The sequence below is a fragment of the Cupressus sempervirens genome, chromosome 1 (genome assembly GCF_028749045.1).
Source record: "Cupressus sempervirens isolate cs-2001-9-10 chromosome 1, ASM2874904v1, whole genome shotgun sequence".
NCBI lineage: Eukaryota > Viridiplantae > Streptophyta > Pinopsida > Cupressales > Cupressaceae > Cupressus > Cupressus sempervirens.
Window position 1 is genome coordinate 206,738,874 of NC_143118.1, and position 72,089 is coordinate 206,810,962.

Sequence of the window (72,089 nt, forward strand, 5' to 3'; positions counted from 1 at the left end):
ACTCATTTTCCAACTGTGATTCCTAGCCAAGTTGCATTTGGCTTGCCTAGGGCATCACCTTAAAAATGCTTGCTGATGCTTTCAAGGGCCCTCCTTATTGATACATAATATACATGGATCCTAGTTCCAAATCCCAAAATACTAGAGGTTTTCAATGGTGGGAAGTGGCCCTAAGATCCCATTTTCTAAGTGCAGCCCTGTTCAAATCAGCAACTTGCCAAGAACAAAAAGATTTTTCTACACTAATGCAAACAAATTAAAATGATCAAATCAACACTACAAAAAGATTAAAAACAATATTTCAGAACTTTTCCAACACAAAAATCAGGCCATTCAATCCTCCTCTATTAAAAATGCCTTCAAATGCATAAAACCGGCAACAAAATACTTGCTCAATTCGTACAAAATGCAAAACCAACTTGTCCAACCCCCTGAAAATGGATGTCCTCACATTTTTAAAGGCTCCTCCATCAGTTCCATAACTTTTCTAAACAGTTAGGACGTTCTAAACACACAAATGCCAAAAAGTTGCTTTTTGCAAGAAAATGTTGTCATGACAACATGACAACATTTCAACAACTTTTGTTCTACATGGAGTTAGACCTCCAAATTTGGCACAAAAACAAAGTAGACATATAATATGCATAAAATGACTTCAAATAAACAATTCAAAGCCATTGGAACCTTTCTAGACCATTTTAGCCTTTTCCGGACCTAAGTCACCTAGTTGACAATAGTCGGCAACTTCTAGCAACTTGGTCACTTTGGGTCTTGCCAAGTCTCCTAAACACACCTAAGGACCACATAGGACCTATTATTAGAATAGTGATGTGGCTATCATCACTACAAGCCAAAAATAAAGAAATACCTAGGTTTCACACTTAGCCTACCTAGGTGCTCCTGCACCATACTCCCCCCTCCAACAAAGAACTCAAGGTGGATCGGTTTGCAACAAATCTAGAGGTATGCCAACCTTCTTGAACTCTATCTCAGCAACCCATGTAGCCTCTGAAATTGGTTTCTCCTTCCATTTGATGAGGTGTTCCATGTAAGCCTTGTGCCTTGTAGTCTTCTTTACCCTTGAATCTAACACCTTTTCTACCTCCAACTTGTTGTTTGTAGGTGTTGAAGCAAGTTCAAGATCTTCATGAACATCAGGACTGAGTTGAGATGGGTCACCTTTGTATGCCACCAAGTCTTGCACATTAAAAATAGGGGATATGCCCAAATCGGAAGGTAAATCTACCTTATAGGCATTTGCTCCATATTTAGCCAATATTTTGCAAGGCCCTACCCTCTTCATCTATAACTTAGTAGGAATGCCTTTTTGAAGCCTTGCTTTGTTCAAATGGACCATCACATAGTCCCCAACAGCAAACTGAACATCCTTCTTCTTTTCATCCACCTTGGCTTTGAGTTTTAGAGTGTTGTCTTGAATAGTCTTCTTGACTTGCTCCTGAATCTCCTTCATGGTTTGTACAAAGTCTTCAGCTTGACCACTAATCTGATCCATGTTTCCAAGACACCTTAGTTCACACACACCTCTTGGGTGCATGCCATAAACAATTTCAAAAGGACTCTTTCCGGTAGTCCTATTCTTGCTATCATTGTAGGCATATTCTGCTTGTGAGATGATAACATCCCAAGTCTGACCATACTCCTTAGTTAGGCACCTAAGAAGGTTACCTAAGGTTCTATTAACCACCTCAGTTTGACCATCAGTTTGAGGATGGTAAGCTGAACCAAAAGACATGTTAGTGCCAAGCTTCTTCCATAAAGTCTTCCAAAAGTGACTCATGAATTTCACATCTCGATCCGACACAATGCTTAATGGAAGTCCATGAATCCTTACAACCTCTTTGAAAAACAAATGAGCTATATGACTTGCATCATTAGTTGTCTTACATGGAATGAAATGTCCCATTCTACTGAATCTATCAACAACAACATAAATGCTATCATACCCTTGCTTAGTTTTAGGCAAACCAACAATGAAATCCATACTTACACAATCCCATGGTCTGCTAGGAATTGGTAAGGGCTGGTAAAGACCTGCATTGCTCATTCCTCCTTTTTCCTTCATACACACCATACATTGCTCCACATACTTGGTTACATCTTTGACCAATTTAGGCCAATAATAGAACCTTTGCACTAGTTCTATTGTCTTGCTGATACCAAAATGCCCACTCAAGCTGCCATTATGCTTCTCTTGTATTAGGTTCTCTCTCATGGAACCTCTTGGTACACACAACTGGTTACCCTTAAATAGCAACCCATTTTGCAAAGTGTATTCTGAAAATCTGCTATGAAAGTGGTTTCCAAAATCCATGCATACCTTATAGGCTTCAGCAAAGTCCTCATCATTCTTGTAAAGATTCTGAAAACTCTCCACTCCAATGCTATGGAGCTGAATCTCTTGGACTGTTAAAACCCTTCTACTTAATGCATCAGCAACCTTGTTCATTTGTCCTTTCTTATGCTTGATTGTAAAGGTGAAGGCCTGCAAATATTCCATCCACTTCAAGTGCCTGTTGCTCAAATTCTCCTGTGTGTTGATGTAGCTAAGAGCTTGATTATCTATAAACACAACAAATTCTTTTGGCAACAAATAGTGTCTCCACTTCCTAAGACACTGGACTAAGGCATACAATTCTAGATCATAGGATGAGTATTTCTTCTTGGCCTCATTTAGCTTTTCACTATAGAAGGCTACTGGTCTACCTTCTTGACTCAACACCCCACCCACTGCTACTTGTTTTTTTAACATATCAAATGACTTTTCAGCCTCTAAAGTCCACCTAAACTTGGACTTGACTCCCCCCTTTATGGTATCAAGAAATGGTGCACAAATACCACTAAAGTTCCTAATGAACTTCCTATAAAATTGAGACAAACTGTGGAAACTTCTTACCTCACTAGATGTGGTAGGTGTAGGCCAACTTAGGATAGCAGCAACTTTCTCCTTGTCCATCTTCAAAGTTCCTTTAGACACCACAAAGCCTAGATACACCAACTCTTGCTTGAAGAAGTCACACTTCTCAAGGTTGATAGATAGCTTCTCCTCATTAAGCCTCTTCAAAACCGCTTCTACATGCTTGACATGTTCCTCTTTGGTCTTGCTGTAGATGAGGATATCATCCAAATACACCACCACAAATCTACCTGTGAAGTCTTTGAGCACTTCATTCATGAGCCTCATGAAGGTGCTAGGGGCATTGGAAAGACCAAATGGCATCACAAGCCATTCACAAAGACCATCAGTAGTCTTAAATGCTATCTTCCATTCATCTCCCTCCTTTATTCTAATTTGGTGATACCCACTTTTCAAGTCCAGCTTAGTGAAATACATAGCACCTCCTAGACAATCCATAAGGTCTTCAATTCTTGGAATAGGAAACCTATACCTGATTGTAATGCGGTTAATGGCCCTTGAGTCAGTACACAACCTCCATTTTCCTCCCTTCTTGGATGCCAAAACCACCAGGACTGCACAAGGGCTTATGCTCTTTTGGATCAAACCTTGGTCCATCAACTCTTGGACTTGTCTTGCCACTTCAAGGTTCTGATCTGGGGTTAACTTGTAAGCTGCCTTATTAGGTAGTGAGGCACTTGGAACAAAGTCAATTTGATGGCTGATAACTCTTCTTGGTGGTAGGGTAGCTAGTGTACCATCACTAATAATCGCCTTATACTTTACAAGCAACTCTTGTACCTCTGCTGGTAAAGGTTCTTGGACTAGCTTTTCTTCACTTGCAGCCTTTAGTATGACTGCAAATCCTTGGCTCTCCTCATGCTTGAGGTCTCTAATAAACTCTTTCTCTCCACATAGCAGCACATTAGGCACCTTGGACTGTGGTTCATCCCCTTCTAACAATGACTGAATTTTGAAGGTCTTGCTTCCTTTCTTAAATGTTATGGTATTTTCCTTGCCATCATAGACCACTTCCCTATCAAATTGCCAAGGTCTCCCTAGCAAAAGATGACAAGCATCCATTGGCAAAATATCACATAATAAGCGGTCTTTATATCCTGCAATTGAGAAGTCCACCCATGCTTGTTCATTCACTAGGATGCTTTGCCCTTTGTTAAGCCATGTGACTTTGTAAGGGTTGTCATGAGGTATCTTCTTCAGTTTGAGCTTTGTAACAACCTCGTCTGATATTACATTATCAGTTGATCCAGAATCAACCACCACCTTGCATACTTTTCCTAGGATCTTGCACTTGATCCTAAACAATGCCCTTCTATGTCTAGGCTCATTAGAAGCTGGTTGCTTGATCAACACCCTCCTAAACATGAGGTTCTCACCTTTTTCAGACTCAATATGGTCTATGTCAACATCCTTGAAACTTCTATTATCTTCTTGTGCATATGCTAGCCTTTTATCTTGGCTTGAGGAAGAGGGTTTGTCCGGGCACCTATAGGCAGGATGGCCTGGTTGACCACAATTGTAACACTTCATTGTTGCAAAGTAAGAGCTGCTCCTACCTCCTCTACCCCTACTTGATCCTCCTTGATTGCCTCTCCCTCTATTATAACCACCTCTTGAAGAGTGGTCAATAGTTTGCTCCATGGGTTTGCTTTCACTTTGGCTCTTTTGATCACTACCTTTGCCTTGGTAGCCTCCTCTTTGATTTTTCTGATTTCTGCCTTTGCCTCTATCTTTGAAGTTAGAATCTCCTTTCCTCTTGTTCTTTTCTTCTACCTTCAAAGCTAGCTGATGACATCTTTGGATAGTGGTAGGGGGCCATAAGCTAAGCTCCTCTTGAATGTTCCACTTCAAGCCACCAAGATACCTTGCCACCTTGAGTGACTCCTCTTCTTGCTTCTTGGATCTCAAACACAACCTCTAAAATTCTTCAGTGTAGGAGGTCACATCAAGATCTTTTTTCTTCAGTCCTTGCCTCTTTTTATGGAGTTGGATCTCAAAGTCTTCAGGTAGGAAGTTCTCCTTGATTTTGTTTGCCATAGCACTCCAATTTGCAATTGGATTCTTTCCCATGCTGACTCTTTCATCTTGTACATACTTCCACCATGTTAAGGCTGAGCCTCTAAGCCTTGACTTAGCAACCTTAACCTTCTGTGCCTCTGAGATACCCTCACACTCAAAGTGGTTCTCCATACCCTCTAACCAATCCATAACTGCATCAATATCCATCTTACCACTGAAAAGTGGCACTCCTTCCAAAGCTTTACCTCCTAAGGCTTTGATTGCCTTCAAGAAGGGCTCTTCTTGCAAGATAGGATCAGGTTCAGGTACAATATCTTCCTCTGCTACCTTTTTACCATTCCCATCTTCTTCTTCATCTCTTTTCTTGGCTGCCTCTACAACTGCATCTAGTTTTTGCTTCACCTCTTCTAGTGCTTCTTCAAGAAGCTGATTTCTTTGCCTTTGCTCATCAACTTCTTTAGCTAACTCCACATTTGTCACCATCATGGATTCTCCTATTGATTCTTCAGCGGCTTCCAACATTAACTACCTTTCCCAAATCTTTAACTAGCTCTGATACCACTCTGATGTAACACCCCAACCTTGCTTCCAAACCCCAAGCTCTCTCTCAGGGCTACCTTAGGTCATTCACTAGACCCACTAGGGCTTCTTCACACCCTATAATTACTAGGACCTTGCTCAAGAGATCCTAATCCTTCAGTTGGGGGTACACCAACAAAGTAACATCAAATTTCTTACTAGCCGGCTCCAGTCCGCTATTAACCCTCAAGTCCATCTATAGCTCCAAGGGTACCAGTTCTTCATCTAGGGTTTTTTTAGACTCCTTCTAACATACATGACCCTAAACAATGCTGATTTCATAGGCGCATTCAATCTACTAGGGAAGATACACCAAATTGCTCCAAAAAGGCTACTAGGAATTAACCCTCCTAAATAGCTGGAAACAAGATTTCTTGAAAAACTTCTTAACAACCCTACAAACAAATTATATTTTTGGATACCCTTTTTAGATTACTTCAAGATTCTATAATTTTCTAGCCTCCAAACTTTCCGTACAATGAAAGTACAGTTTTAGGCCAAAAATGAGGATTTCAAGTGCTTTATCGCTGTTGTGATGGAAAACCACCTTAGACACCTTTACAAGACCTCTCCTTTGGACTGGAGCAAGGTTAGACCTTCTCATTACTCATTGTGCAACTGGATTAAGGTATTTGTACACTCAATCCTCTCCATAACTCATTTTCCAACTATGATTCCTAGCCAAGTTGCATTTGGCTTGCCTAGGGCATCACCTTAAAAATGCTTGCTGATGCTTTCAAGGGCCCTCCTTCTTGATAAATAATTTACATGGATCCTAGTTCCAAATCCCAAAATACCAGAGGTTTTCAATGGTGGGAAGTGGCCCTAAGATCCCATTTTCTAAGTGCAGCCCTGTTCAGATCAGCAACTTGCCAAGAACAAAAAGATTTTTCTACACTAATGCAAACGAATTAAAATGATCAAATCAACACTACAAAAAGATTAAAAAAAATATTTCAGAACTTTTCTAACACAAAAATCAGGCCATTCAATCCTCCTCTATTAAAAATGCCTTCAAATGCATAAAACCGGCAATAAAATACTTGCTCAATTCATACAAAATGCAAAACCAACTTGTCCAACCCCTTGAAAATGGATGTCCTCACGTTTTTAAAGGCTCCTCCATCAGTTCCATAACTGTTCTAAACAGTTAGGACATTCTAAACACACAAATGCCAAAAAGTTGCTTTTTGCAAGAAAATGTTGTCATGACAACATGACAACATTTCAGCAACTTTTGTTCTACATGGAGTTAGACCTCCAAATTTGGCACAAAAACAAAGTAGACATATAATATGCATAAAATGACTTCAAATAAACAATTCAAAGCCATTGGAACCTTTCTAGACTATTTTAACCTTTTCCGGACCTAAGTCACCTAGTTGACAATAGTCGGCAACTTCTAGCAACTTGGTCACTTTGGGTCTTGCCAAGTCTCCTAAACACACCTAAGGACCACATAGGACCTATTATTAGAATAGTGATGTGGCTAGCATCACTACAAGCCAAAAATAAAGAAATACCTAGGTTTCACACTTAGCCTACCTAGGTGCTCCTGCACCAATAACCATAATATTAAACTCTAAATTCAGTCCCAAGGTCCTAACCATGGTGTAAACCTATAACCGAACTCTTAAAAAATTTACTAATCCCTGATCCTTATCACATTCCCAACTTTAAACTTGAACCATAAACCATAGTTGTAACCATAATCATAAACTTAAACAAAACCCTAACCCTAAAGGTACAATCATAAAATTAATCATAGCTTAGACCCTAATCCTAGCACAAACCACAATCATGACCAAATATAAATCTTCACCTTACCCCTAATCATAATTTCAATGTTAACCCTAACATTAGTTTCAATCCTACCATGATATGAACCCTAATATAGATTTCACCTTGATCCTCACCCTAATCTTAAGTCTAATTAAACCCTGACTAAAACCTAATCTAAATGATATATCTAACTATAATCCTAACTGTAATTATCATACAACCCAATGCTAACCCTCATGTATATTTAATCCCTAATCTTAACTCTAAATATTCTATAAACTCTAGAATTGACCTTGATTCTAACCATAACCCTAAAATCTAAATTGTAACCATAGCACGAAAGGTGGGGACCCCCGCTACATGGCACAATTCTGGGTCTTGGAGCCTTGCAAAAGCACTACAGAGTGAGGAAATGTCATAAAGGTGACATGTAGTAGCATGATGCAATTTTGGGCTTTAGAGCATTGCAGAAACAATGCAGCTTAAGGAGGCGCTAGAATGGAGACTCATGGAAAGAAGAGGAAAGACATTCATGTCGCTGGCAAAAAACTATGAAAAGAGATAACATGATGTCTTAACCTCCCACAAAAAATGCAAGGTTGATCCCAAGGGGGGATTTGGTTTCCCCAAAAATGAATGATGGTCATCGATGAAGGTCTTCCTCTCGAAATAGACGGCATAGATGCATCGTGAATCCTCACCAATGAAGGATTAAGTCGCAACCGTCGATGTAGATTCCCCCCTCAAAAAGGATGACTGAGATGCAACGAGAAAACTCCTCCCAATGAAGGATTAAGTCACATTCGTCGATCAAGATTGGCTTTATTTCCAATGGATGACTAAGATGTAGTGAAGAGATTCCTCCCAACAAACGAAGCAGATAGCACAAAAGGTGTGAACCCCCTCCATGTGGCACAATTTTGGGTCTTAAAGACTCATGAAAGCATTGTGGAGTGAGGAAATGTTGGAAAGGCAATGCGTGGTAGCATGATGCAATTTTGGGCTTCAGAGAATTGAAGAAACAATGTAGCATGACGATGCATCAGAATGGAGATGCATGGCAGCATCTTGTGCAATTCTAGGCTTTAGAGTGTTTCGAAGACACTAGCATATAAAGAAATGTTAGAATGGGAATGCATGGCAACATCTTGCACTTTTGGGAAGATGGGAAGATAGCTCGCGAAGAAATAAGAGTTATCGAATCTCGCAGCATGAATCAACCCGACCAAGAAAAAATGATCCAGCGTGGTCAATGAAGAAACCGAGCCAACAAAAAATGTTAGCCCCCAACTTTAGTGATGTTAGCCCTCTGCAAAGAACCTATCCCATTTAAGGTCTCTCAGATCAGACATCAGTGATGGGTTGAATAGGGGTCAAAAAATAGCACACAATGCCCTCCTAAATGAAATTCTAAATGTAACACTAATAACCACAGTCCTACTTCTTTCCCTAACCTTATCCATGAGCGTGGGAATATACATATTATTATATAGGGCACCTTATATAATAATAAATATAATCTAAAATCCCAACCCTTACTCCCCTCCTAACTATAACTGTGACCATAAGAAAACTTCTAAATATAACCCTTCCTCTAACTCTAACCCTAACTATAATTGTAACCCTATCCCTACCACTAACTGTAACCCTGAATCTAACTCTACCATAATTGGACTTTAACCCTAACTATAACTATAACCCTAAACCTAACTCTAACCTTAACCGTAAGCATAACCGTAACCCAAAACCTAACCCTAATCGTAGCTAGGATTCTAATACTCTGTCTACCCCTAACTCAAACTATAGCCCTAACTATACCTCAAACTCTAACCATAACTCATATTCTAACCCTAAACCTAACCCTAACCTTGACCCTAACCCTAACCCTAAGCCTAAGCCTAACCCTTTGTCTACCCCTATCTCTAACCCTAACCCTAACCCTAACCCTACCCCTAACTCTAACCCTAAATCTAACTCTTTCTGTAAATCTAACTCTACCATAATTAGACTCTAACCCTAACCCTAACTTTAATCCTGACTGAAACCCTAACCCTAACCCTAACTCTAACCTTAACCCTGACTCAATCCCCTTACCCTAACCTTAACATTGATATAACTCTCTCTATATATAACCCTAACTCTAAATGTAAACCTAACCCTAACCGTAACCCTAACCCTAAATCTAACTCTAACCCTAACTGTAAGCGTAACCCTACCCCTACCCATAACTCTAACTGTAAATCTAACTCTACCATAATTGGATTTTAATTTTAACTCTAACCCTAACCTTGACTCAAAACTCTAACCCTAACCCTAACTCTAACATTAACCCAACTGTAAAATTAATTCTATTGGTAACTCAAACCCTAAAACTAACCCTAATTCTAACCCTAACTCTAACTCTAGCTCTAGCTCTAACCCTAACTCTAACCATAACTCAAACTCAAACCCTAAACCTAACCCTAATCCTAACCCAAATTATAATGCTCTGTCTACCCCTAACTCAAACTATAACCCTAACCCTAACTCAAACTCTAACACTAACTCATACTCTAACCCTAAACCTGACCCTAGCCCTAACCCTAACCTAGACCCTAACCCTAACCCGAACCCTATCTATAACCCTAATCCTAACCCTAACTCTAATCCTAATCTTAACCCTAATTCTAATCCTATCTATAACCCTAATCCTAACCCTAACTCTAACCATAAATCTAACTCTACCATAATTAGAATCTAACCCTAACCCTAACCTTAACCCTAGCTCAAACCCTTACCCTAACTTTGTCCCTAAGCATATATCTCCGTATGACTATAACATTTTACATTACAATATCCCAAAAATAAAATATATATTTTAATCTAAATTAAACTCCTTATATTAAATTTAAAATAATATTTGACTCAAACCTTAACCGTAACCCTAACCTTAACCATGAGCATTACTCTAACCCTAACCTTAACCATAAACATAACTCTACACCTAACTCTAACCCTAATTCTAACTCTACCATAATTGGATTCTAATCCTATCCCTAACCCTAACTATGAGCATAACTCTAACCCTAGCCTTAACCATGAGCATAACTCTAACGTTAGCCTTACTATAACCCTAACACTAACCCTAATCATAACCATAACCATAACTCTAACCCTAACCTTAACCATGACCATAACATTAACCCTAACCTTAACCATAAACATAACTCTAATCTAAACCATAACCATAACTCTAACAATAACCATAACCATAACTCTATCCCTTACCTTAACCATAGCTCAAACCCTAACCCTAACTCCAACCCTAACTCTAATGCTAACCCTAACCCTAATTCTATCCCTAAGGTTAACATTAACTATAATGGTAACTTTGTCCCTAACCATATATCTATGTATGACTATAACATTTTACATTACAATATCCCAAAAATAAAAAAATATATTTTTAATCTATATTAAACTCCTTATATTAAATTTTTAAAAATATTTTGAAGCATAATTTTATACTAACTTCATACAACTCTAATTAAAAATTAATTAACAATTTTATAGTAACCTTATCAAAATAAAAAATAAAAAGTAAATATTTTTCCTATTGCGCCGCAACTGCCACTAGCTATATATACCTCTATATATATTACGCCAAGAGTAATCGTTCTCGAGGCACCTATTTTTATTTTGATTAATCCCAACTTCGATTAAAATAACTTTGGGATTAAATAAAAATAGGCGCCTCGAGAACGATTACTCTCGGCGTAATATATATAGAGGTATATATAGCTAGTTTAAAACTTTAGTGCCGATGGTTTGTCACGTTATTATCAAGACAACATAATTGATTGGAAAAGTTTTCCAATGTTTGTTTACAAGAAATTCAACTATATTTTTTTATTTCACATCAAATGACCAAACCATTATGACATACATTTCTAATGTTGAACACATGATATCTTTCTAGCCAAAGTAAAATGAATTTTGAAAATTCCGTCAAATGATTTTATGAATATTTAAAATAATAATAATAATGAGAGAGAGAATAATTTTTTAAAAAAAGCTTGCATACCATTGGAAGACATTAGACACTAAAACCACGTTGATGACGTAAATGTGTTTTGAAGATTCCGAAGAGCGGGATCTATAAACACTTTTAAAAGAACGAGATCAGAGACAAGAAATGATAAAAAAATTTGAATGTGAAGACATTATTTGACCCTAAAACCACGTTGATTATAGAGCCCACCAATTATTGTCGTCAACAACAACGAGTGTGAGGATGTTGTGAAACACGTTAACATGCCAACCACGGAATCGTAATGTTATCCTCCTTGGCCAGCTATTTATAGAGCAGTACTTGCAAATATCTTCATTGTTCGTAGGAGCTATCAATATAATATATAGGGAAATATAAGCAATTAAGCAAAACCAGATATCTTCGTTTGTTCGTAGGAGTCTGAGTCTGCAGCAAGTGATATATATTAGCGGATTGTAATCGAGTGAAGGAGCGAATTAGTAAGATGGGTTCAATTACAACAGCTACAATAGTGGGCAGCAATGGAATGAGTTCACCCGACTATGAGATGAATGGCGAAGTGGTGCTGCAGAAAGTGGCTCTCCTCCACTTGACGGACTACGCCGCAACGCTGCCTGACGAGGCATCCGAATTGATGGGGAAGAAAATCTCTCTTCAACTTGTGAGCACCGACCAAGTGGACCCCGGTAATAATCTATGCATAATAATAATAATAATATAAGCTTTAAGCTGCTTTCTCATGGGAAGTGCATTTCTAATATTATAATTAGTATACACATAGAATTGTGTTTGCTTAACTGATGGTAATGGTAAAGAAATGGCGATTAGAAGACGTTTACACACATAAATTTGTATTTGTATGTTGAGATTAAAGGGTATGAATTAAATTTGACGAATGGTATATTCATCCCAATTTAATTAATACGATGCGATGCATGTTATCTTGTGTAGAAACGAGATTGGGCAAAACGATGGGGCAGCCTTGTCACTTGAAGTGGAGCCCATGGGACGGACCCATCTCACAAGAGACAAGCTGCGCGGTGGACGTTGAAATGGAACTTGGCACTCCGGTTCCCAGGCGCATTTGTCATAAAAAACATGCACGCCCAAGAGTTCTTTCTGAAATCACTCACCATATCTGTCCCTGGCGACTGCAATGTTCGTTTCCAATGCAACTCGTGGATAACCCTTTCTTCCGTCAACCCGAATGACCGTGTTTTCTTCGCCAATAAGGTCAGTTTTTCCTTATCGCTAACACATATATATAGCAATTGCAAGGTTTTAAATTATTCAGGATTTGGCCAAATAGTAGAAGCGCTAACATGAAGGTGAATGTGAATGTGTGTTTATCATCAGAGCTTTGTTCCGGAGGAAACCCCGGCGGGGCTGAGAAAGTTGAGGGAGATGGATTTGATTGGGGAGCCAGAGAAGGATGCAGAGCTGCGGAGGGAAGTGCTGGGTGGATCGGAGGAGCTCCCATATCCCAGGAGATGCCGAACTGATCGTCCGCGCGTTCAAATAGGCATGTGTCTATATACATGTATACTCACTAGTCATTATGTAACTGTGAGCCTGTAATCTTGACACATGTTTTCTTATTGAATCTGTTGCAGCCCCCGAATTCGAGACTCGCACAAGCTTGATCTTCATTCCCCCGGACGAAAGGTTTCCTTATTCTGACTTTTCTGACTTTGGAGCTCACCTCATAGACGCAGTTGCTGACCTCATCGTTCCCACTCTCACTAATCTCTTCGATCACGCATTCGACTCCTTTGATGACGTAAGCGACCTCTACAAACGAGATCTCAAAACTGCCCACAATTCTCTCAGGACTCTCCGTCAGGATAGCAGCCCACTGCATTTTGTGCAGGGACTCCTCGACAGCATCGAGGATGACATTCCGCTCATTAATTTCACTCGCCCGCAAATTGTCCAAAGTATAAATATATTGGCATTGCTTCATTAATCGATCTACAATCTATTAAGGTTAAACAACAATTGAACCAATCTTTTGCACACCACAGCGGATGAGTGCGCTTGGAGAAGCGACGAGGAATTTGCACGCCAGACACTTGCAGGGCTGAATCCATTGGTGATCAACTGCCTAGAGGTAACCTTGACCCACTTTCTGTAACTCCCCAAAATCTTCACATTTATAACTCTTCTTCTCATGTCTCTTCAATAACATAAACAATGTCCGCTTTAAAATTGAAACAGACATTTCCTCCCACGAGTAGCTTGGATGAAAGGATATACGGTCCAAATAAGAGCGCCATCGCCGCGCAGCACATAGAAATGAACCTTGAGGGCCTTTCGGTGGATCTGGTCTTTATTTTCTTCAAAAGCTCCCTCTTGCTTAATCTAACTGTTATTGAAATCTAATGTAAAATTAATGTTGAAAATGCAGGCCACTGCTTCTAAAAGGTTATTTATTGTGGACTACTATGATGTTTATATGCCTTAAGTGGAGCGTATAAACAAGATGTCGAAAGATGCCAAGACATATGCAAGCCGCACGCTTTACTTCCTCACCAAAGGAGGGATTCTGAAGCCAGTGGCCATTGAGTTGTGTTTGCCACCAATTGATGATCAGGCGGCCGTAAGAAAGGTTTTCACACCAGGAGAACATGGGACAGAAGAAGGAGCGCTGTGGCAGCTGGCCAAAGTGCATGCTAAAGTCAATGATGCAGGTTACCATCAGCTCGTCAGTCATTGGTAAGTACCATTTTCCGACCTGTATTTTCACTATGCAGTATGCACATTACCATTTTCCCACCGTAATATACCAACAGCCACTTAAACTATATTCTGGCAAAATCGATCAAAGATTATAAGTTGCCTAAAATCTTCTTAAAGATAAACACGTTTTGCTCTCCAATTGTCCGCAAGTTAACAACACATTGTATCACGGACCCTTTCATTATAGCAACCCAAAGACAAGTAAGCAAAATGCACCCAGTATACAAATGGTTAATACCTCATTACGTGGATACCATGGACATCAATCAAGCTGCCCGTTAGAGTTTGATAAATGCGTCAGGTATTATTGAACAAGGCTTCACGCCTAGCAGATATTGTATAGAATTGTCATCTAAAGCCTACAAGCAGTGGAAATTCAATGAACAAGGATTAGAGACCGATCTGGTCAGAAGGTAACTTATTTAATAGCTCGACTGCTGCATTACCTATGCTGGTTTATAACATTTATTCGTAATATGGTGAAATGTTGCTAAAAAGCTGATTACTGTCCTTTTACATCCGTTTCGTTTTTCCAATCCAGTTAACAGAGATACCGAAAATTTGACCCGTTACTTCACAATGTACTGTGCAGGGGAATGGCAGTCCGTGATTCAAAGGCACCGAATGGTTTGAAGCTTGTGATCAAGGACTACCCATATGCTGTTGACCTTGTATAGAAATATGGTTTGCCGTGAAACAGTGGGTTTCAGACTACCTGTCCCTCTACTACAAGGATGATGCCTCCATTAGAAATAACAAGGAATTGCAGGCTTGGTGGGATGAGATAGTAAATGTCGGCCACGGAGAACTCAGGGACGATCCAAGCAGATGGTACAAGATGGATTCTTTGGTTGAAGCAGTTCAAATAGTGACGACTATAATCTGGACTGCATCTGCTCACCATGCTGCAGTCAACTTTGGGCAGTACTCGTACGGGGGATACATGCCCAATCTACCTACCATGAGTAGACGCTTGATTCCAGAAAAGGGAACACCTGAGTATGATGAACTTGTTAAGGATCCAGAGGAATTCTTCCTCAAGACCGTCTCCGCTCCCACGCAAGCAACCCTTGTCATGGCTGTTCTGGAAATTTTGTCAAAGCATGCAAAAAATGAGTTGTATGTGGGACAGTTGCTGGGCTCCACCATGGATAGAGTAGATGATCTCCGTATTCAAGAGAGATTTACAAAATTTTCAGAGAACATGACAAAGGTTGAGAATATTATAATTGACAGGAATAACAACTGTCATGTTTACAAGAACAGGACCGGACCTGCAAAAGTCCCTTACACACTGCTATACCCCAACACTACTGATCTATCAAAATCAGGTGGTCTCACAGGCCGTGGTGTGCCCAATAGCATATCTATTTAATGGCATCTTCGCACAGACAAGAAATTCCAAACCTTCACTCGAAGCACTTCCATTCACAATACGGCTGCAACTCAAAATTATCATCCGTCACACATGACAATTGAGCACCATTGTTTTCTTTTGTTTTGAATTTTGAGCAGAGATTTTACACACATTAAATTGTACCTTCTAGCCGTTCTTCAATGTACCAATAAAGATTTATTAATTTATGTTCTTCCCATAAGAAATGTGGTTGTTCTCTTCAATTTAATGTTTAATAAAAGTGAAGATTTATAACTTCTATGAATCAATTAAACAAAGAAATTTTTATATTAAAATAAGGTCGAAAATGTAATATATTACCTTCATAAAAAACAATTATGCTTTAATTAGATGCTTCTTAAATTGCTTTAAGAGAAATTATTCCATGTATTTTCGAGTGAAGTATTTATCTTAATCTATCTATTAGAAGAATCATTAAATTGTAAACAAATGGAATCCATGTGTTTTATTGATATGTTATTTATTCCCATGGTTGAATATTTGTAGGAATACTTGGCACCTTTTATGGGATCGTGAATGTATGAATTGATCAAAAAAATATCTTTCTTGAAGGGGGAGAATGAAAACTGGAATAAAATCTGAAAACTGGAATAAAATCTGTCATTTTTCAAATATTATGGTGTAAAAAGCTAGTATAAAATGAATGCTAAAATTTAGAGAAGATTCATGGAAGTTCAGCGAATCAAGGGAGATAGAAATAAAATATTATTTTAAATTTTGAGCATACATTTTACATGCATTAAATTGTACCTTCTAGTTGTTTAATAAAAGTGATGATTTAAAACTTTAATGAATCAATTAAACAAAGAAAAATATATTTTGACACAAGATAAAAAATGCAACATATTCATTATTTTGATCCTAAGGTTCTTATCAAGACATTTAGTATACATTTCATTGTTTAGAACATTTTCATAGACCATAACAAGCCTTATGTCATGTCTCCTAATCATGATAGAGAAATTAAAGAATTATAATATAAAATAATATATTTTGTCATAATAATAATACGTTACTCTTATCAATATAGTAATATTGAATGAAATAATAATACTATATTATCTATTAATAATAATATATGATAATTGTACATATACATATTATATAGGATCATAAATTTAATATGTCATAATATCAAATGCAACATCGAAATAAGAAATAGTCTTATATAAAAATATAAATAAATTATATACAAATCATTATCATATAATATGATATTACCTTATAATTGTAATATTTAATACAGAAATAAATTGTATATGATATGATTCACATATATAATAATATTTTAATATTAAAGTATAAATATAAATAAATGATAAATATAACAAAACTAATTTGAATAGACACATCCCCTCTTACAATGAAATATATAAATGAATATAAACACAAAGGAGAGAAATCATTGATTGTTTACGAAATAAAGTGGTAAATATTTAAAAGATTGGGAAGAGGGATATTATAGTGGTATCAGAGCATGATCCTGCCATCTTAACAAATTCAATATTTGTTCTGTTAATTATTGTTAATTGGACAATGTTATTTTTGACTCAAAAATAACAGTAGTATTTATGGGTAGCTTGGATAGCTGTTCGTCCTTATCTATGTATAGCAGCATTAGTTATAGGTAGTTTGGACAGCTATTTGTCCACTTGCCGAGAATTAGTAAATGGTTATTGCAAGGATAATTATGTACTAATTTTAGTGATTCCCTTTTGGACACCTTGCAACCAATTCTATTATTCGCTGTCGAGTTATCTTAATCTCAACCATTGGTTTGATTTAATCTCGGTCGTTGGTTTTTCCAATAGAGTAGTATAAAAAGGGGTCATTGGGTCATTTGGATACACAAGTTTTGAAGAAGCATTTTGCAGTGATAGCAAATTGTCTTGCAGTGTTAGCAAGGGCATAGTGTTAGCATGGGGATAGTAGTGGAAAATATCAACGGGAGAAATTAGGAGGTTGTCGGAGTTCTGCCAGTGAGAGGCAAGGAATTTTATATCTCTTGATTTGCTGAAGTTTAATATAATTCCTCATCTATAGAACTGGTTTTCCCTTAGGGGTTTTTCTAGGGACAATTTTTCTGAAAATATTGTGTTCATTGTGTTGTTCATTTCTTTCCATATTATATAAGTGAAGTTGCAGTTGTGTTATTTTTCAATATTAGTTGGGAATTTGTTTTCAACAGTCTAATAATTGTTTACGATAGGAGATTAATAATCAGTGACTGCAATAGTTAATTTTTCACATGTTCAACATCAACTACCTAATCTAGAACAATACAGATTTCAATGGGATTAAAAAGAAAAAAAAGACTAAAAATGATCACATGAAAAAGAATCATCGACATCAATATACACTGAGAAATATCAAAGAAAAAACTAGTCATCTTTGAATACATTGAGAAAACTCATGAACAATAGATTGACAACCATGCCAAAGTATAAAATAATAAATGATATGGGCATATTGTCCAAGATGAAGCAATACTTGAAGCACATTACCCAGAGCCAACCTTACACAATCAGCGTTAATCTAGTAAATATGCCCAATAATACCTATAAACAAATATGGGCATAATGGCAGGCATATAGTTATTATAGTATTGATAAAGATAGATAAATTTGAGACATCAAGGAAAAACATGGGGGAACCATTACCTCCATTGCAAGACAATGATCGATAAAAAGGAACCAAAATAGACATTGCAATTGGTCAGACTGAGACCATGTTATAAGGAATAATATGTAAGGAGGACAAAAAAAATACAAGTGGCTAATGAATCTTATATGAGAATACTCCATACGATTTAAAAAGCATCCATGGACTCTATTGGACATAGAGAGGAAGGGCATCAAAAATTATGTGTTAAATTATATTTGAAAGATGAGGAAGAGATATAAGAAAGGGAAGGTAAAGTAGCCAACATCAGCAAACACATCATCACTAAGACTTCAAATTAATGGGAAAATGGTGAAGCATAGTAATACTATTAATACCAATAATATAATGATTCTTAGAAGCACAGGTTATTATGGGATCACTAGATGAACACAAAAACATGAAAGCATAGAATAAATATCATATTGCAAAGCAAAAATCTATTATCGACTACATCTATCATTGGATACACCCTCTTTGAGGATCATATAAACATGGTAATACAAGATTAGAATATCAAATGGGATAAATCATAACATAAGGAGGCATTGAATAAGTGGTTAAAAGTTATAAATACAAAAACAAAATGAAATCAATATTTTGTGATATCGAAGGGAGCAAAGAATGGACGAAGGACATCTAATGTGTACAAAGTTACAAGTAACATGAAAAGCTTATTCTACGTGGGCATCCAGTGAATAGAAAGAGTTATTAAATAATATAGCCGTGAAGGATAGAAACAAGGAATCATCATGCTTGAATATATTTAAAGTTCAAAGTTGCAAATAATATGTTGTATGGATTATCGTGGAAGAGAAAATATCAAAGTTTGGAAAAATAAGCGTGTGAAGTATTGCGAGACACAGCTTAGTGTCAGCATACATCTTTGATTAAGGGTGAACAACCACCATAGACGAGGCAGGTAAGAGATGAGTTTTCTTAATAATAAGTAAATAATATTAAGAAGTGTAAAATGTTTATGATTAGTATATAAGAAAATATTAAGAGGAAAATGTAAATGTTATATAAGATAAAAGTATAATAAAATAAATAAATAAAATAGTTTTAATAAACACTACCAATTGTAGCAACGACTGCCAAATCTGCAAGTATGGTATAGATCCACGTGGCTTGCAAAATAAATATAAAAAAATCATCTTATAAGTTAAATACATATTTAAGTGAGGGATCCATTGAGTAGATCGAAGGAGAGTAAGAAGTGTATAGACATATAAAATGGTGAAGGCAACGAATAATCTAAGGCAAAAATAACCATAAACAAATAACAACTGCCAATATTAAAGAGTAAATGGAAGTGATCATTCCATAAAAGACAGGAAGTTATAAATGATACACAATAGATAAGGAAAGAAATTTTAGGTCAAATATTTTAAAAGAGAAGGAATCACAGATTAAAAGATATAGTTGTGGGAGGATGAAACACACTTAGAAAAGATAAAGGAGATAAGCATCACAAGAAAAAAAAGGAGATAAAGTAAAAAATAAACATGCAACAATGTATATGAATCAAAAAGATGACTTGAGTGCAAAAACAACCCATAAATATAAGATGCTAGAAATATAAATATGTAGCATGTTTTAAAGGTAAAGAAATCAAAATAAGTCAAACTAAGACAAGAATATCAATATTAAAAATAGTAAATAAGGAAGGGGGAATCCATTATATAATAAAGTAATAAGGAGATTCCAAGTAAATATTAATTGATACATAAGTTAAATTGAAATAATGTTATATATATATATATATATATATAATTAAGTGGGGAAAATATACATAGAAATCATTCAGTCCAAAATTGAAATGGGAATTGGAACACATTAAAGAATAAATCTAAAAAGGGACATTGTAGTAATTAAAAAATATAAATAATAATAATATGAGGTAACAATATAGTGAAATTATTTCTTTAATCATTAATTGTCGAAACAAAATGATTCAAAACCAATTGCAAATGCATGTTAATGAGGAAAGAACAAGGTAGGTAAGAAGGTAGGGCTTATCCTAAGACAACAGAGGGATGTATTTCACTATTGGGTTTACGCTTATTGAGCTATGGGACCCGACTACAATACCTAAGTACATTAGTAAGGAAATCATTAAGAAGTAATGATTCTAAAATGGTCCCAATATTATGTTAATTATTAAGAAACTAGGTGGGTAAGAGGGTAGGGTTGAGTCCTAAGGCAAGAGAGGTATATACCAACTCTTGGGTTTAGGTTTATCAAGCTATGGGACCCCACCATGATATTTTGAGGAAAATGGTATGGTATAGCATATAGGCATTGTGAGGGATGAAAGGTATCTATTTGAAAGGTGAGGACCAAGGTCTTATCAAGCCTTTAATGTGATTTCGTTGTTCAATCCCTGGGTGACCTAGCCTATACATAAAATGTAATCAATAGGATATGAATATATGTACATATATGAAAAATTATTTTGATTAAAAAATGTAATGATTCATTCCTTGGAAAAAAAGGACAATATTATAATCCCTTACAAGTAGGAACATTACAATGGAGCTATTTTTCGTAATAAAAACTATTAGCTTATTTTGAAAGTATACTTATGTGTACTAACTGACATTCCTTGGTACAAGTATATGAATGTGTACTAATAATTTTGTGGTTGTAGGTTCACAATCAAGAAATTGCATAACATGTGTATTGTGTATTAACATCATGTCTTCATTTGTTCACATTGTGTATGCTTCGTGTCTTCATGCATTAATGTGTATTCTTTATGTATACTTCATGTTTACATGCATTTATGTGCCTTCTTCATGTATGCTTCATGTTTGCAAGAAATCGTGAACACTTTATTTTTTTCATGCATTAAGATATAAAATTCATGTATGTCGTATGGATTCTCACATCCTAGTGTATACCATATATGTTGGCTTCATAAGAGAACATAGATGTAAGTGATTATTGCTTGAGGACAAGAAATTTGAGGAAGGGTGGATTGTCATGTCTCCTAATCATGATAGTGAAATAAAAGAGTTATAATATAAAATAATATATTTTTTCATAATAATAATACATTAATTAGATAAATATAGTAATCTTGAATGAAAAAATAATACTATATTATGTACTAATAATAATATATGATATTTGTACATATAAATATTATATAGGATCATAAATTTAATATGTCATAATATCAAATGCAATATCTAGATAAGAAAGAGACTTATATAAAAATATAAATAAATAATATACAAATCACTATCATATAATATGATATAACTTTATAATCATAATATTTAATAGAGAAATAAATTGTATATGATATGATTCACATATATAATAATATTTTAATATTAAAGTATTAATATAAATAAATGATAAATATAACAAAACTAATTTAAATAGACACATCCCTTCTTACAGTGAAATATATAAATGAATACAAACACGAAGGAGAGAAATCATCGATTGTTTACGAAATAAAGTGGTAAATATTTAAAAGATTGGGCAGAGCGATATTACACCTTACAATGTTACAAATCACCCTCATTAACCCTTTATACATGGTGTCTCCTTAAGACCAATTCCTTTCTTGAGTGCCCTTGTACTATACTCCCCTCCCTTTAAAGAGCTCTTATCCTAGGAGGTAAGGGGTATAGTTCTTCCTCCTCCTATCCTTATTGATGGAACTCGACAATGCTTACTTTCCTTACCAAAGTTTTATTGCAATAGCAACTCATTATGAGTTGGTCATTTACCTACATCAAACTTAAAAAAAGAGTTTGAAACATGTTTTTTAAAAATTTGTCTTCCATGACAACATAGATCAACCTACTACTGCAACTTTACAACTCCTCTCTTTTGGTCTTTATTCCTCTTTATAACCTCTCCAACCACAATGATTCTACCATTACCAATCTCTACAACAAAAGTAAATTTATGTTCCTAACGATCTCTTGATTTTAATGCTTATTATAGGATTATGTTTTCTTCCATGCATTGTCATGTAAAACCTTATCTTCATTAGGATCTTGAGTTTTATTACCCATCTATGACTTCAAAGGATTCTTTCCTCGAAAGAAAATAGTTATGTTTTTTTGCCCATTTTCAACTTCAAGGGGTCTCAAAATAACTTCTTATTTACCTTTTACACCAAAAATGTATTTTTCAACCCATTATTCAAAGTCCTCCTCAAATCCTTTCATGGTCTCCCTAATTTGATGTGACAATAAGTCATTAAAATAAAATCACAGAGAACCTTCTCATAGTAGTCTTGTATGGAAGATTGAACATATGCCTCCTCCCTCACCATGATAGCTTTCTCTTTGCTCGCCCATTTGGCTCGATGAGGACTATAGTCATTTGGTTATTTTTGCAATCCCGAATTATCCATTATTTCACAAGATACTAGGTTATCATGTGAGCCAAAATCTACTATCATTAGAAAATATTTACCTTCCTTCTAGCATCTAGTTTTGAATATGACCGTCTCCATACAAATTTTCCCCTTCTAACAATTAAAAAGTCACATTCCCCAAGATCTTCATTCTTCAAACATTTTTCCTCTTGCTTTTCCTCCTACAAAAAATGGACTCTTCCATTTTCCTTTCTATTCTCATTGAGTGGTCATTTATATGAGGTGTGACCCACTTCCTCACTTGTTGAGAAGCTTTCCTTGAAACACACATCTTCCTAAACCAAACCTACCACCTCTAGTAGCTTTGATCTTATATGTTATGGGCTCCTAGCCTTTTTCTTGAAGAATAGTTCCCTAATTATCATTCAGATTTCTATACCTCTTTTGTTGTTGTTCTTTTTCCCCTCTTGTCTCCTTTTGATCTTCTCTTCAGCCCACATAGCCATCTTATAAAATTTGTCAATACTATTAGGTGCTAAAAGGTTTGTCTCATCATGGATGTTGAATCTCAATCCACCCATGCATTTTTCTACCTTCTCCTCATCTTCCTCATCATGAGAAACCCTTGTTTCTAATTTATGAAACTTATTGGTATACAATTGGACATTCATGTTCCTTTATCTTAGAATTTTCATTCTCTTGTATAGTTCCACCTTATAATATTTAGGAAGAAACTTCTCCATTATACTATCCATCATTATTGACCATGTATCAATCATAGATTTCCTATTCTTCCACCTCTATTCCTATGAAAATTCTTTCCATAATAATACATGCCTCTTTACCCTTGATTTTGCAATCTTGAGTTTGTGTTCTTCTCCCACATACTCATAGTAAAAAATGTTCTCTGTTGCTCCAAACTAGACAATCAATTCTCCTTGATTTATTTTACAATCATACATTGAAATATCAAGCTTCCCTTTATAGCCATTCCCTCTGATGGCTCTAGCAAATTTACCCATTCTTACTTTATTCGATCCATTTCCTCTCCTGGTTCCCTTTCTTCTTCTCCTTCAACTTCTAATTCATCTTCGTCATCTTTACCTTAATCCTTATAAACAATCCTCTTCTTCTTGTTCACATTTTCAAACTCTCCATCTATTCTTCTCATTTTCTCCATAACCTTCTTATATTGTCCAGCTTTTTTTGCAACTACTTTGGCAAATTTTATGTTGGTTGTTATAGGAGGCATGTTTTGAGCCTCTCCAATGTCTCCCCCATTTGACATGTACTTCTTGTTTCTTTTCCAAAGGATGTTTCTATGATCTAACACCACTCTAATGCAAAGAAATAGGGGCTTCTCAAGTTTCTATGATAAAATTCTTAAAATTTTGATGCAAAGAAACAACTCTTCCTACTAGGCCCAATACCCCCAATTAGGCTTCCACTAAGGACAATTAATTATTTTCTCAAAAATTTATCAAAAGGCTTTCAAAAAAGATTATATTTCTAGAGACCCGTTTGGCTCTTCTTTGACATACTAAAATTGTCAAACCTATTTTTTTGTACAAAACCCCTCAACTAGGTAGTGTACCTATTCTTAGGCCTCAAATTAGGTGTATTTACAAAGGAAGCCCTATCAATTCTCATCCCAAACATTTCTACTTTGGATAGAATGTCAAATTTAGTTAGAAGAATTCAAAATTAATTTGGTTAGATATGATAATTGTAGATGCAAATGCCCTAAATTGGCCTTGTGAACCCTCCACAACTAGGGTTTATTCAATGTATACCTCCAAATCAAAACCCTAACAAAAAAAATGTCATTCCACCATCCACTAGGCATATACTTATAGTTTCAAACATAAAATTGTTCCCTCGAATGGCTAAATTCTTGACTGCTTCTCCTTAGGAATGAATCAGTCCTTTTACAAGCATATAAATGGTGATCAACATTAATTCCTTCACACTATCTACACATTAGATTGTTGGGATACTATAATATAATTTGGGTGTGATATCCCCACTAGTATAACATTTATTTAATTAAATGAATAATTAATAAAGAGAAATAATATAGTAAATAATGATATAATTAAAATATTATAATAATATGACACAATATATTACTTAATAATAATACTGGAAAAATATTATAATAAATTTTTATAATATATAATTTACATATTAGTTTAATTAATAATTTAAATATATAAATGAAGAGTAAATAATTACATATGTTAATATAAATAAATATTGATAAAATAGTATTACTATTAATAAATAATAGTTATAATATTAATATTAATAAATAAATTAAATGAAAGGATACACCCTTTCTTTTAATAAGATACATAAGAATATTTTACACCAAACATGGTGGCATCAAAAGATATTGGGAAAAAATAGAATTATTTAACAAATGATTAACAAGGGTGGTTACCAATGGTATCAAAGCATGTTGTCATCTTGATGGGAAGAATATAAATAAGAAAAAAATTAAGGAATGATAGATAGTTTCTTGCACCCTACACAATCATAGATAATACAAAGGACAGATAATAGAAAACACATATATTTTAGAGCCCAATATTTTATTGGATGTAAAAAGAAAAATATCAGTAGGATGAAAAAGAAGGAAGATTAGAATGGATTAAGTCAACATTCTATATAAAAAATTAGAAAAAAAGAATCAACATGGAAGTTGATAGATGTCTGATGTGATGTCCCCTTCTATTTGATATCTCTTAGAATTTGAGATTAACTTATTATGTGACTCTTGTACTCTAATATGGTGGTTAGATGGTTTTATTGGGGATTGACACTTTATTATGGGGCATAATTTCATATTATAATATTATAATAAAGTGCAAATATAAGAATATATTTTATCCCACATTGGGGAGAAAAGTAAGTGAGCTCCGACAAGGAAATAATAAAGGGCATGCAAGGTTCTTTTCTTATCATCTGATTATTGTCATTTGCATCTGATGAGTTTTCTAGAGCCAAGGGTTTCTACATTTTCCACTTAAGGACAAAGTTCTTTTATGTACCTCCATTTGAGTTGGTGAAATACCTAGTGAGTTTGGTATCATGAGGACATCACACAAGTGTTCTATTTGAGGATATTGGTGAAAGATCCTTCAAGGGGTCAAAACTATTATAGAAGATAAATTAGTTTTTTCATTGTGCCAAATTTGAGGTGTAGGGCTTGATTATGGAGTAGGATTGAAGGAATAAGTTGGAGATGACAATAGTGATTTACCACAATGCCACTATTGCTAATGTGACTCACTACAGTAAAATCCAAATTTCTTAAGTGGTTTCTAGGTTCCTATCCATTTACATTTTCCATTGCAATGAGGTTAGATCTGAATATCTTAGGGCATTTGTGGGGATTTAGAAATTAGTAGTGAAAGTTTTGTAATTTGATTTATATCAGAATCTTACATCAAAAAGTTGTCAAAAGGGATTAGAATATCATTGAACATCATAGAAGGTGTTTCCCTAATGCCTTATTGTTTGTAGATGCATATTTTCTCATTTGTAGCTAGTGTTATATGTTTCACTAAAATATAAAAAATATTTAAATCCTTATCATTAAATGTTTTGGAGTTCTTTGAAATCATATTTATTAAAGGTTGGCATTTAGAAAGAAATCATAATTTAGATCTACAATATATCCCTTGTGTACAAAGTGTTTGATGAAATTCTCAAGTTAGGAAATTAGAAAATAAAAATTACAATTGGAAGGGATATTAGATTGTTAATAGAGTCAAATCCTTCCATCATGAGGGTCTACCAATTACATTTAATCATTTGAGGTTGGCTCTCATAGAGTTTACATTTCCAAGTGAGATTTGTTTGACACGAAAGAAGAATTTTACAATCAGTCAGACACCATGGGTGATAGGAATGAGGGTAGCTCACCAATAGACAATAGGAATAAGGATCAAGAAAAAAGAGAATTTTTTAGAGAAATGGTTACAGAATGTTAATGAATATTTTTTCCTTCCTACAAATGCAATATAGAAAATGAATAACAAGGAAAACTATCACCACAATTGATTTCTATTGATAGAACTCTCTTTGTTTTGAGGCACAACTCCCTCCTTAAATAATGGACAATAAATTCCTTTATTAGAAAAGAATTTAACAAGATGTGATATTTTTACTAGAAATAATGAAGGCAGTGAAAAAACTTTTCCATGTCTATGTTAAAGTATTGTAAATTTGTTATTGGTTCAATGTTAAGCCAAAAGACACATCAAATAGATGAAATGTATTTCAAAAATAATAATTATCGCTTCAACTAAATAAGATTAATTTGGAACCATTTAAAGGGTAGAGCACACAATCATCTATCACAACCAAAAAACTATTCCTTAAGAAATGAATCAAGATTACCCAAAACCATATGATCTTAAGTAAAAAATCATGTATTGCAAGGACAAAAATATTTATTTTTCTATTCCTTCATTCAAATAAATGGCACCATAAAATGGTTTAGTCTAAACTTGCCTTAACAACTTAAGTTCTTATAGGAGCATTATCAAAGTATCGATACCAAAAACATTAAAAGTCTCACAATATATAGCCAAGAATGCATATAAAAGAGTTATGAAACTAACCCCAACCAAAGTTGATAAGGATAACTTAAACTGATATAAACTAATTTGGAAAGATAAAATATTAATTGGTCGAAGACCTAGTTCTAAGCTAAGAACTTGTGATATTGACTAAAGTGGCATGCTATCTTTGTCCAAAAGATATGTTGCCTCTTGCATATTTCCATTCTTTGTAAGAAAACTCAAAGTCAATGATTTCATTTTTCTATATAACTTCCAATTATTCTTTCATCAACTACCAGATGGTGATGACTTGGAGAGCATGCTTTAGCTTCTTTTCTACATAGTTAGGTGATCATTTTTGGTTATGATTATTGAATTAGTTTGGGTGGTGACGGTGAAATTTGCAACAAAAACATTTTTGGTGTCCTTCAGAGCTTGTAACTTGTCTTGACAAGTTGCTTCAATTTCTTTAAGATTCTTATTAGGTTGATCTTTGTTACCAAATTTTTTGACATCAATGCATTTCACATCATTATCTAGAATCTACTTTAGACAATCTAGTTCCTTGAGCAGTACTGAACACTCATTGAAGTATTTCTCAATAATCATATTTCTCCACTCCTTGTTGGTTCTAGAGACATACAAGAAGTATGTGTCTATGCTAGATTTATATTTCTCTATTAAAAACTTATCCATGATCCGATACTCTTAGAATTTAGTAATCTAGTACCTCCTATATTCACATCCTATACCTTGTTATTTTGGCTTCGAGAGATACTTGATACTCATATTCAAGGACATTCGATATGACCTGATGGTTAGATACCTTGTTTTGATTTACAAGTATCATAGATGTTAGATGCTATGTTGTTTAGTGTGATTAGATCTGCATGATGATGCTTATTGATGTGACATGATGCTTTATGATTCTATCTAGTTATTTTGTATTCAAGCATATACTCTCTTTATGATTATATGATGAACTTATTGGTTTTTGGATAATTTGATTTGTTGCTACAACTATTTACTTTATTCTTCTTTGAAATGTTTAAAGATGCAGTGAGTGATTTAAATAGATGATTTTAATGTGATAAAATAAATAGCTATTTAATGTGATTGAATACATTTATCACTTTAGCTATACTATTGTATGCAATTGCACTTGATTGTGTTTTTAAGTGTATAGGATTTATATCCCTAGTAGTGACACATGGAGTTAGTCATTTGACTATTCTTTCCTAGACAATTTCATCCATGTATAATTGATGTATCCTATTTAATTGATTAATTAAACCCTTAGGTGATTTAATAAATCTAGACTTATTTGCATTATGTGATTAGACTAGTGAGCATGTCAGTGCATTTAGAGTTTCATTTCAAGCTATATTATCATTTATAGATTAAAGGGAATTTTGAGCTTTGTGTTATTTTATTTTATTCTCGATAGCTTTGTTGTACTTGAATGCTAATTACTTGGAATAGCCAACTTTTTTTGGGTTGATTAAGGGTTTAACTACGCAATCTAGTTAATTACCCTAATTCTTTTATTTATTTGAAAAGTGAATATACAGCCAAAAAGGAATTTTATTCCTCACTTTGACTTTTCAAAATAGAAATTTGAGAGAAAATTCTAAATCCTCTTCAAGAGGAAATACTATTTGGTTCAGTATAGAAGGTATGGGCATGAGATCATCATAAGGTTGGTCTCATTGGATCAAGCTTAGGGAGACCTTGGATTGCTATGAATTTCAATAGTTTATGTGGGGTTTTGTTTTACCGAGATCAAGTTCTCATAGTTTCCCTTTTGGCTATTAGGTAGGGCTCTCCTATTTTATTATTTTAGTTCTACTTCTACTTCTAGTTTTGCAAGTTGTTTGTTAGGAGGTTGAGAGCTAGTGTTCTCCTCTATTTCTAGTTGCTAGCTCTAGCTGATTGGGTGGGTATTAGCATTTTCCTATTTTTTGGGATGGGGGTTTGGGGTTTTACATCGTTATGCTATCATTTTTGCATAAAAAACCCATATCTTATTTGATATTCATGGGTTTTGTACCTAAAGGCAAAGTGGGTTTCAGTTGCAATGTTTTTGACTTTTTAGGTTTTTGCCTCTATTTACCTGCCACCTAATTTCTTAGGTTTTCTTGATGCTGTAGTTGATTATGGATCCAAATTATCCATAGGGACATCTTTTTGAACCTTGTTATATTTTATTGCATTGGAATTCATGTTGAATCTGTACTCTCGAATATAGGCTAGTTGAGTGATTTGTTTACTTGTGCCTTTATGTTTCTCATCCATGCCTTGTTAAATTTATGATCATCATGTAGTTGGTGTCTCCACACATGATCATGTGAGAATGCACTTGATGGTTCTTACAAGATCCAAACTCCCTGTTATTTATAAGTTGAGTTATGTTCATTGAGCTTGGATTGAGAAGCTACATTTCCTATGGGCACTCATCAGTTGATGAGCATGATTATGTAGGGTTGGTTGGGAGTGGAAGGGACTCTCTCGTAACCCTAGGTAGTCTTGTTGGAAAGGTGTACATGAAGAAGTTTCTAATTAAGTGATAATTAAATAAATTTTTGGGTAATTAAATAAGATACAAAAATACCACATTGTCCACATAGTTCATCCGAGGACACAACACATTGGCATCCTGAGGGGAACAATACATAATGATGTTCAACTTGGGAATCCCAAGCAACCTACTCTCCACTAGAGCCCTACATAGTAGACCCATAGAGTGTACAACCAAGACTTGTTGTATTGGATTATCTCATGATTTTGGTTCTAGTCCTCTATACTATTTGGCATGAGTGTTAACCATGGATGATTATCTTATCTGTGTTTGTAGTTGGATCACTATCTCCATTAGCAAATGGGAGTGGGTTTACTAGTTCCATGTGGTTGGGAGGCATAGGTACCTTTAAAACTACTAGGGATCGGTGTATAGAGCTGGCCTTTCCCCATGTTTAGTTCTGGAGCTATGCTCACATGGTTCTTCATTTCTTTTGGAGTATGTTCCATGTGATTTATGTTATTTCATTTCCTAGAGATATATGATTTATGCTCATGTATGTTATTGTGATGTTAATTTTCCACATCATTGTTAGATTCTATTAATTAGGTGATTAGATGGTTGATTCATCCCTTCTAGCATGCTTAGATGTTTTGCATTCATTTGAGTGTTTGAACCTTGATTCTCATGGATCTGACACTCCCCAGTGTGCAGAATTTTTTCCTATTTTTGCTATACATATTGTTTTTATCTTTTCTATTGCTAAACCTCACACTAGAGAGGAGGTTCCTAGCACGAGAAATGTATTTTCGCACACAAGAAAACCTTCTCTTGTATAGGGTGTTCTAAAATCTTGTGCAAGAAGGTGTTTCCTTGCACATAGCCAACTAATGCATGTGCAAGCATCTACCCTACTGGACCTTCTTTACATTCTCTCATTAGGGAGGTTGTTCTCTCACACACCATAGTGTACTTCCTTATGCATAGAGCTATTCCCTTACACAAGACTATAGGCTAGTATTTCCTCATGTAGGAAATAAGGGGTTATTTTTTCCTATATTTGGAAAGCATGATTGGGTATTTTGAGTACACTTTGGGATTGCATTCCTTCCTAGACTTTTACAAATCAAAGATTCTAGGTTTTGTAACTATCTTACTTTCATAGTTGGTTGATCACATCGGTAGGTAGTGATGCTTGGAGATCGTTGGATTTGTGGATTGTTTGGTTAAGTCATCCATTGCAATCAGTTGATCAATTGCATGTTGATGTGTTGATTCCATGATTATTCTTAAAAGATAATTTTTCTTTTATTTATCCTTGTTCCAAGTCAATCTCGATGGGGCATTACATCTAGTATTAGAGCCCATGTTGTAACATTGGGATCTTTGTGTTATTCTCCCACTATGATATTATTTTGATTATATTTTATGGTATCTTATTTTAGCTTACACTTGTGATACTTATGATTATTACATATGACTCTGACCCCTTTCTTGTTTCTCCTTTAATGATGCCTTCTGCACTTAGACCTAGTGGTTTGGGTAACAATCGATGGAATAAAAATGAAGAAGAACATCATGAGGAGGAACTTAGGAAGTTGGGGAAGGATAAGGTGATAACATTTAGGGTGATGCCAAGGTACTATTTCCCTTTTTGCAAGAGATTATAGCTTGCTTGCAAGCTCGAGTAGAGGAAAACTGACAGGACTGTGGCTAGGGAGAAAAAAAATCACACTCTCACACACCACCTAGTGGTAGAGGTGACCATAGGAGAGGTAGTGGTCATGATGATGGAGATTCCATCCAAGTGGACGTGATGAGAGACCTTCAGAGCTCTAAATCACCATTGTTTGATGGCCTAGGAGGAGGTCTCAAAGCTAAGACATAGTTACTAGATATGGGGTGTTACTTCTCCATGTATCCACATAAAAGCAACATGAAGGCTTGATGTGCAATTACACAACTAAGAGAAAATGGATCCATGTGGTGGGATATGGAGAGAGAGAAGCTCCAAATTAGTATAGATCTAATCTAGGAGATCTTTGAGGATAGGATCAAGGAGAAATTCCTATCTCCATAGTATCGAGAGGCTCATGTAGATGACTTCCATGAACTTAGAATAGGGAAAATGAAAGTAGATTAGTATCAGAGGTGGTTCTTTGGGATGATACAATATTCTAGTTACCATTACGATGAGGTTCTCCTCACACAACATTTTGTTAGGGGTCAAAAAGACTCCATCATTAGGGATGTCCATCTTCACCATCCTAGCACTCTTGCACTTACCATTGAGAAGACAAGGATTACTAAGACCAGTGTGGCTAGAGGGCTCAATGTTAGATCATGCTCTTAGAGCCATAGTATGCAATCCAAAGGATAGAGTGTACCACCCCCTCAGACATAGGTCATAGGGCAGGGTGAAGCCTAATTAACACCCTCACAAGGTGGTCATAGTTGTTAGGAGTGATGATGCCAAAATTATCCATAGAAATGTGGATAGAGTTTAGGTACCACAAGAGGAAAGGGTTGTGACCAGAGTTCATCTCATAGCAATTAGTAGGACTCTATTAGGGGGAGTGCACCATATTCTAGTGCTTCCTAGGGTGGATGTGGTTCTAGTTCTAATTTTGGAGGAGCATATTTTTCATGTGGTTAGTGGGGGCATAAATCAGTGAAGTGTCCCATAAAGACATCTTTAGGAACTAACAAAGGTGTGGTCATATCTGAACCTACCATGGGTGATGCAAGAAGATCCCATAGGGTATTTGTGCTAGTTAGAAATTGTCAAGATGAGCACTAGGGTACCATAGTCGAGGCTACAAGTATGTTGCATATAAATTATTTTGTTATTTTAATGGATTCAAGTGCATTAGATTATTTTATTTCACCATCCCTTGTTCAGTAATGTGGACTAGTGGCTTCACAATAGGTTGGTTGGTGGCTAGTTGAGTTAGCTATAGGTTCCAAAGTGATTGTGGATTCCATAGTCAGTGGCTGTGTGTAGGACTTGGGTACCTTCAACACCATAGTTGATCTTCACATCCTATCCTTGGCATCTTATGAAATTGTGTTGGGCATGGATTGGTTATCTGCCCATCAAGAATATATAGACTACCGATGTGAGTGGGTATAGTATGTGGATGAAACAGGTGGAAAGGTGGAACTTCTAGGGGTCCTAAGCTTAGTCTCACTTTGGATTATCTTAGTTATGCAGCTCAAGTGGAGTGTACATCATGGATGTGAGACATTTGTGGTCTATGTCAGTGACCTTGAAGAGGCTGAAAGCTAGGAGGTGATGCTAGATGATCACCTACTCCTTCATTAGTATGCTAATGTATTCCTTGATGAGATACCAAAATATGACATCAAATTTCATATATATCTCATTCTAGGAGTGGAGCCTATTTCACAATATCTTTATCGTATGACTACTCAAGAGTTGAGTGAGCCCATATTGTAGTTGGAGGAATTATTGTCCAAAATTCTTATTCATCTCAGTGTATCGATCTAGAGTGCACCAGTCATCTTTGTGAAGAACAAATATGGGTCATTGTAGTTGTGCATTTACTACTGATAGCTGAATAAGGTGATGGTGATGAGTCTGTATCCTTTGCCAAGAATAGACAAAAAAAATTTATTAGATGAAGGGAGTGAGATTGTTCTTGAAGATTGATTTTAAATCATGATACCATCAGCTTCGGGTTCACAAGGTTGACATCCTTCAGACAACTTTTTAAACATGGTATGGGCATTATGAGTTTATAGTTGTACCCTTTGGGTTAGTCAATGTGCCAGCAATGTTTATGAGTTTGATGAATGGAGTATTCAACATGTATCTCGATCAGTGTGTCCTTGTTTTCATGGATGACATATTTATCTATTCAAGGAGTATTAAGGAGCATGTGGTCCATTTACACTAGGTTTTGTAGCGCTTATGAGACCATAAGTTGTATCACAAGCTGGGTAAATCTATATTATTCTAGTCTGAGGTGAAGTATTTTGGGAATATCATCATAGGTGGTGGTATTGTAGTAGACCTAAAGAAAATTTGAGCTATCATTTGTTAATCTCAGATTGATTTTGACATATAAGTGACAATACACTTATGTCATTTTCTTAGTCATTGTGAACAAGTAGTGTATGTCAGGCATAAGTAGTCAGATAGTATATGCAGAGTGAGATATATAGTTTGTGTCGAGTAACTTGTAAGTGTTGAGCAGACAGTTGATGCTGAGCAATTTAGATGCTAAGTGATCAATGGATGCCAATTCATTCAAAGGCCAAGTTTCAACGTAGAAGATATAGTGGATGTCAATCATTAGACACTTCAAGTGCCGAGTAAATAGTTTTGGACATAGTTGTTTGTAATGGCACAAACATTTCTATAAATAGTATTTGACTTGACTTAAGGATTGTTTTATGATTCTAGATGATAAGGATAAATCTATATTGAGAATCTCTATGCAATACATACAACCAACCAGTTAAAGGGATGCATTAAGTGATAAAATGGGTGAATAAAAATTGTTGATTCATACCTAAACCTAAGTTACCTAACCTGTTAAAGGGACGAAAAACCCTAAATAAAGATATACTATAGAATGCTTAGAGAGAGAAGTTTGGAAGCACAAAAAAAGCATTCATGGTGGCTAAGGAGTTGTGAATTGAGATACATTAATTAGTTAAAGGAGAATAGAGGAAAGGAGTTAGAGGATAGAAGTCACACATATGATCAAAGAGGATCAAGCACACATCAGGAAAGAGGTGATTTGTTATCTAGCAGTAGAGTTCTAACTATAGGATCATTCCTGAGACATTATAATAGGTCAATCAGTTAAATCTCTTAACAAATCTATCCTAACAAGTTATTATAAATCATTTAATATGGTGTTTACTTTATTGTAAGTTTTATGTCCTTTAATTAAATCCTTTAATTAGACACACTTCTAACACGGTGGTGAAATCCTTTAACAACCTAAAGATCTAACAATCTTGTAAGCCTTTAAAAGGTCATAGCTTTCATAGGATAGATCATAGTTTATGATCAAACATTGTAGCCTTCATTGGATACACTTTATTACTATAGCAGTGAAGATTTGTGGGTATCATCCCCACCCCAATTTTACCTTCTCAGTAGAGAGTTTATGTGTAACCAAATATCTTGCATCATATATGTGTTGAATGTTATTTTCTTTCATTGTATGGATGAATATGTTTAGCTAGCTATTTTAGTTTACATTGAAATTGTGAGATGGATGTGTGGTGAATGATTTTATGGCTAAAGTTTTGAAGGACTGATTCACTACCCCCCATCTTAGAGTTTATGTATTGTCTAGTGTGGAGCCTAATTAGTATCTAATTGGGAGATTGTTAGTTTGTGGTGACTAAATAGGGAAGTACTATACATACTTCATAGTTCTTTGGGGCCTATTTTATCATGAATATTTTATCAATAATTTTGGGCTGAAATATTGTAATTAACTATAACCCTAAACTGGGAAAAATACCTGAATAAAAGGGCTTAAGGTTAGGGACTTTTCATAAGGTGTGATGTGAAAATTATTTCTTGCAATAGTGTTGAGCTTTAAGGGATTACAGATCATAATAAGGTTCTAATCACTATATCGTAGTAATATTGGACTTGTTGTTTGGTGGATGTAACCCAAGGATTGGGTGAACCATGTTAAATATTGGTGTCTTGTGTTCTCTTCTTTGTGATTCAATATTTTTTGATATTGTTTATATTTGCATGTAATTGTTATTTCTATCTATGATTAATCCTAACAAGTGCATTGAGAGCCAGATTGTTTGTTACTTATCTTATGCATGAAAGTCTCACAGTTGAGTGGAAGTCTCATAGTTTAGTGGGAGCAATGGAAGATGAGGGTAAGCTGAGGATTGAAATGTTTAATTAGAAGAACTTTCAATTATGGAAAATGTAAATGGAGTACTATCTTTATTAGAAGGATTTATGGAAGTCGTTGGAAGGAAAAACTAAGAACCAGAGAACTATGACAAATGAGGATTGAGATATTTTAGACAAAAAGGTAGTTGGAAGTATTCGATTAGGCCTTTCACCATCAGTGACATTTAACATTACAAAAGTGAAGACAACAGAAGAGTTGATGGAAACCCTAGTGAAATTTTATGAAAGTCCCTTAAGTTAAAATAAGGTATTTCTCATGAAGTGTTTATTTAATATGATGATGGGAGAAGGTGGATTTGTTGCAAACCATTTAAATAAGTTTAATACTATTATTAGTTATTTATCTTCTATGGGTATTAATTTTGATGAAAAAATTAGGGCTCTCTTGATTTTGTGTTCTTTGCGTGAAAGATGGAAAGGCCTGGTAATAGCTGTGAGTAATTATGTTTATGGATCTAATACCCTAAAATATAATGATGTGATTGATGTTATTTTAGGTGAGGAAACTCGTAGGAAAACCTTAGGTGGATGTACATGAGGAAGTGCTTTGAATGGAAAAAGAAGAGGTAGATTGACTGAGAGCAGAAATAATTATACAAATCGTGAGAAATAAAGAGGAAAGTCAAGGGGGAAGAGGTCTCAATCCAAAGGACCAAGAGATTGCTAGTACCATGGGAAACTAGGGCATAAGAAGAAAGATTGCTAGACTTGAAAAAAAAATAAAGGAGATAAACCAGAAGGGAACAAGGAGGAAAATGTGGTAAGTAATAGATCCAAAGAGGATTCTTTGCTTCTTTCTTTAGAAAGTATTTATGATTCATGGGTTTTAGATTCTAGCACTTCATTTCATGCTACACCTCATAGAGGTTATTTCATTGATTATGTCTAAGGGGATTTTGGGCTTGTTTATTTGGAGGATAATAAACCCTATCAGATTGTTGAAAAATAAAAAGTTAAGATTAAGTTGCAGAATGAGAATCATTGGCTATTATGTGAGGTAAGACATGTTCCAAGGGTGAGTAAGAATTTAATTTTAGCTAGGCAACTCAGTAATGAGGGTCGTGTAGTTATTTTTAATGATAAAAAATTGAATGTTTCAAAAGGTTCCCTTGTAGTAGAAAAAGGTGTGAAAGTGGCATCTGATATCTTTGTACATGTCATATTGTTCCTTCTACTTTGATTGTTTCTAAGAAAAATGAATGTTTAGGAATAATTGTTGTAGTTGAGAAGGGAGAACAACTAGCTCTTGTAGTTTCCGATACAACATTGTTTAGGGTCGATTTGCACACTCTATCATGTCTAATATTGGTAACATGCTCTTTGATCTGAGTATTGAAGGATGGCCCATTTAACCTGTGAGGTGTGCCACAAGAAAAAACTATTTTGTAGACCTTTGGGTTAGAATAAATGTCTCTAGAGTCCTTTATGTGAGGAACATGGTTTCTAAGCTTGGAAGGGGGTTTGAAGGTTACCCACAAACCTTTCTTGGTTGAGATCTTGGAGATTTTCTGGGAAAGGCATTCCATAAAGGGGAGAGAGCCATTCAACACACAAGGATGTTGAGAGGGTTTTAGAACAAAGAGGGAATGGTGGAAGCACTTGGCTTGGTTGAGAGCCTTGAATATTTGTCTAGGAGAATATCTATTGAGCCTAAAGACTTGTCAAAGATGGTTGAGTTCAAGGTTTAAGTAATCATTATAACCAATTCTAGAGGCTCTTAATGTAGGTGTCTTAAGAATGTCAAATTCTTGGCTGGGATGGTAGTGGGAGGAGGAGTGTATGTAAAAGTCTATATGAGTCTCCTTTCTCAACACATGACGACCAAGGGAACCATCCTATTTTTTGATGAGAAGAACATCAAGGAACGGTAACTGACTATCAGATCCTAGCTCCTTGGTGAATGAAATACAAGGTGCTAAGTTCTTGATGTATAGGTGGAACTCCTCTAATCTATTAAGCCTATGAGGCCAACACACATTAGCATAATTGACATATTACTTTTACCACTTTGGCTGAAGAGGGAACAATTTAAGGGCCAACTCTTCAAAATGTTACATATAAAGGTTGGAAAGAATTGAGGAGAGAGGGGAACCCATGGCTACACCATCAACTTGCATGTATATGAACCCTTGGAAGTAGAAAAAAGTATATCTTAGGCATAACTAAACCAAACTTGTTATCTCTACATTGGTCTTATACTTCATGATTTTAATTGAATCAAGAATTGGTACCTTTGTGAAGAGAGAGACAATGTCAAAACTCACCAAGACATCATTATGACCAAGGCGAGCATCCTTGATGAATTGGATAAAGTGGGTCAATTTTTTGACATAACAATCAAATTTACCTACAAAGAGAAAGATTAGTTTGGCAAGCTGGGCAACAAAAGGGTACGTGGGGGAGCCTAATGTGTCAATAATTGGTCTTAGTGGAATACCCTCTTTGTGAATTTTTGGGATACCATAGGTGCGAAGGGTGACTTTCCTAGAAGGGACTAACCTTATATTGATGTTATCATCAAAGCACAAGGCCATGACATTGGCTTTAACCTTTTTTTAAAATTTTTGCACAAGGGGTATGAGACAAGATTTTGTTGTTGTGAGAGTTATCTAGAAGATCAAGCATCTTGGCAACATAATCTTACTTGTTCATTATTACAATAGTATTTCCCTTGTCAACTTTGGTGATAACTAAGTCACAGTGATACAACAATCTATTGAGTGAAATAAACTCTACTTTATAGATGTTGCTCTTTGGAGGTTTGGCAGGCCTCAAAGCAACTACACAATTATGTCTAATTTCATTGGCAACATCATTGCGGAGAGTATGGATGGCATTCTCAATCTCAACAAGAAATTCCACATGTGGAATGATATGAGGTGCCATCACAAAATTGAAACCCTATTTCAAAAGGTTAAAATAATGGGGCTTAAGGGTGGCATTTGATAAGTTGATGAACAAGTTGTTATCCAAATTGTGCACAAAATCAAAAGAGTGGGAAGAGTGGGTAGGAGGGACACACACCAAAGAGTCCAAGGTGGAAGGTGGCAGAGAAGGAGGAGAAGCTGACTTCTCCCCTATAATATCACTCAATGTGTGAGTGTGAGAGGGCACCAAGGTGAATGGGGGATTAGAGTTGGAAAGGGTTGGCTAACCTTGACTAAGATGGATAGAAGCTACAATAGGTGCCACAAGGGACTTCAATTTTTTTTTAAATGAATAAATTCCTACTCAAAAAAAATATAACAATTATATAGGAATAAAATTCATCCAATTCTACACATTTCATTAGTTTACACCATCTTCAAACACCATTTTTTTTAATATTAAAGTTGAATTGTCACATACTCATATTCTATTTCTTTATAAAAGGTGACACAGGTTTGTGCCATTTACCCCTCAATCTTCATGAAGGTACTTGATCTCTTCAATCTAGTTCTCAATCCTTATGGAACTCTTTATCTTGTCGCACATTTCCTCTATGGTTTGGCTTGTCATTCTTAGTTTACTCTTCTCATTGATCACCCCAAACACAACCTTTCTCATCATTTCCTTCTACACCTTACAAATAGTGGAGACAACCACTCCCTATTCAATTTCAATGATGGCATTTTTGAAGTTATTTTTTAGATCACTAATCTTCTCATTAATTTCAGCGAAACATTTTTCATAGTCCTTTTTGAATTCTTTGATTTATCTCTAGAGAATAGGAGGGGAGAAATCTTGTTCTCTGATCTTTGTTTTATCAATGGGATTGATTTCTTCATCACTAGAAATCCCTAGGTCCACACCACATTCTTTTCTTGGGCCATTTAGGAGTAGTAGGATTTTTAATGGGTGAGAGACATATACTGAACCCTAGATGGTGAGAACAAACATGATCGTAAAGGGAAAAAATGAGCCCTTAGTAAATAGGAGGGCTTTCTCCCAGGACAATGTTGTTGATCAGAGAGGAATACATGAAGAATGAGATGTTCATTATTTCCCCATATATCAGCATGCTAAGAAAAGGAAAATGGTAGCCATGATAGGCTGTATACCAACCTTCAAGAGTGAAATACTTGATTAACTAGTAACATATGGATCAAAAGGGACTAGGAAGGGAGAGGCTATCACACCCATTTACCAAATGGACTCAATTTGGTTCTTCTATTCCTTCAAAGAATTTATGCTTAAATTTGCTATAATCTAGCATATGTTTTTTAAATTTGAACACCAACATAGTACAGGTATGTCACTTCACCTATCAGCTCTGACGTTACCACAAAATCGATACTCTCTATCTCCACTTGACCGATGATCTATGAATTAACAAACTTAGTCGAGAGGATGATATTGTCACCTCTCATTATCAAGATATAAGAACGTAATCCCTCCTAGACAAAATAACCCCAAATATTATTGTTTTGCTCCAATTCTTTACTGTTTGTAGGTTGTACATGTTTTGGCAGACAAACCATGATGTTCTCCTTCTCAAACAACTAGTTATGAGCTCAATGTTGGCTATAAAGGATCATAATATTTTTTTACCAACATTGAGTAGTTTGACACATATGATTTTATTAGAGAAGAAGGGGATTGATAGGGTATATATAATGGTTTATGTTACTAGGATATAAAAGAGGCAATATTTTATTTTAAAAAATTCATGTGAATAGATCTTTTTGTAATGGTTCCCAATATTATTTTGTTGCATGTCTTTATTCAACGTGATTCTTTAAATTTAAAAAAAAAATTATGGTCCTTGGCAATTTTCACATAGTTTGATATTTTTTTAAAGAAGGCAAGTAAAGGAATCTAAAATTGGAGAACAAGAAAATATTAAAAGCTAGTAGTAGTGCCCTAGGCCACTACAACCAAGCAATGAGCTAGAGTAGCATAATTTGACAAAGTAACAAAAACCTTCAAATTTATTTATCAAAAATAACAAATTACTTAAAAAAATTAACTAAACTAGGAGCCTTCAGAGTATAAAAGGAATAAAAATTATCCTAGCTAAACATAAAGTTTAAATAGAAAAATACATTGATGTAGTAGTAACGAAGCATAAAATTAATAATCAACTTCATAATAGCCATAAAACATGAACCACTCAACCTAAAACTAGAGAAGAGAAAAATAATAGAACCAAAATAACATCAACTATCGTATAAGGCCTTCTTGATGGCCTCACAATATTTTTTTCCTCCACCTTAGTGTTATGCTTTCCTTCCTTAGAATACTCAAAATCCTTAGGCTTCCTTTCAACAGAGCTCATTTAATGCAGTTCAATTTTAAATGCTAATATTGATTCTTTTAAAAAAAATTTAGGAATATTGTATATTCTTAAATAGATCAAAACTACAATATAAATGAACTCAAAACACTCAAGTTATAAGTTAAAGAAGATAAAAGTAGTAAAGGAAATAAATTGAAACCAAACAAAAAATCTTATTTAAGGAATGACTCATCCTTAAAATAAAATCTAAATTTTCATCATAATCTTAGCTTGTGATAGGTGCTCAAGGTTCTCCAAAAATATATAGAGTAATTTAAAAATGCATCAATTATGAAAAATGAAGTGGTAAAATAGACATTTCATAGCTCATGTATGAGGATTAGTGATATATTTTTTTTAATGATGTTACTAAATAGAGAGAGAAAACATCATAATGCATAATGAGGAACAACATTTTTTTCTTGAAGGATGAGAAGAATGGGTGATTTTCACAATGTGATATTTGTCATATTTGGAGGTATTTTGAGTGACAAATTACCTTGTGGAAGGAAACATGATATGACTGGGTTAGATTACCAATTCGTTCATTGAAAAAGAAGCAAGACAAGGGTCAAGTGGTTATTCATGCTACATGAGTCTTATGAAATATTTCTAACAATAAATGTAGTGATTTCCCCTAATTGAAATAAATAGCCATATGGGTATATTTAGGAGATCGGGATATGATTAGTTAGGTAGGTAGTTAGGAGGCTAGTGTTGCTTGGAAGAATAGAGTTAGATTGAGATTGATTAGGTTAGAGAAGCATTAAAAAGTAAGGAATATTTCATGAACTAAATTAATTTAAATATATGATCTCCACAAGTACATGGATTAAAAGAAAACAAAATAAATTATATATATATATACATATATATATATATATATATATATACATATATATACATATACATATATATATATATATATCTATATATATATACATACATATATATACATATATATATATGTATATATATATATATATATATATATATATATATACATATATATATATATATATACATACATATATATATATATATATATATATATATATATATATATATATACATACATACATATATATATATACATACATATATATACATATATACATACATACATATATATATATACATACATATATATACATATATATATGTATATATATGTATGTATATATATATATATATGTATGTATGTATATATATATATATGTATATATATGTATGTATGTATATATATATATATGTATGTATATATATATATATATATATATATATATATATATATATATATATATATATATATATATATATATATATATATATATATATATATATATATATATATATATATATATATACATATATCAATCAAAACTATAGAAAACCTCAGTAAATTAGTTGTTTAATTTGAGAAGGCATAGTGGAATAATATTAATTACTTTCTTATAGTAAATTATTATATAATAATTTAACAATATTAGCATGATGAAAGAATATTTATTAAAAATAATGTTAGATAAAATCAGTTGTCTATATTCTCAATCTTGTATCTAATTCCTTATTATAAAAATTTTAATTATACAACCTTCTTATTGATTTTTCCTCTACTTATAGTAAGATAATTACCTTACACCACCTATACCATGTCTATTTTACTTCTTCATTTTACATAAGTAGCCATCCTCATAACAATTTATATCCTTATCAACAACTTTGAGTATACTTTACAAGATAATATTATGAGTATGCAATATTATTGTATAATGTATTAAGCATTTGAATATACCACTTTTCACACCATATTTTCTAACCATTTGTTGCTTTAAATGAATTCCTTAGTCCTTCTACCACTAGTATGAAGAGAGTATATAATAACAGAAAACCTATATCTAAGCAGATAAAGGAGGATATCCATTTGACCCATATCTTATTAAAAACACACAAGAAAATGAAGGAATAATACCCTATTCACATTATTATAGGCCTATTTTATATCAAATTCTATAATCATCACAACATTTTTTCTTTCGGAATTCAATATAATATGTCAAGTACTTTTAAAGACTCATTAGGGTGTTTACCTTCCATGGTAAAATCCCACCTCCACTTTTAGATGAAAAAAGGTACACTCCTTGATAATCTTGGCACTATGACCATATAGACAACCTTGTATATAGGATTCCACAAAGATGTTGGGCGGAACCAAGTGAACTTTTTGGGATTTTTTATTTGAAAGAAGAGACATTTAAAAATGATTTATTTAAGAAACAATCATTTTGTCTCTCCTATCTTCTGCAAGAACAATCATAATATCAATACCTATAAAATTATGATAATTTGAAAAGGATATGGAGGTATATTGTATGGAAACTTGAAATTTATTTGAGGGAAAGTCAATAACTAACTCCTTGATCTCTTCAAATGTAAACTTATGTATATCTTAAGTTTACAATTCTCCTATGTAACACATGTTGCCATAACATGCAATGATGAACTCAAAGGACATTTTAGGGGCCAAAAAGAATGAGCTTAAACTATGATATTTGTTCATTAACAATTTCTAAATAATGTTCAAGAAAATCATCGCTAGAATTATGAATGGATTTGATTTTATTCTTTTTGTTCTTATTTTAGTAGAGGCATGAAAAAATCTTTAATTTTTGTCTCTATTGATTTGATGTACTTTCAAATCTTCCCTTTCATAAATGATGTTTTTTTAATCAATTGATACATTCATGATCCCATAAAAAGTGGTGTTTTTTCTTACAAATATTTAATTATGGGGATAAATGAAACACCTATAAAATACAATGGTTATATTTTTTTACAACTTAATTCTTCTTCTTAAGTAGAGCAAATATAATGCATCACCAAAAATATTTGGAATGGACTTTGTTAAAATAATTTAAGTAGCATTTGATTTAACTATAATCATTTTTTATTAAGGAAATATATTACATTTTAGACCTTGTGTAATTTATTTTTTTACATTAATTCATAAAAGTTATAATTCTTCACTTTTATGAAATATTATACTAAAATAAGAAACAAAATCTCTCATAGGATAGATGAAAATAAGTAATTTTCCATTTGTAGAATTTAATACATCTAGAATGTCTTCTAAAATTTCAAAATAATAGAAAACAATACTATTCAATTGTCAAGTGTGATTGATAATTTTGAGGTACAACCTTTTTGTGAATAGAAATGCTTTGACTGAAGAGTTGGAATTTCTTTTCTATATCAAGATGTCATTAAAAAGATATGCAATGAGCTACAATATGTCCTATGAAACCACTTGATTTTGATACGTTAGTAGTGGTAGGGTATAGCAATATGTGAAAGAGTTTTGTAGGTCCGGTCCTATTCTTGTAAAGAATATAGTTGTTATTCCTCTCAATTATATTCTTCTTAGTCTTGGTCATGTTGGAATTACTTTTATTTTCTTAGAAATGAAATGAATATCTCACTTATTAAAAGGCATAAGTGAATTATTTCTCTGTGTTATAATTTTTTTTGTCATTTTCATCTTACCTTGACTAAATTATATTCAAGATCATTGAAAAGTGATAGACAAACTCCATTCAGTCATTACCCTGCTCAAAATTTTGTATAATTATCTAGTTTACCCATGTTGGCACTTTTACAAGTTTGACTAACTAAACAAATAGTCTATAAGGTTTTTCTAAATGCTATTCTATTTCTATCTTTATATGTTATTTTTTTTTTTCAAGTCATTGTTTAAAGTTATAATGATAACCTCAAATTTTTCTATAGCTCCTAAGTAAAGTTTCATGTCTATAAATATTAAAAGATATAAATGGAGGAACAAAAGGAAGAAGATAATGGAGAAATAGAAGGAACAAGATAATGGTTTGAAAAAGTAAAAGGAACCACATTATAAGAGGGTAATTAAGAAGGAAAGAAAGTAGGAGGAACACTAACGGAAGTGAAAGCCTAGGTAGACTAACACTTAGAGGAGTAGATGCTTGGGTAGAAGTATTTATAAGAGGCAGAGCATATGTAAGTATGTTGGAAAGAGTTTTAAAGACCATGATGGAGGGTTTAGTAGTCATGGAAGGAGGAGGATATCCTAATTCTTGAGATTATTTTGTCAAAGACTTAGCATGTCTATTAAAAAGGTGAGATATACAACTGAAGGTAGAAATATTTTTTTAATCATTAATAAAAATCTTTTGAAGAGCTTCAATAGAATCAACACTATTAGGTTTTTTATCTTCTTGAGAACTCCAAGTTATCAATTTATCAAATTCATGAGAAAGCTTATCATCTTGTGAAAGAGGAACTCTTCAAGAAGCATCTTCATCATGGGATGTCTAAGAATAGTTATGCTTCATTATAGGATTAAGATCATAAGTAGTGATGTGAGTTAGGGTAAAATTTAAGAAACCCCCTTCTAGAAAAATATATAAAAATATTGGTGAATCTTACAACATTTTGAAAAATAAAATATTTTTTAGTATTTAATTGGAGAAACTTACATTATTTTAATATTTTTAGAGCTAAAGTGTATAAAAATATGGTAATTAAAAATATTTTTAAGAATTATATTATTTGTAGTGCCTACCCCTAGTTTGAATTTTTTGTTATCATTGTCAAACTCTATTAGGCCAATTTTATGCTTATAAATAGTAGCATTGTTTAGAGATTATCACTATTGCTTCAGATTCAATTAATTATATGATGAGATTACTTAGTACTTAATACTTCATGTATGCATGATGATTATTATAGTGTTTTCAACTATTGATGATGATTAGTTAGATGGTTTATTCTACATGTTTTCTTATGGATACTTACCCCATACTTGCATGTGTATGGTGTGCGTGTTTGTTTTCTTTATGTATGGCATTTCTGATGTGGTTAAGGAAGGGAGTCATAGTCACTTGCTAGTTGGGATCTACATGATGCACCACTTCCTTCCATTGCTTGTTTAGCTTAGAATATTGTGTTTGTACATGTGTGGATCTTATGTAGGTTGCAGGTACTATTTATCAACTTTCTTGAATTGTTAGGATGAGCGTACACTATCACATTATCTCAATGGTAAGAGAGGGGAGATAAATTCTTAAGTCCAAATTTTAAACCCTTAAGCCATTTGTCCTAATTGACAATTAGGACAAGTATCTAAGTCGAGTAACCTCCAAATGCATAGAATGATGTTAATTCGTGATTATTATCCTTTAGCTTGATTTGGTATGTGTTTGGCAATGATGGGCTTTCGTATGTTATTTTATGAGTCTTTGATGAATTTTCTATTAATTAAGTCTAATTAAAATATTAAATTAATGATTTAATTTAATGGAAAATTATTATGATATTTTAATATTATTTAATTAGTTGAGAAATTAATTATATAAAAATAATTAAATTTGGAGATAAAAGTTATAAGAATAAATTTAGAACATGATAATACTAATTTAATTTAATAATAATATATTTTGAATTCATTTTCAAATAATTGCTAAATATTATTATTATTTAAGTTAATAAATATTTTATCATTTAAGTTTCAAAAATAAATTTAAAAGTGAAAAGATATTAATTTAATAAAAGTTTTATGTTCAATCAACATGGAGCCACACACACACACACACACACACACAGAGAGAGAGAGAGAGAGAGAGAGAGAGAGAGAGAGAGAGAGATATGTATATATATGTACACATACATACATACATACACATACATATATCACAAGGACATGACAATAAAATGTAGAGATCACAAGGGCATCACAATGAAATGCAATGATTAGAAGGGCATGGAAAAGAAATCCTAAATCTCTACTAATCTCCACAAAAATTCATAGCTCTCCACCCTCTTTCACACACAACTCTCCACAATTGATCAAAAAAAATGAGGAATGTTTAATGTCATATATATATTTTTTGTTTATAATCCATAATCTACAATCCACAACATCTCTAGATGTGTGTGTGTGTGTGTGTGTGTATACATACATATAAACATACAAATACACATACACATACACATATACATATGTGTGTGTGTGTGTGTGTGTGTGTGTGTGTGTGTATATAGACACACACATATATAAATGTATATTCACACACATACATACATATATACATACATATATACATATATACACATATATATACATACATATATACATTTATATCTCCATCTACCCCATCAACACAACTCCCATTTCATATTGATTACTTATTTGGACTATCTTTCTCGCATGGATAAGTTTTGATTGTGGCAAAGAATTAATTATCTTAGTTTTTGTTTGTAAAAAAGTGGACAAGCCACTAAATAAATTAATAAATTAATTATGTTACTTGTTGATGAGAACCAAAAGACATTATTGTCTAGCTTAGGGATATAAAGAGAAGATATGGTTGCAATGAAGGAAATGTCATAGTTTGTGTTTCATTTATGCATCTTTGTTTTGATTTTGTTCAAGGGAAGCCCATCAAGGCTAATAGAAAATAACAATGTACTTTCTAAGAGTTTACAATTATTCAAAAAAATTAATGTTTGCAAGAAAATGCACCTAAACAACTATTAGCTCAGAAGCAAGAACATGGTGTTGAAATAGTACATAAATTGCTTGACATGAGAGGTCCGCAAAATTACAACATAGTGTAAAGTTGAATTTAGATATGGTAGAGGAAGATATTCAAAAGTTTGATAAAAATTTAAGGCAGGAGAGACTATGGAAATATACCTGAAGGAGAAGGAACGACTTTAGATAGAGACTCTACAATAGAAACAAGAGCTAGAAAACATAAAGGATATTATGGGAGCACTAGATAGAATCCAGGAAAGTGTTGTGGTAGGTACTATGACATTGGAATCACTTGCAAGTGTCTTTGAGAATTTACAATCCAAATATTGGGAGGACTACAAGTTGTTCAATTTGTCATATATATTTATTATAAGAGTGTTTCAAGGTTGGGAACCAATTCAACATCCTTTGTATGGTTTAGATGTAATATCATTATGACAGAGGCTTCTGCAATAGAATGAGCCTCATGATTATGGAATTTACATAGAAGCAAAACTTGCTTCTTCAACTCCTTACACTCAACTCTTCACTAAATCTATTCTTCCAAAAATGAGAATAACTGCTACAAATTACTAGGAGCCAAGGGATCCTAAACCTAGCTATGTTTTCTGGAGATATGGGAGAAGTTTCTACCAGCTTCAATACTTCATAACATTTTGGATCATATAGTGATGCCCAAATTAACAACAGTAGTAGATACTTGGGATCCTCACAAGGAGATTGTGCCAATACATGCATGGTTACATCATTGGCTTCCATTATTGGGCCAACATATCAAGCCTTTATATACCCAACATTTTTTTTAAAAGTTGGGGAATGTGCTTTATCCCAAGCATACAAGTGATGCATCTACATATGCAATTTTATCACCTTGGGGAATTGTATTTGGTCTTGGTAGCTAGGAACAACTAATTATTCATTTTATTGTACCTAATCTGATGAAAGTTCTACAAGAATTTGTAATCAACCCAACTAATCACCAACTAGACCAATTTAACTGGGTTATGGCTTGTTTCTTTCTAAAAATTTATGCTATGATATGTTTTTGTAAAATTTCTTGCAAACTGTACCCATTTTTCATGGTCTGCATTATTCGTGTGCAAGATTTTGAGGTAAGTCACTTACCATGGGTTGAGTGAGTTTTATTGTTTTATTATTTGGATTCTAGAATATATATGCATTTGGATCAATTTTTCTATTGTGCTTAAATGTAATAAGCACCTTAAAATGATCTCTTTGTATATATACATACATACATACATACATACATAGACACAGACATATGTGTGTGTATGTATATATACACATACATATACATATAGAGAAGCTTCTAAATATATTCTTACATACATATACATAAAAATAAGCTTCTCTAATCACCTACTAGGAGAAATATAAAGAGATACATGTTTAGAAGGAAAATAAAACAACATTTACATAGGTACCTCTTCTCTACTTGAAGAAAATTATAGAGCAAGGGTACAGAGATCACAAGGGCATGACACAAAAAAAAATCATAGAGAAAGGGCATAGAGATCACAAGAATAAAACAATGAAATGCAAAGATCACAAGCAAGGGAATGACAATTAAATGCAATAATCACAAGGGCACAATAACAAAATCCTAGATCTCCACTAATCTCCACCAAGGCAATGACAATAAAATGTAGAGATCACAATGTCACAACAAAAAAATGTAGCAATCACAAGGCCAAGACAATGAAATCTCCACCAACATTTAGACCTTAGAGCTCTCCACCAATATTTAGATCTCTCCACCCTCTTTCATGAATAGCTCTCCAAAATTGATCAAAACAAATTGGGAATGATTAATGTCATGCTATTTTTTGTATAAAAAAATTATAATAATATTCATGTCATAATTTTGATGCCAATGTTGGTATTGTGATGATGTTGGTGACAACTAAAAAAAAACATGAAAATCACCCTTAAATTACACTACCTTCACAAATTGCATTTGCAATTTGACCCCAAATGTTGTAGTGCATTGAACTAGTTGCATTTACATGCATCAAGGTATTCTCAAATGAGGTGCACCTCGATGCTAGGAATACCTTTGGAGGTGGGGGTTTCACTTCTTCTGCTTCATTGGATCTGCCAGTGGATCTAGCATTTCCACAACACTCTGATCCCATCATCTTAGAGAATTTTTCAAACATGGATTACCCTAAACTATGTTGGAAAGGGTCATTGTTAAGTAAAGTTGATTTTGGCCCTACACTTGATGCTACCCCCACTATTTTGTATGGGGACTTTGGTCCAAATTAGATTTTCTTTCTAGACATGGTTGTAGAAAATATCTCCAAAGGCTTGTCTCTATGCCTTGTTGGAAGATTCACATCATTTAGACACTCCATAGAAATTGTTAGAAAATGGGACACTAATTGGTGGAAGTTAAAAGGCTTGGTTATGGTTGTGGCCTTGGTGGGGGGAATCTTCCTTTTTAAATTTATAAATTAAGAGGATAGAAACCAAATTTTGGTGGGTTCCCAGAGACTATGGAAACACAATCTAGGTGTGATTAAATGGCAACTTGGATGAAATCTTTCAGTGGGTTGGGGACTCCTTCAGTCACTTCATTAAGGTGGATGTTGTTACCCAAAGCATGTCCTGATTAGGGAATGCTAGACTTTGTGTGAATGTGGCTGTCAAGAATACTCTCCCAAACTACATTGTCTTGAAATCAAAGTGGGATATGTGGAGGAAAGCTACAAGTTATGAAAAAGATGATTTATACTACCAAAAATTTAGATAGTATGGCCATGTAGTTTCAAAATGCAAAGAGAGCCCCAGAAAAAAGGATGGTGAAGAGAAGGATAGCATTAAAGTGGTCGGTGCCCTAGAGGGGGGTCAAGGAGTATCCTTATGGAGAAACCAAGACCTCTCCTCATGGAAGGGGGATAAGCTTGGGTAGGTCATCTAGTCAAGGGACAAGGTTCAAATAGATAAAGCTTTTTTTAAAGTAGTTAACAAGTATCCATTCAACCTCTTAGAGGAAGGAGAAATTTTGATGGAGCCTATCGAGGTAAGGATGATCTAGGCTTGTGACCTATTGAGGTAAGAGGTTTTAAGATGGAGGCTAGTGAAGATAGGGAAACCTAGGCTAGTGAGGTATAAGTGTCTCAAAATATTGAGGATAGGATGACATAGGTCCATATTGAGAAGATGTAGGTGGGGATGGGTGATAAAGGGTTGAGATTCTCCTCACTATAGGGAACTCTCATAGGTAATCTTCCTTTTATTTAGTTCCAACTACCCCCACCCAAAGCTATTATTCCTACCCTCTATTCTTGGAACCCCTTTAGGGATGGATGGGGGTGGCAATAACCCAAATAGAAGAGTTGTGGCTAACCAAAGGTTGATATGGTCTCAAAAACAAGAACAAGAAGGCCTCAAATAAGGGTTGTCAGACCTCAGACCACCTCTTAGGACATATCTAATGGATCACAGAGGACCTTGGAGGAGATCCAAATAGGTAAGAAATGAGATTAATTTTATGGAATATTAGGGGCTATAATAGCCCATGGAAACAATTTGTTTTGAGATCTATGATCAAGGATCATAAGGTATATATAGTTCTTATTTAGAAAGTTAAGATGAGTAAACAAAATTTTGAAAAAAATGACCAATTCTTTATGGAAAGGAGATAAATTATAAGTCTAGAGTTAAGAAACTCGTGTGTCAAAGGGGGATTTATACTATGTATAATTGTAATAATCACAATGGTGTAGAGTTTCATTTTGATCCACACTTAGTTGTGGTTGCCTCAATGAGGAGGTGAATAACTAGGTGTTATTAAACTTCTTCGCTCTAAACATGAGGGGAGGGAAACTCCCTCTTAGGAAGAAGCCTCTAGATGTATGAAGAACTAGAAGGAAGCATATTTCATATGTGTGGGAGATATCAATACCCCCTTATACCCCTCAAAAAATTAAGGCAAGCTAGATGATGTCTCAGAGAGCATACAAGATCCTGAGGGTTTCCTAAGTGTTAATGACCTCATGAATGTTGAGCTACATGGAGTCTAATTCACTTGGTATAGTATTAGGATGAGTCACAACCTCATCTAGGTAAGACTTGACAGAGTGCTCATTTTTGTGGGTTGGGATATACTTGATATAGTATTCATTTATTGTTTGGATTAGTAGTATTTATATATTCTTTCTCCTTCATTTGGTTTTGTCCCATTTAACTATCTATGTTGGATCTTACCTTTTATGAGATTAATAACATTAATTTCATCCTATAGAAATCCCATTAGAAGAAGCCATAGACTTGTGTGCTTGTTTGATTATGATTCCTTTTTCTTACCTAGGATTCATGTGATACTAGAACTCTACCTCTTGATATTAATCCTTTCATGCATAATAAATATTCTCAATCTTCTCTTGATAGAGGTGAATCCATTACATTTTTTTCCTTCCCATGTTGATGTAGGATCGTCCTAGGTGAAAGAGCAATCTTACATCACACAAAAATATTTTCTTTTCGGTCTTTTCTATTTTATTAAGGACTAGTAAACATGGTGGCTACTATTTTTGGGAGCTTACTAATTTTACTAAGTTTTTGATACAAGCTTAGAATGTTCTCATTTTCTATATGAAGGTTCATTTTAGAATTGTAAGCCTATGATAAAAATCTCCTTGCTCCATCTTTTGTATCAAAGAAGTTATCGTGGATTTTTGACAAAAAAATTTAGAGAGAAATCTTGAAGCTCACTATTGGAAGCCTTAGATTGCTCAGATGAGGTCCAAAAACTTGCCACAAGTGTGCTTGTATGGATTTGAGCTTATAGATTAGGAGCTGGCATTTTTGAAAAGTGTTTATAATAGCCAATTAGAGAAATAGTTCAAGAGTTATAGCCTTCCAAAGTTGGGGTACTCAAATTTCTAAAATAATTATCAAAGATGTATTTGGCTGACTCAGTATGCATTGTTAGGGTCTGTCGGGCCTAGGTATTAAGTTTGAATGTCTAGAACCTTCTTGGGAAGCATAAAATTACCTATTTAAGAAAGGCCTAAACATTGTCTAGAATAACTTTAGGTGATAGTTCAGAGCTTAGTCTTGTAGATAATTGTAATGAAGGTGCCCATGTGGGTTAGCATACTATACTTGTGACTTCTGTAATTTCTCATTTATGACGCAAATAAGAAGTCCATATTTTGTTCTCTCATTTGCTATTGTTTCTTTGTTTCTATTATGAGTTTATGGTTTTAAGGGGAACATCCTTCCTCAAGTTGTATCAAAGTTAGGTTTCTTGAGTGTGTGGATAGATTTCCAACTATGAGGCAGTTCACACTAGGACTGTGGTTTGAGTTGAGCATGTAGAGAGATCGTTGATTGTGAGGTAGTTTGTACTAGGGTTTCATTAAAAGAACAAAAATTCCTCTATAAAGAGATTATGGTGGAAGAGCTATAGGTGTTACACCTAAGGGTTTTAGGGCCCTCCAAAGAAAAATGAAAGCATTGGAAGAACAAATACATAGAGGAATATATCTTCCCATAAGAGATGAAAGCGAGAATGAGGACGAAGAAGAAGAAAATTTTGAACTGGAGGCAATTCTAAATTTAGAGGAAGAGAGGCTTTTAAGAGCATCTCCAAGATTGGAAAAGGACCTAAATTTGAGGTTCCTACATTTCTGGAAACTCTAAATTTAGAGGAGCTAATTGATTTGGTCAATGAATTGGAGGAGTACTTTGACTATGAAGATATTGAGGATCCTATTAGGGTCAAGTTTGCGAAGGTGAACCTAAAGGGACATGGAAAGATCTAGTGGTAGGAGATTTAGTTGGAGAAAAATAGAAAGGGAAAGGACAAAATCACTATATGGGATCAAATGATAGCTAAACTTAAGCGATAATTCATTCCTATGGATTATGAGCTTGATCAACTATAGAAGATGCAAGGGTTAAAGCAAGTGGAAAAATTTGTTCAAGAGTATACTTAAGAGTTCTACCGAGTTCTCATTAGACTTGACCATGCAAAAGATGATAAGGAGAAAGTGGCCCATTATGTTAATGGGTTAAGGCCAAGTATTCAAGAGGAGTTGAGTTAGGTTCAAATGAATAGTATTGAGGAGGTATACTCATTTTCCATAAGAGTTAAGGAGAAATTGAGCAAGACATTTGACAACAACCATACTGGAAGAGGTTACAGTGGACAATTTGGTGGAAAATATTATTGTGGCCATAATGATGATCAGAAGAACAAGGATGAGGCTAGAAGTAGTAGTCAGAACTAGAAGGGAGATAATTACAATCATTTCCATGGTCATAACAATAGAGATTAGAGAGGAAGAGGTAGAGGACAAGGATTTGGAAGAGGAGGCTTTCGTGGGAAATATTTTCACTATGGAGAAGAAGGTGATAGAGGATTTGAATTTAATCAACACCATGGAAGGATAGGTTGAACAATAGAAGGCCAAGAAGAGTTTTACATGTTGATAAAGATGCCAGATCCTCACATTCTAAAGATGCTGAAAGAGGAGAAGTTCTAGTTAACAGAAGAGTCTTGTTGAATGGTGAGAATGAACCTGATAAAAGAAAAAACTTGTTTCACACAAGGTGAAGATGTGGAGATAAGTTTTGTGATGTGATTATTGATAGTGGAAGCACTTGTAAGAACACTAGTGATGTAGTTCATGTGGTAGAGTTGTTTTTCAAAGAAGTGGTGAGACTGCATGGTCTACTAAAGATTATAGTTTCAGATTGAGATACCAAATTTGTTGGGTATTTCTAGCGCACATTGTGGAGGAATTTAAAGACAAATTTGAAGTTTAGTTATCACATCATCCATAGACTGATGGAAAAATATAAGTGGTGAATAGGAGTTTTGGAAATTTACTAAGATGTTTGGTTGGAGACAAACCAAAAAGATGAGATCTGATTTTACCATAGGCAAAATTTGAATATAATAATTATGTCAACATGAGTATTGGTAAATCACCATTTTGGATTGTATATGGGATTAGTCCAAGAAATAATTTTGAATTGTGATAGTTGGATAAAGGAGAGATAAGTAGTGCTCAAGCAGATGAATTTGCTAAAGATTTGAAGAACATCCATGAGTAGGTGAGGAAGCACATCGTAAAGATGAATACACTATACATGACTAAGGCAGATGTGAAAATGAGGTATAAGGAATTTTAGATTAGAGATAAAGTCATGTTTCATTTGAGAAAGGAGAATTTTTTGGTGGGTACATATTATAAGTTGAAGATGGAGAAGTTTGGATGGTGCAAGATAGTGAAAAGGCATGATTTTAAATTTTTTTATGAAGTGGAGTTGTCTCCATAATTGAATATTTCACCAGTATTTAATATTTTAGATTTGACAAAGAATTATGAAAGAGGTGATGGAGATAAAGTTGTAGAAGCACAATGGAGTATTCCAGTGGCTAGTTTGACTACAAAGGAGATTGAGGAGATACTAGACAGTCATGTTGGCAAAAGTACAAAGAACAAAAGTTTTGAGGAGTATCTGATCAAATGGAAAGGAAGGCCAATAGAGGATTCATCATGGCTAGCAAGGGAGGAGGTTAACCATCTTGGCTTTTCTCTGAACACTTGAGACATGATAGAGTCACTTCTCAAATTACCCTAGGTGTAAGAGCAATCTTTCATCACCCAAAAATATTATATTTTTAGTCTTTTCTATTTTAATAAGAACTAGTAGATAGGGTGGTTACTATTTTTGGGAGCTTACTATTTTTAGTAAGTTTGTGATATGATCTCAAAAGGTTCTCATTTTCTACATGAAGGTTCATTTTAGAATTATAAGCCTACCATAAAAATCTCATTTCTCTAGCTTAAGTATCAATGAAGTTATTGTAGATTATTCTCTAGTATTTGGAGAATAATCTTTAGGCTCACTATTGGAGGCCTTTGAGTTCCCAGATGAGGTTTGAAAACTCAACTAAAGAGTGCTTGTGCAATTTTGAGTCCATAGATCAAGAGTTGGTGTTTCTAAAAATTGGTTATAATAGGCAATCAAAGCAAAAATTTGATAGTTATTGCCTTCCAAAGTTGGGCTACCCAAAATCTCTAAAATAATTGTCAAAGATGTATTTGGCTAAATTTGTATGTATTTTAAGGGTTTTTCAGCCATAGGTATTAAATTTGAATGTCTAGAACCTTCGCAGGTGGCATAAAATTGCCTATTTAAGAAAGGCTCGAACATTATCTAAAATAGCTCTAGGTGATAGTTCACAACTTAGTCTTGTAGATTACTATAATGAAGGCACCCATGTGGTTTAGCATATTGAAGTTGTGAATTTTGTAATTCTACATTTGTGGCACAAATATGAAGTCCATATTTTGTTCTTGCATTTGTTATTGTTTCTTTGTTTCTATTATGAGTTTATTGTTTTAAGGGGAGTACCCTTCATCACATGTTGATCAAATCACTTGTGAATTTGATAAAATGGAAAATTGGCTTATACAAGAAAATCAATGTCTCAATAGTGTTTTCACTATTAAATATATATAAAGAAACATCTAAATCATTATGAAACTAAAATTTTAATTTTGCATGGCATTTCTCATTTTATCTGCACTCATGCTAAGCCTTTAATAGAAGGTGCTCAAATATAAGGATAAACTCCTTCTAAAATAATTGAGCCTTCCATTCCCATTTCAACTTTCCTTTCTAGAATCCACACCTATATGCTACAGGGAAATAATACTCTGATAAGAATACAATAGTGCCCAAATAAGAATAAAATATGTTAAAAAGGTCTTAAATATGGTAGATTAACCTTGAAGAACATTTGGAAGAAATATGAATAAGTTTTGAATTAAAAAATCATGAAATTGTAAGTTAGAAATACAAATTTTAATTCTAATGACTAGGAGGTTTTTAGAGGGAATTGAGCTTTTAGCCTATAGTAGGCTATCTAGGCCATGTAAACCACGTCCACAAGTTACAATATTTTGAATACACCTTATAAGGTTTGGACAAGGTATAGGCATGAAAACATTAGATAGATTGGAGATCTATTGTATGGACTAGTTATTGGAAAAATAATAAAAGTTTATTCTATCTATAATTTGTTGTGGTTCTTTGACTAGTATTCATTATTTTACCCCTTTTACGACCTAACAAACATATTGAACCCTATTATGATCATTATTGAATATATTGAAGTTAGTATTTCCATGTTATAGAAGATTTATAGACAAGACTAGGGATTTTACAATTGTTTTGAACTAGTTTTATTTTTCTTTATGCAAATATGAACATTCAATGGATGCATGACCCTATTTCCCATGGAATTTTCATTCCCGAATATAATGACCCTTGTCTATCATTTCTTAAATTTTTCTATTTTTTTCCAATATCTTTGGTTTGATGGCCCCATGTTTGGTGTGAAATATTCTTATTTATCTTATTAAAAGAAAGGGCGTGTCCTTTCATTTTATTTGTTTATCAATATTAATCTTATAAATATTATTTTATAATAGTAATATTATTTTTTTAATATATATTTTTCTATATGTAATTGTTTAGTCTTCAATTTATATATTTGGATTATTAATTAAACTATTATGAAAATTAAATACTATAATATTTTTTCATTATTATTACTACATGTAATATATTGTGTCATATTATAATATGATTATAATTACATCATTGTTTAGTATATTATCTCTCTTTATTAATTAATTATTTAATTATATCACAATCCTCCCCTGATGATTTTTTTTTCCTCAAGCAATCTATAGCTCAAATTTATTCTCTTTTTTGCATGTGTATTAAACATTTTCCAAACTACATATGTTAATTTATCATAGCCTATACAATAATATGTGAATGAAGACACAAAGCATACACAATGAAGACATATGAATACATGAAGATACAACGAAAACTTGATGTAGACACATGAATGTATGAAAACATGAAGCAAACACATTAATGCTTGAAAATGTGATGTAAACACAGAGTATACATGCTAAAATTTCTTATATTGTTTTTAATACTTTGAAATAATAAAAGGTTAAGGAAATGTTTTACCAACTTTGATTGTAAATGGTGTTCTCCTATCTTCCATCCAAAAATCAAAAGGTTCTTGAATATGTGTATTTTAAAAACTTTCCTTTAGCTAGTACTACAATAGGGTGCCTAATTCTATAGTGGATTTAGTGCTGCCCAAGTTTTGACACACTCATCTTGGGGATCCATCAAATCTTTATCCGCACTATTATTTTCTTTCCCCAATGTGACTGATTTACTCCTCCCTTATACACACTCCCTACCCACTAGGTATGCACTTAATTTTGTTTTGGATGCTAGGTTTAATGATAGTCGAGTTTGGACACACTCAACTTGGGTCCCCCTAAGATCTTTGTTGATATTGGGATTTTCTCTCCCCAACACAACCAATTTATTCTATCCCCTATGCACACTCGCTCTCCATTAACTTTAGCACACAATACTTTCAATAATGTCCCCTTCTAAGACCTTTCTTTTTAATTCCAAATTAGTTCCCTGAGGTCACAATTTTAAACCTTCTTTTCCCATTTTTGTATTAGATTTACTAGGGATCTTCTCACGATCGTAAAAAACAATAAGTGAATGAGAATCTAAGTATATTTAAATAATAAATGGATAATTGATCTTCATTAACTTTATCTTAAAATTCTAAAAAGATATAAATTAGATGATCAACTTATCTTAATTTAAGTCTATAATTGTGCGCTTTCAATTTTAGGTATAATCTTCCTTGTTTTGAAAATGATCATTTTCCTACTTTTCATAATTCATAAATTTGGAACAATTTCTTTAAAATCATCTTTATTCACTTTTTTAATAAATAAAAAATCTTCCATTTCATTTGGAACAAATATTTTTAGTGTAATGACCTCTCTATAACTAGGTTGTGAACCTTGAGAAAATTACCTCAAATTTATATTCCCAAACATTCCCCACGTGCTTTGTATCTACATGTCTTCTTTACAACCTTATTAAATGTATGTTTGTGACTTCTTGACTTGTATATATTTTATTTATTTTATGAAATCATATTTTTACTCCATATCATTCATATATTTACTATCTTTACTCTTTCTGGATAGTATTTTTATCTCTCTATATTCTTTACTCTATATATATTTACATATTTAACAAGCTAGTTATAAAAATCCTTTGTATGCATTTATATATAGATATATGTAATACTATCCCTTTTTCTCCTTTTATTTTCTTTACCTTATCATCTTTTCTTTCCTTCTTATATATCTTGTACACCATTTTTGTTGTTGCCATATCACTTATATCCCATCTAATCTTAAATAGTATATAAGAAAAGGTAGTCATACTTCTTATTAATGGTCTTGCATATATATTAGCCACTTAGATTTATTATCATTCCCAATATCACCTTTACCTTTCTTTTTTATTCATTGGTATATCTATATGTTAAAAATATATAAGTGCCTCCTACCTTATTGAGTTTTATATTTCAAAATACCTTTTGTGCAAGAATTAGTTGATTGAAATATATGCAAGAATTCTTGTCCCTAGTCTCTCACATACTCTAAGAATGAATTTTTGTTACAATTCATAATCTTTCCTTGGTTTTACATATTTAATTTGGGATAAACCAAGGTATCCCTCATGTATTTTGTCCTTCAGTACACATGTGAGGACATGTTATTTACTTGTCCTCTTGTCCATGTGTGAGGACAACTTATTTTTTGTAATTCCTTTTATAAGGAAATTAGTTTTTCATCTATAAGAGGATCTTGACACTTTGTACACACTTATTATGAATGTGGCATTCATAGAAATGGAAGCTACATATAGAACTCCATTCTTATCTCTATAAAAGGGTAAAAATACAAAGTTGTGTTACCTTTCAGGCTGACTTAATAGAATGATTGAATTTGAGTATTTCTATCTTAAAATCAATTTTGTTCAAATATATGATCAAGATAAATTTATTCTATCTAAGTTATATATGGTTTGAGGGTACGTGCAGGATCGTGGTGCTCCAAAAGTGGCGGTATGAAAAATCTATAGTTCTGAAATATCTCATACTATTTCAAAATCTATTCCAACATTTTTCCCACCCACCCAGATACTAAATGAAAACAATTAATATCTTCAGAAGGTCTACTATATTTTTTGATACCAAACCTATATGGTCAACTTTAAAAAATCCTAAAAATGTACTTTTGCCCTATTTTTATGTGATTTTAATTCAAACCTGTAGCTGACGACTTTTTCCACCCAAAATTTGATGAAATGAAAAGGGTTTCTTAAGAATGTTTTTATCTTTCCATAAATGTAAGGTTTGTGAAATTATGAATTTAGTAAGCAATTATTATTTATTTTCTAATGGAGTTATGTATAAAGTGTTGACTAACACACTACTTGAAAAATAACTATAACTTCCAAATGATACAACATTTTTTAATTCCAAAAGATGCATCACATTCTATGTTTCTCTTATTATAAAGAAAAAAAATGAAAAATCAAATTTTATAGAGTTTTGAATTAGTTAAGGTGGTCAGACATGGGAGTTTTTTTATTCCAAAAATACTAAAGTCAAAAATTCATTATTAATTATTTATTTAGAATTAAAATACCCAAAAATATGTGTCACATCTAGGCATGAGTCTACTACTTATATCTATAATATTATTAAAAAATATAATCATTTAATTTTGATTAAGGTGGTCAGACATACATCTACTTCTTATTTTTGTTCTAAATTTTTTGTAATATTGCATTAAAATTCAAAATTTTGACCAATCAATTTTTATTTTTTTGATATAAGTCCTAGTAGTTTGGAAACTAGATTCAATTTGCTAGAGATTCTTTTCTCTCAACATTTTGATATAATATTAATAACAAGTAGAAAATTTCTCGTCAAGTTGACATAACTTTGATTTTCTAAAATTTTATTGCGACTTAAGGGCATAGTTTGGTTGACCATGATCTTGCACATACCCTTCACACTTTTTGAATTGGAAATATCTATTAAATGCATATTTTATAGTAGTTTGTATCCAATTACTAAAAAAAAAAAAATTATTTTAGAAAATTCGCATTTCAATAACTCTTACTATTTTTTATGATTTTTTAAATAACATATGAACACTATTTTATAGAACTCAGTGTCAAGAATGTTGTCATATTGAGTTTATAGTGTTTTAATTAGATATAGTATATTGTAATGGAAAATTCTACAAGCACATATATTTTAACACTAAAAAATATGTTTATTTTGACAAAGAAAAAAATGTTAAATCATATCAAAAAAATTTAAAAATTATATGACATACTAGAGAAGAGAGTCCTCTTCTAGAATGCATATTTTTTCTCCTAATTAGAATAGATTTGTTTTGAAAAATGTGGCAAGAGATGAAAACTATCAATTTTAGGTGACTTGAAATTTGAATCATTATAAAAGAGAAAATATAGGTTTAAAGACAATTTCTAATTTTGATTGTTCTAACTATGTATGGTATTTATAACATAGTTTGTGATCAAAGGGAAATAAGTTTATTTCTATGTAGTTTTGTGGCGAGAACTAGACCTCTAATTTTTAATATTTTTCTGTAGCTAAAAATTATCTATAAAAATTAGGTAAATATATCAATTCTTATTCCAACTAATTATTAAAAATTATAATCCTAAACTTCATCCATTTCTACAAATTTCATTAGTTTACATCATTTCAAATTCAAAATAATAATACAAATTTAATGTCATTGAAGGTGAATAGTTAATTCTTATACAATTCACTTTGATGTTATTGTAAAACACTAACTCTCTCTCTCTCTCTCTCTCTCTCTCTCTCTCTCTCTCTCTCTCTCTCTCTCTCTCTCTCTCTCTCTCATCCATAGGCTTTTCCCTCATTTATAATATTAAACAAGGATTTTTTCTTTACTTTTCTTCCTTCAAAATCCTTGTCTTCTCTTGTTGATTCTTTGGTGGTTACTCATTGGAATTGATGTATTCCATTATCTCTTGCTGAAAATTTTATGGTAACTAGTTCTTATTTCATACTCGCTTGGATTATTTCATTTCTCTCCACTTTTATGAATTTCTTACAAGATATCAGAGCTATATAATCCTTGTTTTGAGCATGTGTTCAAAGTTTACCATTTAAATATCTTTGTTGAGAGAGAAGAAAGTAGTTTTAGTTTTTATTTATTATTGAATTTTGTACTAACCTTGTTTTGGAGGCTTGACACTAGAGCATTGTTCCTATGCAATTATTTTTCTATCTTTTTTTGGAAGGATTTCTACCAAAACAATAGATATTTAACTCTATTTGTGTTGCATGAATCATTACTCTAACATTTTTATAAATCTTATTATATTCTTAAATATTCAATATGATGAAGGATGCTCCCCTTAATACCATAAACCTATAATAGAAACAAAGAAACAACAAAAAATACAAGAAAAAAGTATGGACATTTTATTATTGCCCCAAATGTAGAATTACAAAATTCACAAGTACAATATACTAACCCACATGGACACCTTAATTATACTTATCTACAAGACTAAGTTGTGAACTACCACCCAGAGCTCTTGTAGACAATGTTTGGGCCTTTCTTAAATAGGAAAATTTTATGCCACTCGAGAAGGTTCTAGACATTGAAACTTAATATAGAGCTGACCAAATACATATTTGACAATTATTTTAAAAATTTTGGGTAGCCCAACTTTTGAAAGCCATAACTCTCAAATTGTTGCTTCGATTGGCTATTATAACCACTTTTCAAAAATTCTAGCTCCTGATCTACAGGCTTGATACTACAGAAACACCCTTTCGTCAAGTTTTTGGAACTCATTTGAGAGCTCTAAGGCCTCCAATAGTGAGCTTGAATATTTTTCTCCTAAAATTTCCACCTAAAATCTGCAATAAATTCTTTGATACTTAAGCTAGAGCAATGATATTTTTAAGGTATGCTTATAATTTTGATATGAACCTTCATGTAGAAAATGAGAACATTCCAAGCTTGAATGAAAAACTTACTAAAAATAGTAAGCTCCAAGAAATATTAACCACCCTGTCTACTAGTTCTTAATAAAATAGAAAAGACTGAAAATATTTTTTCTTTCATGATGCAAGATTGCTCTTACACCCAAGATGCTCTTGCATTAGACAACCAGAGTAATTTGAGAAGTGACTTTGTCATGTCTTAGGTGTTTAGAGGAAAACCAAGATGGTTAACCTGCTCCCTTGCTACCCATGATGAATCGTCTACTAGCCTCACTTTCCATTTGACTAGGTATTCCTCATAAGTTCTATTCCTTATACTTTTTCCAACATGACTATACAGTATCTCCTCAATCTCCTTTCTAGACAAACTATTCTATTGGAATACTCCAGTGCACTTCTGCAACTTCATCTCCATCATCTCCTTCATAATACTCTAGAAAAATTGAAATATCCAATTCAATAGGAAACTCCACTTCATAAGAATTTCCAAAATAATGCCTTTTCATTATCTTGCATGATCCAAACTTCATCTTTAGCTTATTATATGTACCCACTAGAAAACATTCCTTCTTGAAATGAACCATCACTTCTTCTCCAATATAAAAATTCCTTATACCTCCTTTTCATATTTTCCAATTATCTTTATACTATGTATTCATCTTTATAATGTGTTTCCTCACCTCCTCATGGATGTTCTTCAAATGTTCAACAAATTCTCCTGCTTCAACACTACTTATCTCTCCTTTATCCAACTGTTGCAATTCAAAAGCATTTTTGGGACTACTCCCATATAAAATCCATAATGATGATTTACCAATACTCATATCGATAGAATTATTATATGCAAATTCTACCTATTGGTAAATCAGATCCCATCTTTTTGGCTTGGCCCCAACCAAACATCTTGGTAAATTTCCCAAACTCCTATTCACAACTTCTATCTATCCATCCATTTTTGGATGATGTGATGAACTTAACTTCAACTCTATCTTTAATTTCTTCCTCAATGTATGCCAAAAATACTGAACAAATTTGGTAACTTGATCTAAAACTATACTCATTGGTAGACCATGTAGTCTTACCACTTCTCTAGAAAAAAAACTGCCACATGAACAACATCACTAGTCTTCTTGCAAGGAATAAAGTATAATAGGTAATGACTAATACAACCCTCTATATTGGTATACTTCTTTCACCATTTGACATACTCTACAACTCTATACAAGATTCTTCACATCTTTCTACAATTGTGGCCAATAATATTTCTCAGTAACTATGCTTCTCCTTGGTGAGATTCCCTCTCATTGAACTTTTGGGAATGTGAAACTAGATTCCTTTGAACAACATACTATCTTGGTGTTGGACTAACTGCTAGCCTTCCCCTTCAAGATTTGAGACATGGCTTAACCACCTCTTGTGTTCTATAAGTCTAGTGGTTGTATTAGGCATTAAAATGTCATTCTTTTGGTGTAACGACATCTCTAGCTTGTAACAAGTAGTATCAGAGCTTGGTCACAGGTTTAAATCTCCTTGGGTAATACCGAGGGGGGAATTGTTGGACTAACCACTAGCCTTCCCCTTTGGGATTCAATACATTGCTTAACTACCTCCTATGTTCTATAAGTATAGTGGTTGTATCAGACATTAACAGGTCAATCTTTTGGTGCAATGACAACTCTAGCTTGTAACACTAAGATCATAAAATCCAACCACCTTTTCCTATCAATTGTAACTGGTTCTTTAAAATCCTTCCATGCTTCACCAAATTTAAGATCATTTGGTTACAAAGTACTCTATTCCTTGAACCCAACCACTTCTATCTACATTTATGTTAGCTAAAGTTGTCTTCTACTAAGAGCATCTACAACTCTTTTAGACTTCCCACTCTTGTGTTTCAAAAAACACATATAACTCTGCAAAAACTCAACCCACTTCAAATGCCTTTAGTTTAATTTTCCCTGACTATTCAAATATAGAAAATCTTGATGTTCAATATACAAAATAAAGTCCTTAAGAAGAAGATAGTGTCTCCACTTCTTTAATGGTTGAACTATAGCATAAAATTCCTGATCATAAACATAATATATATTACTTGCATCATTCAAATTCCCATTGAAATAAGCAATAGGTCTTCCTTCTTGAATTAAACCAATTCCTATTGCAATACCACTAGCATTACAATATACTTGAGACACCTTGTTATAATAAGGAAGTGTTAAAATAGGTTACTTAACAACTTTCTATTTCAATAGATTAAAACTCTTATCTACTCCTAAAATCCACTTAAATTTATTCCTATCCCCTCTCATTATTTTAGTCAAGGGTCCACAAATACTCTTATAAACTTTCTATAAAAATTGGCTAGTTAATGAAAATTGTTGGAATGCATTGGAATAATTGAGGAGGGGGGGTGAATTAGTTATTCAAAGTCTAGATGTATAAATATTTTTTTCACAGCTTAGTGAACCCATAAAAAAATTATCATTGTGCATGCATCCATTAGATTATGTAATCACTTAAAACTTGTAGGCTACTATCAAATCAATTTGTAGAAATGTAAACATGAAACATAATAGATTTTGCAACACACTTGACACAATTATTTACATCAAAACCCAATTTGGGAAAAAAATACTAGTAACATGCTACCCATTTTCACTCTTCTGAAATGCTACCTATGAAAGCCCAACCCTATTAAAGATTACAATACACTATTAAATGTGACCTTGTTAAAGGATTTTAATTACCTTGCTAGGAGTGAGCCTTGTTAGAGGACTTTAGACCATTCACTTGGAATGTCATCTGGTTAAAGGATTTGCAAATGACTATTAGATCAACCTTAATCCAAAGGATTTACCCTAGAGTGATACAATTATTAAAGAGTAACAATAAGGCTTGATCTAATAACAACTTACAACTCCATTTGTAGATTACAGATATTTGTTCTAGTCCTCCATTTTTCTTGGCCCTTACACATTTAATCTCTAATAGCTTCTTCACCCTTCAAGCATTCATACAATTAAGCCTTCTTTCTTAACATGTGTTGGTGAATAGATTGTCCTTTCAACAATTTTAAAAAATTCTCCCCATGCCCAAGGTTAAAAAATTACAAAATGTCCACAACAGTTGAGAAAATATCATATTATTTGACTTTCTCTCAAAATTTTCTAAAGGTACAACTCCCTTATTAGATTTGCAATGAATTTAAATTGTCTTTTGCACTTTTACCCGAAAGCACGTAAGGGTCTCTCGACTACTCTTAGGTAGTGAGGTATAAATCAATTCAAAAATCTCACGGAAACACTTATACAGAAAATATATTTTAGAAGAATGACTAATGCCATAAACATATATCAATCATCCAAACATTCTAATAAAAAAGAACTTATAGTAAAGAATAACAATCAGATACCTCGAACCAATAAACCAAGGTTCTCAAAGTAATAGTGGTTTATACACTTTGAACACAAAGTTTTGAAGCTAAATTCAAGATGATATATATATATATTTATGTTAAACCTTTTGCATGCACATAGTCACTCAAAAGAAAACCATCCATATACTATCCTTTGTTTACTGTATGAAAGTCTCTACTTAGCAAAATTTAAAGCTATCTAATTTCTAACTATATATTGCTAACCCCTAACTAGTTCAATGCCACAACATTTATAGTTTTTCCATAATAATACAAAAGGCCTCAATCAAAACCTAGCTATTTTAGTTAAAAAAGAAACAGTTGCAAAATGAGAAAATGGTTTTAAAATGAGTGCCAAAAAGTAACTAAAGAAATAGTTTAGTTCAAGCATTATTGCCAGTTTCTCCTCCTCACCAATGGTCTGATGTACTAGCTTCTAGCTTCAGAAGGTATTCATAAAATCCTACATCACATGGGAGTGCAGATTCTTCAAGCTTAGCAATCGGGCTCTACACACGTCTATCTACCATTTGAATCCCTTTATCATTAAACTTTGACATGACATCAAGTTCTTATTGAGACACAACATCAATTCAATACTTGCCAACGTAGTGAAATCATTGGGACTTGGTGATTCACCATTCCTAAATATTTCCATGGCTTCACTAAAACTCTCATTAGTTTCTTTGCATCCATGTTCCCATCATCAAACTATAGGATCCCTATTGTATTAACTACCTTCATATCCTTAAGGAGTTCTTCATGTATTTCGATAATTTTATTTTCTATACCTTGCACTTCTTTAATCATTTCTTTGCAAACTGACTCCTTCCAGTCCATGTTGTTCTTCATAATGAACAACATGCAGGGATCCAAATTTTTAATTAGGTTCTCATTCAGGAACTTGATGACCTCGAACCTCTCAACTTCAGCCACTTGAAAAACAACTGCTTGACATTAACCTAGTTCAGTCTCCCAAGTTGGAACTAAATTTTAGATTTCTCCCAACATTGATTCTCCCTCAGCATAAACATTAAAAAATTCTGCAATAAATTTGTTACCTTCTTTCAAAATAGTGTCCATTGAATCCTTCATGGCATCAGCTAGCAACCTACCCCTTTGCATTTGCTTCATTAATTATTGACTTCCCATAGAATTAGGATCAAAGGGTTGTGGAGCTTGAACAATTGGAAATGCACCAAGGTTCATTAGTGAATCAATATATGTAGCCATTGTAGTTACCATTCCTTTTAGCTCCTTTTTCTCCTTACTATCCTTTTCAGACTGTGTCAACATATGATTAGTATAGAATTTAAAGAAATGGCGATGTGTACTTTTGTTAATAGTTCCCAATTCAACACAAGTAACCTTGAAGCCTTCATCATCAATATCCTCTAATTCCCTCTTCTACTTTTAGGTACCTATCTCGACAGTGATCTTTCTAATTATTAGGTCCTTGGTGAGGTGAGCGTTTATTTTTAGCGTCTTTTCTTTCAAACCTCTAGCTGCATATTTAGTGACAATGTCTTTCACTAGTGTCGATACTGGTTGCAAATTCCTTTTCTTGCTAATTGTGTTAGAAAGCCAAGAAGGAATAGAAGGACTCATGGCCATTTCCTATGCATCTCTAGTAGAAGTTAGCTATCTAGGCTAATCTACCTTTGGAGCTTCAATGAATTGAACATCACCATCCACACCATCTAAGGAATTGAAGCCATCATTCAAATGCTTCTTTAGAGCCTCAGACTTAGACTAAGATCTAGTGTTCAAAGCTATAGTTTGCAAATGAAGGGGTGTTTTCTTCTATTTTATCCTTAGCCAATGTACTACTTACAATAGGAGAAAGTAGGACGTCAGATGAAGATGGTTCAGAAAAAGAAACCACCCCTAAAGAGGGTTCACTAATGATTCCCTTGCTCTTCTTCTTTAACCAATCATCTATGAAAGTAAGTATAAATCTAGCCCGTAGGTTGATATCATCGTTTTCTTCTTTATTGTAGTCAATAGCTAGAGTCTTCGGTTCACTAGATTCATCCCAGCCAAGTTCAATTATATCTTGAACTTGAACCCGAAGGAACCAACTTGTTGCAAAGCTAGCCTAGAATGATCTTTCCTTAGAACCTCTCCTTCATTCCTACAATCTTGCCATAGATCTTCCAACTAAGGAGTTGCTGGGGGTTGTACATCAAGACCAAGAGTCGGGACTGCATATCCTTTATTGTCGAAGTTCCTTCTACTATGGTAAGAGCCAAAATTGAACCCGAGAAAATTAATTCCAATAATAGAAGCATTGGTCATACTACCACAAATCAATGAACCCATCTTGATATAGAAAGCTATTTCCTAGTTCTCTGACAATAAATTATGTTTTTTAATAGAGAAAAGTTTCCTACACACCTTGGCCAATAAAAAATAGTCTAAAGCATATCATGGCAACTTTGTAGGTTTTTCTTCAAATCTGCCTATCCTCAAGTAAGTGAACCTAGGGAAATGTATCAAGTGACTTCCATACTATTAGATTAACCTTTGGGCTTCAAAAGACAACTAAGGCATAGGCACTTCCTTCAGAGACATATAAATCATTTCTATTAGCAGGTCATGAACTTTCCTAAAATCTTCTAAGACTCTATATTTCTATAGCAAAGGGCAATACTAAAAAACTATCATTTCTTTACTCCATACTCCATGAGGAAGAGGGGTAAGCTCACAAGTATAGGCAATGGAGCAAGTTAAACAGGAAGCCATATAAAAATCCTCTTAGAATTCCTTAGCACATTTGAGTTGAGACCTCATTGAATTGGCAATAGTCTCTACCCAATCCATCCATTGTTAACCCTTTAAAATTATTTCTATATACCAATACATCTATTCTTCAAAAAGAAGCACATGAGCTAAACCTTTTATCATTTGCAATAATGCCACTAAGTCATGAATATGGGGTTTTAGGTGATCATTAGTGATGACCTTGGGCAGCCTGGAACCTCCACCATAGATGGTTTTGGTCCATTTCCTAGCCATGGTATTTTAGAATTCATTTGGGGTCTATTGGTATTTGAGTTTGGCTTGAACAGGGGAGAATGCAGCATAGGTATTTTCTAGCAAACATAATACAGAGGCAATAGTGTCTCTTGAAATCATGAGTATCACATTGTAATTTTTACTTACAATACTCTTTCTTTTAACATCATAGTGATCAATATAGATTTGTAGAAGTTTAGGACTCACAAAGGCTGGGGGGAAAGTGGCAGCCTCAACCAACCCACTAGTTAGGACTTCCATACATCCATTCACTTCATTAGCATATACAAGAAAATTTGCATATAAATTCTTCAACTTCACCCCTTGCAAATTTCTATCACCATAGACTGGCTTTCTACATTCTACTTGTGGCATTACTAAAGAAATGCGATACAAACCTCATTCTTAATCAAACAACATGACCTGAAAAATAGAGAGATTGCAAAACAAAACAAGAATTGCTAAGTTCTCACCCGTATTCTGCTGAAAAATCAATTATTTTCTTTGTCTTCCTTAATAGCTTCTTCTACACATTTTAGTTCTTCGCATTATAATTAGAAAAAAAAAGCGAAGCAATTTTTTAAAAAGAAAGTACCTACATGTAGAAGTACAAGCTCATAATACGACATTAATGTCACATCACTCCCTATTAACATTTGCACATTTGAAAGCTTGTTGTATAAACTCTCAATTTAATAATTTCCTTTTTGGATTCATTTATAACCATTAATTTTAATGAAACATCCGATCCCTTTTTAGCTGAAGATTTCCCACTTTCCCCATAATGATGACTTTTGATATTGGAAATAGAAATGTCCTTTTACTCATTGTTTTTTGACATGACCATCAATTGCATTGCAGGATGATGACATGTCGTACACCACACTTCAATACTACCAACACATCTTCACCATGAACAACTTTGAAGTACATCAAACTAAGGTTCAAAGCGGTTCAAAGCGATTCGAAAAAGATTTTGGCCAAGTTGACACATATCACCTACTAGAAAAACTGTTAGTACAAACCTTTGGTTGAGCTACTTTCAACTACTTCGAACTAAGGTTTGAAGTGGTTCAAAGTAGTTCAAGGTAAGAAATATTGACTAGGGACTAAAGGGACTTCAAATAATTACTTTGAGAGATGATGAATATGTAGAGCAACATGGGGAGAACTTCAATAGAAGAATAGGCAAAAGATGAAGGAAAGAAACTTCAAAAAAAAAGGGCAACTCAAAACATTACTAACAAGGGCTCTGAATGGGGATTGTATATGCAGAGTACATTAAGAACTCATAAAATGAGAAGCATGAACAAACCTAAACTAACAAAAAGGAAAATGATAGGAAAGAAAAAAAAAAACAAAAAGAAAAATGAAATAAAGACTATCTACAAAACAAAGGGCTTTAAAACTTAGAACTTGAGTAACTTCAAGTCCTACCTATTATAAGTAAAGGGTAGAACTGTTCCATCCGAGTACTTCAAACAAAAATTATTGGGGCCAAAAACTTCTAAAATAACAAATGGACCTTTCCAGGGAGACTCAAACTTTCCATGTGCACCCTTTGGTTCTTTCCTTTTATCCTAGAGAAGCACTTCATCATTTTTTAAGAAACCGCATTGGTTGGCTTTCCTATAAAATATTTGCTTTACCCTCATTTGATGTTCTGTAATATGATCAACCAATTTGTTCCTCTCCTCTTCCAACTTGTGCAAGTACATTTTCCTTTTCTCTAGTGAATCCTTACAGAAATGATCCTCGATAATAGTTTGTAGTTTGGTAGCAGACAACTCTAGAGGTAGTGATACTTAAGCTCCAATCCCATACACTGATTTAAATGAGGCCATACCAATAGCTCTTTTTGGGGTAATCCTATTAGCCCATAATGCTTCATAAAGTTTCTTATGCCAATCTTGGGGACTGTCAGATACCAATTTTTAAGTTATAGCTATGAAGTTCTTATTGCTAGACTCCACCTGTCCATTCCCTTGAGGGAAATAGTCTGAAGAATGGGCTAATGATATGCCATGTTCATAGCAGAATAGGGAGATCTCTTCAAATGAGAAGTAGGTTGCATTGTCTAATACTATCTTTTGAGGAACCCCAAAGCTAACAAAAATATATTCCATTAGGAAATCACATACTACCTAGGAGTTGGCCTTTTTAGTTGGAATAGCCTCCACCAATTTAGTGAAATAATCTATTGTTGTTAATATGTATGTGTGTCCAACTCTTGAGGGAGGATTTAGAGGTCCAAAAAAATCAATACCCCCTTGCTAAAAGGGCTCATCAATGATGACCGACCTGAGAGGTAGCACTACTAGTTGAGAGTGACCAATGAAAATTTGACATTTCTCATAGTTCTTTACAAATTTATAAGCATCTTTGAACATGCCTGGTCAATAGAAGCAGTTCCTGAGGATTTTGGAAGTATTCACTATGGATGAGAAGTGTCCTCCACAAGCCTCCAAATGATATGCCTTTAACAATTTTCCTTGTTGCTTTGCATCTACACATCTTAAAAAGGTTCCATCAATTCATCTCTTATATAGAACACCATTTGAAATGACATACTTGACAACTTTTAACTCGAGGTGTCACCTTTCCTTATAGCTCATGTTTGGGGGACATTCACCATATGTTAGAAAATATGCAATATTTGAGAACTAGGGGTCTGTAAGTCCAACAAACAAAATAAGAAGTTTTTCTCTAGCTACATCAAGAGATGTATCTTTGCTTTTAGCCATTAATTTACATAAACCATGTCCCCTCACCAAATAATTAGGCCTAATAGTTAAGTCATATTCTTGGACTTTAGTTACCCATACGACCCTTTTATTCATGCCTACTTCTTACTGAGTTAATATACTTTTGACCGCTATTTTTGGCACATACACAATAGAATGAGAATGCAAGATATAATACCTAAATTGTTTTAATGTCTACTATAGAAAATGCATGTTTTTCTACTTGAGTATAGTTCAATTCATGCTTCTTTAATGGAACACTCGTAAAGGCGATTTGAGCCTCATTACCCTCATTATATTGTTGAGTCAAAATACTGGACAAAGAATATTCAGAAGCATAACAATAAATAATGAAGTCCCTTTCAAAATCTAGGCTTATCAACATTGGGGCATTTGCAATGGTTGTTTTAATCTCCTCAAAAGCCTTCTTACCTTCTTCTTGCCATCTAAAAGGATTTTTTTACTCATCATATTCAACATGTATCTCACTTTCTCAAAAAGATCAGGAATAAAACTTCATAAGAAATTGATTTGACCAAAGAAGGACTTCAAATCACTTTTATTGGTGTG

General features: G+C 33.5%; 1 pseudogene; it reads left to right on the forward strand.

The window, feature by feature from the left end:
- The first annotated feature begins 11,829 nt into the window (after nt 1–11,829).
- LOC149576872 (linoleate 9S-lipoxygenase A-like) lies at nt 11,830–15,459 on the forward strand (annotated as a pseudogene).
- Nucleotides 15,460–72,089: the final 56,630 nt, after the last annotated feature.